The following is a 63,351-nucleotide window of genomic DNA, read 5'->3' as shown; positions in this document are numbered from 1 at the left end:
GAAATGCTCACAGTTGTGTGGGCATGATAGTGAAGGCTTCCTGTTGTTCAGGACGGTTTCCTGTTGTGAGTGAATGCATCACCGCTGCCCAGTTCAGCTGAAATCATTTCTCAGCAGTAAGGGCTGGGTTAATCTTCACTGGTTCATTGGTAAATGGGACCACGGGCGGATGGAACATGAATGTAGCAATAGCCCGGCTTTTCTGTTTCTACAGCTGGCTTGATGGGGACTCTAGCTAACTGATTGGATGGCGTCACTCCGGGCTGAGTGAAAGCGCCTTAGCCAAGGGGGCAAGGGAGCACTGCCATTCCTGCGCCTACACAAAGGCCTCTACTTTGGGATCTCAGCGTTTCTGTGAAAGTATTCCCAACGCCTGGCCTTGCATGGAGAGCTTGTTCCCTAATCTCCAGCCTCCTTCGGCCACCAGTGCCCGGACACCCTCCTTGCATCCATCAAGGAGAGGCCCTCCGGTCTCCGGTCCAGCCCTCCGGTCTCAGATACATTAGCTCGCTTCCAGGGGTGCTTGGCGCAACATGCTTCTTTGCACACAGACACATGGAGGTGCAGAGCCCTTTGAAGGCGCCCTAGCTGTGGGCATCTGCAGGTCTCAGGCTAGGACTGAGCCCAGAGTCCGCTGGAAAACCCTGTATTAATACTTAGCACTAGGGTGACCAGATGTCCCAATTTTATAGGGACAGTCCCAATATTTGGGGCTTTTTCTTATATAGTCACCTATTACCCCCCCCCCACCCCGTCCCGATTTTTCACACTTGCTATCTGATCACCCTACTTAGCACTGACATTGTCCCTTTCATCTGAGGATCTGAAAGCACCTTACAAAGATAAGTCACATCACCCCCATTTGATAGGCAGGGAAACTGAGGAACAGAAAGGGGCTGTGGATTGCCCGAGGTCCCACAGGGAGCCAGGGGCAGAGCCAAGAGTAGAACCCAGGAGTCCTGGCCACATTGCAATGCTGGTATTAATGACTGACCTGCTTTCAAAACCAAGGAAGGTCTGGATCAGGAACAACCCCCCACCTCTCACCACCCACTGTCCCCATTAAGCTCTGGCTGGACTCACCTGTCAGGAAGGGGCTGGAGGCTCTGCTGCCTAGCCTGGATCCTGCGCTGGGCAGAGGTAGCATTGAGGGCTGCTCGTGCAGGGTAAGTGGCACTTGTACCTAGCAGAAGAAAAAAAAAAGGGGAAGTTGCAACACGCCTTAACCTAACCACATTTTTTGCAGGATGGACCCACCCAACGCAGCTGAGAGGTGGTGGAGGAAGCGTAAAACAATCGAGGGCAGTTAGGGAGTTCACCCCATGCCGTACTAGTGCTGGATTCGGACGGGGCCGTGGGGCGGGGTCTGCATGGTCTAGGGAAGATCGAGTTTCTCGGCATGGGCTGAAAGGCAGCAGGGGGGGTCTCTCCCCATGTCAGAGGAGTTCTGCCAGAGTAATGCCTGCGGGATCAGGCCTGTCACAAGTAGTAAGCAGCATGGGGGGGTCTGCTATGGGGTCCCCTGAGCTAGAAGAGGACCCAGGTGCGCTGATCGTAAAGGAGATTCTTTGCGGAGGTCACTGGTCACAAATAAGACTATTGGTCATGTGCTGAGAGTCAGGCACTGCCCAAGCACCTTGCTGAATCACGCTCAGCTGGGGGCGCTCGCAGTCAACACGCCCAGTGGCCGAGCGGTCCCGGTGCTGAGAGCCGCAGAATCCCACTGGCACCGGCAGGTGGGCAGGAGACTGGAGATGGCCATCGCTGTGCCCCCGTCCTGCTGGCGCGGAGGTGCAGGCCACACGCTGAAAGGATGGGGGCCACCTTCTGCCCATGGCAGGTACCGCTGGCCGCAGCCAAATCACAGCCCTCCCTTAAGGCAGAGAGGCATATCTCACCCGGCTTTGTGCCCAGACTGACTCTGCCGGCACCTTTCCTGCCAAGGCCCTGAGCCTGCAAGCAGGCCCAGGAAACCCTCCCACTCCGCGCCGTTCCAACACGACACGCCCGACGGGAGAGGAGTCCCAAGCATTACAAGGGTGCATGCAAGGGGCTGTCCCATCAGGGACCCATTCGCTCCTGCTGGGGCTTTCTGAAGGCAAATGGGCTGAACTCAGCTGGGTCCTTCTCATGCTGCTTGCTCAGTGCGGACTGATTTGCATCGCATTCTTCTCAGTCACTGACTCACAGCTGTGCCACCTGGCCCCCTGCACCTCTGAGAAGGGAAACCCCCTCACATCAAGGCCAACCAGGGGCTCCTGTGTTCCCACTTAGCTGCTTCTGCCTCACGCAAGCCACGCTGGTGCTGTGCGGCGTGGAAACTTGCAAGTAAATCCTGCTCTTGGCCCTAGGAGGTGCCGTTCCTGCCTACCCCCCCGAGCAAGGAGAAGCTGATGAGACAACTGAGAATAAAACCTCACCAAGGAAACGGTGTTGTAAAAATGTATAGATTTAAAAATTGGGGGTGGGAAGGGCGGTAGTAAAGATGCTCGTGAAAAGTGCTGGATTGAATCTGTCTACAACTGACAGACACATTATCTATCTGTCACTCAATTATCAACGTTACATGGATTACAGTCAGGGCCGGCTCCAGGCACCAGCATTCCAAGCAGGTGCTTGGGGCGGCAATCTGCAAGGGGCGGCAGTCCGTGTGTTTTTGCCGCCCCAAGCAGCGCGCTGAATTGCCAACGCGGACGGCGGGGGCAGTCTGTGTGCCGTTAGGGCGGCACGCGCGTTTCCGCGGCGGCGGCAATTCCTCGGCAGCTTCTATGTTCAGCTGCCCGTGGCGGCAATTCGGTGGCTTCTGTCTTCCGGCTGAAGACAGAAGCTGCCGCCGAATTGCCGCCGCCGCGGAAACGCGCGTGCCGCCCTAACGGCACACGGACGGCTCCCGCCGTCCGCGGTGGCAATTCGGCGCCCTGCAGTAGCGTAGCTAGCGGGGTTCAGGGGAAGCGGCCGCTTCCCCTGACCACATTCCCCAAAAGTGGCGCCTGTGGACCGCGGGCTGGCTCCCGGCGCTCCGGGCGGCCGGCGGAACGGGGCAGCAGGCTCCCGGCGCTCCGGCCGGGACTCTGGCCCTGAGAGCGTGGCTGGGAGTCTTGGTGCCCCGGACAGCGCTCCGGATGGGGAAGCGGGGTGGCCCTGCGCATGCGCCGCTCCGTCTTTCGGCGGCATTTCAGCGTATGCGCAGGGTTGCCGAAATGCCACCAAAGGACCGGCGCCTTTTTTCTCTGCCGCTCCTCCTCGGCTGCAACCCTGGCTACGCCACTGGCGCCCTGCTTGGGGCGGCAAAAACAGTAGAGCCGGCCCTGATTACAGTCTGGTTCCTGACAGATCCCAAAACGGGGAATCGTTGTGGAACGGGTCGATTTCTAGTGGGATCCCACAGGGAACAGTTCTTGGCCCTCTGCTATTTAATATTTTTGTCAATGACCTGGCAGAAAACATACAATCGTTACTGATCAAGTTTATCGGTGTTGCAGAGATTGGGGGAGTGGGAAATCATGAAGAAGAAATCACCGACACAGACAATCTGAATCGCTCTGTAAGCAGGAGCGCAGGCAAACAACGCGTGTTTTGCTATGGCCAAAGATAAGATCATACACTTAGGAACAAAGACCATCACCCACACTTACAGGATGGGGGACTCTGGCCTGGGAAGCAGCAACTTGAAAAGATGTGGGAGTCACGGTAGCTACTCAGCTGAACATGAGCACCCAGTGCGATCCAGTGGCCAAAAGGGCTAATGCATAAACAAGGGAATATCACGTATTTGTAGAGAGGTTATTACCTTAGTATTTGGCACTGGTGTGATTGCTGCTGGAATACTATGTCCAGTTCCAGTGTCCAGAATTCAAGACGGATGTTGATCAACTGAAGGTGGTTCTGCAAAGATGCAGGAGAATGATTCAAGAACTGGAAGCCAGTTATCAAAGAGACGTTTAAGGGATGACTTGAGCCGTCTATAAATACCTACATGCGGACCAGAAATACCTACATGCGGACCAGAAATTTCATAATAGTGGGCTCTTCAGTCTAACCTGCAAAGGTTTAATAAGATCCAGTGGCTAGAAACGGAAGCTAGAAAAATTCAGGCTAGAAATAAGGTGCCAGTTTTTACTAGCGTGGGTAATTAACCTTTGGAAGAACTTACCAAGGGCTGTGATGGATTCTCCATCACTGGACATTTTAAAATCATGGTTGGGTGTTTTTCTGAACGATCTGCCCTAGTTCATCCCCACACCCCGCTGTTGCACTTGACACGCTAGTTAATTCAGGGACGTCCTACGGCCTGGGTTGTGCTGGAGAGCAGACTGGATGCTCCCTTCTGATCTGGAAAAAAAAAATCGATGGATCTGTGAACCTACAAATCTAACTATCTGTCCAGCATCAGCATACATATTCCACTGTCCGGCTGGGTCTTTAGAAAGTCGCTCATCACTGTGGCATCTGCCTATCCTGGAGAACGGAGCCCTCTGTCTACCCACCGTGGCAGGGCAAGCTTTCCCATGTCAGCGGGCGCCAGGCCTGGCCTCTGAACACACAGTCTTTGTCCCTGTGTGAAGTGGCTGGCAAATTCATTCCAATTATGATGGTTTGTCTGAATGGGGCCCCTGGGCAGGCCCGCTGACAGGGTAGGGCAAAGGGGGGAATTGCCCGGGTGACTTAAAAGGGCCTGGAGGCCCCCAGCCGCCACCAGCACAGCGGGGCTAAAGCCGGTTTCCTGCCCACCCTCGCTCTGCGCCGCTCCTGGAAGCAGCTGATTCGTCCCTGCAGCCCCTGGGGCGGACAGGGGGTCTCCGTGCGCTGACCCTGCCCCAAGTGCCGACTCTGCAGTTCCCATTGGTTGGGAACTGCAGCCAATGGGAGCTGCGGGGGCGGTGCCTGCGGGCAGCGGCGCCTGGAGACCCCCAGGGCCCCCCGCCTAGGAGCCGCTGCCAGAGGGGTTTGCCGGTCGCTTTCGGGAGCTACCCGAGGTAAGTGCCGACCCCCAGATCCCCTCCTTCACCCCAACTCCCTGCTCCAGCCTAGAGCCCGCACCCCCTCCTGCACCCAAATGCCCTCCCAGAGCCTGCACCCCCTCCCACACCCAAACTCCCTCCCAGAGCCTGCACCCCCTCCCACACCCAAACACCCTCCCAGAGCCTGCACCCCGCACCCCAACCCCCTGCCCCAGCCTGGTGAAAGTGAGTGGGGGTGGGGGAGAGCGAGCGACGGGGGTGGGGGAATGGCGTGAGCAGGGGCCGGGGCCTCGGAGAAGGGGGGGCACCAGCAGCGCAGCCGGCAGCTCACTGGGCACCAGCCAGCGCAGGCGAATCACCACCGAAATGTCAGGTGGCTCGCGTCCGCGCAGGCGCGGCTTCTGCGTGCGCGGGGGCCCATTGACTATTCCGGCCTGGGGCCCGGAATTGCTGTCATTGGGCCTGCGCCTGGGAAGCCGCATGGCCTAGTAGTGAGGACAACGGGCTATGAGTCAGGGGACCAGCATTCTATTCCCATCTCTGACCTGCTGGGTGACCTTGGGCATGTCATCGCCCCCGCTCTGTGCCTCAGTTTCCCCTCCCACCCTTTGTCTGCTTTGATGGTAAGCTCTCTGGGGCAGGGACAGCCTCTTGCTATGTGTATGTACAGCACCAAGCACACTAGGGCCAGGGCCTTAAGGCATTATTCTAATACCAATAAAAATGATAACCATAGTCCCTTGGCGATGGGACAACCGAAAGGCCTTTGGGGTCTGCTTTTGAAAAAACAGCCTCAGCCAGGCTTCTCCTTTTCCTGGTGCTGTTTTGTGTCTGCTAAGAATTGTGTCCGATCCACGCTCAGGGCCAGATCCTGCTGTCAGTCACCCCATGTAAACCAGACTTACCCGTGCGTCACCAGCAGCACAATCTGCTTCCCAGTGAGCCAGGTCATTTATGGAACGTGGCTGGGATTTTCAAGGGGGCAAAAGGGAATGAGGGGTCCAGGCCCCACTGAAATTCCACAGGAATTGGGGCCTCTAGTCAGTCTCCTTTGAGAATCCCAGCCTGAGCTCCCACCTGGATTCGCACAGCGACCCACACCACTTCGACTGGCAGCACAGCTCACGTTTGGCTTCATGGGATGGAGAAACTCTGCTCTTCTGAGAAGCAATAAATCCACCGGCCCAACGGCGAGTCATATGGCCTTGACACATGCAGGGACGGGTAACGGTCACAAGCAGCTGTCAGCATCTCCTGTTGCATCGGCCTGGGTGGGAGCAGCATTTTCGTCCTCATCACTCGATGATGCTGAGTCCCTATCTCTGCAAACACATCCTGAGTGTTATCTCAGGGCTCTTCCTTATCACTCTGTTTCAGTTCTTGTCCTTTCCCCTCAAGCCAATCTCACAATCTGCTTCCGATGCCTCGCTAACTGGGCATCTGCTCACAAGAGCCGGGGGTGAGTATCAGACTCATTCAGGCTCTCACGCAAAAATTGGTGTGTAGAGCCGTAAGTCACATGAACCCTGGGTCTGCAATCTGAGTCTTTGACTGCATTCTCCCTTGAGACCTGTCCATCCTCCTTCCAGTCAGGGCATGTTCTCCGTGGTGCCAGATGACAGAACAAGGAGCAATGGTCTCAAGTTGCAATGGGGAGGTTTAGGCTGGATATTAGGAAAAACTTTTCCCCTAGGAGGGTGGTGAAGCACTGGAATGGGTTACCCAGGGAGGTGGTGGAATCTCCTTCCTTAGAGGTTTTTAAGGTCAGGCACTTGCCAAAGCCCTGGCTGGGATGATTTAGTTGGGGATTGGTCCTGCTTTGAGCAGGGAGTGGGACTAGATACCTCCTGAGGTCCCTTCCAACCCTGAGATTCTATGATTCTATGTTTCATAGAAAAATCCCACTGGTACCAAGCTTTGGAAAGGCCTTTGTATTGCCCTGTGTATGTAGCCCTTACTCTCACAGGATGGGTCTTCAGCCACCTCTAGTGACGGCTCCGTATATGAGTCTGATGCTGCTGACAACAAAAGGCAACTTACCCTTTAGTTCAAGTGGTTGTGGCACCTGCTTTACATGCAGAAAGTCCCCGGTTCTAATCCCCCTAACAGCCCAAGCAGCACTGGTTGGATGTGCATTAGTCATTTATCTCTTGAGATATCAGTAGGGGTCAAGAAATGACTGTGTAGGTCTCAACACAGCAAGGCATGCACCTGCGGGAGGGAAGGATGAGAACGGGAAACGGGGAGTCTGCACGAGATGGCAGCGCGTGCTGGTCAGCGGTTAGGCAGGAGGTGAGGGGAGATGCAGATCTGGGTGGATTGTTTAGCCCAGCCCAGCTCAGCTGGTTTTCTGGCTTCTGAGTTTCATTGGGCTGAGGCTATAAAATCAGCCACGCAGCAGCAGGAGGCTCAGGTTGGCGCCGAGCCTGGACGAGGACCGAGGAACTCAGAGATGGAGTGGCCCCAGTGCCTTCTGCTCCTGTTCTCCCTGCTGTCCTACCCCTCGGCCCATGCTGGTGAGTAGAGGAAGTCGTGGGCTAGGGTTACCATCCGGGGTCCATGCACCACGTGAGGAAGGAGCAGTCCCATCTCCTCCTGCTCAGGAGTCTGCGTGTCTTTCAGGTGCTTTGCAGAGTCAGATTGTGGGGGGGCATGAAGCCAAGCCCCACTCCAGGCCCTACATGGCAGCCCTGAAAGTTTCCGGTCGTTTCCACTGCGGGGGGTTTCTGGTGGCCCCAGACTGGGTGATGACCGCCGCTCACTGCATGGGGTAAGCCCCGTCCCTTCCCCACAAACGCATGGACGGATTCTGGTTGGAAGACAAATGTCAGAGTGTTGGGAAATTCATTAAAGAGCCTAACTCACTCTGAAAGGCTGGGCTGGCCAGAGAGTTGCATCTGTTTAACTTAAGGAGTGATTTTAAGTCGATTTCATTATAATAATCCCTAGCTCTTACATAGCACTTTGTACAGGTGAATCTCAACAAGGGAAGTTAATGTCATTATCCTCAGTTTACAGATGGGGAAACTGAGGCACCGGGAGGTGAAGTGACTCGCCCAATAGGCCAGTGGTAGAGCTGGAACTAGAACCGAGGTGCCCTGAGCCCCAGTCCAGCGTTCCACTAGGCTACACTGGTTGGAAAGGCTGTGGGGAGACGCTGTTTTCACTTTAAACTCAACTGAAGTCAGGCTGGTTAAGTGAATCGGGAGCCGGTTTATGTTTAACTGAAATCAGAGACTGGAGTGTCCACCCAGAGGTCTGCGCTGGTTTCACTAAATCAATTTAATTAAACTGTTGCTAGGTCCTGATTCTCCATGGCCCTGCAGCCAGGGGCAAAGCGGGCGCAGAATGCAAGTCACTGCCATTCTGCCCTGGGAGCGCTTTACGCCGGCTTTGCGCAGGAGTAAGTGACCGCACCAGGGGCAGGTGATGGGGAGGCATGTTATGGTCTCATTCTGCAGGGGCTGAGTTCCTCCCGTGGGAGGAGAGGGAGCTCAGCACCTCACAGGGTCAGGCGTTGCAAGAGACCACAAGGACGTTCTTAGAGCAAACTCCTGGAACGTCCCTCCCCACGCTGAGCCCCCAGCTCTGCACCTCCCCCGCGAGAGCCAAGGCTGGGACCAATAACCGACACTCCCTGCTCCCATGACACCATCCCCTCCTGTTCAGAGCCCTGATTCTCAGCCAGTCCCACAGCGAGTACCCCGGATCCTCTCTCAAAACGTCCCCATTCCCAGTCAGGGCATCCCTCCAGCTGCCAAGCCCACTCCCTCCTGGGCCATTCCTCCCGACAACTGACCCCATTTCCTCCTGGACGCTAGAGGCCCAAATGGAGACCGGGGCCCAGCTGTGCCAGCGGCTGTACAAACACATAATGAGAGGCGGCCCCTGCCCCCCGGAGAGCTTGAAGTCTAACCAGAGGAAGGACGGGAGGGGAAGTGATTGGCCCAAGGTTACACAGCAGATCAGTGGTCAGGAATTAACGCGCCCTCTCCTGCGTCACAGCACGCTGCCCTGCCCACTAGCCCACGCTGCCTACACGGAAGGAGCTTTGAATGCAAGCTGCTGTTTGAATGTGAAATATGGCCCCTCCCCTCCTCTCCGAGGCAGAGACGCTGACTTGAGTGGACCTGATGTGTGATATTTACTGTCATTTGAAGGGACATCAGCATCATCCTGGGAGCTCACAATTACCGCATCCCGGAGGCCTCCCAGCAGATGTTTGCAGTTGAAAGCTACCATCCGCACCCAGAATACGACAGCAGATATGTGCCATACAACGACATCCTTCTCCTAAAGGTAACAGGACTCCCCACTGGAGAGTGAATCCATGCACCGGCCGCTGTCTAAGGCTACATCTACACTGCAGTAAGAGATCTGTGGCATGGACACAGCTGGGCCGGGTCAGCTGACTCGGGCTGCAGGGCTAAAAGTCGCAGTGTCAATGTTCAGGCTCGGACTTCGAAACCCCACGAGGGGGGAAGGTCTCCGAGCCTGGGAGCCAGCCCATGCAGGAACCTCTACACTACAATTTTTAGCCCTGCACCTGAGCCGGCTGACCCAGGCCCTGAGTGCCATGAGTGTTTTATTGCAGTGTAGACATACTCTTAGGGTTTGTAGGTTATATATGCTGCAGAGTGCCTCTGGTATTTAGATCCACCTCTCTGGGCTTTGTCCTTATGTGACAGCCATCTTCTCGACTACCACAGCAGGGACTGAACCAAGATTCTCCAGAGCAAACCTCATGGGCTGCTGCATCCGGAGCGACAGTTCTGTAGTGAGGGCAGCATTACTCACACCCTCTGTGGATTGGCACAGAGGTGACCACCGGACACACTCACCAGTGGGTTACGGGTTTGGGCTCTGCAGACTCAAACGCCGATTGACCTGTTGTGGCCGCACAGGAGTGACATCATCACGCCATGAGGCAATCCCAGGAGAGCCCGTTCCCAGTGGACGAGCACGGGCCATCTAGGGAAGTAGCCGGCCAAGGAAAGCGCCACGGCCCAGTCTCCATCCCTGGGCTGGCATCACACAACCCAAGGATGTGGGTGTTCCGACGTCAGAAGGTGATGGTCAGGACGTGTCTAGCTTTGAAGCTTAACCTCAAACCTGGTATCACCCCCATTTCTACACCCTGCCCCAAATCAGATTCCTGATGAGCAAGCACCTGGCAAAACAAAACCCCCAAACCTTCCTCTTCATCTCCTGCAGGGCCTAACGTTTGCTCCCCTCCCATAACAGCTGAGCCACAAAGCCAAACTGAATAAATACGTCCAGGTGATCCCCCTGCCCAAGACCAACAGCGACATCCCCACGGACACCAAGTGCATCGTGTCGGGATGGGGCTACATTGACCAAGAGGTAGCAACTTACAAGCTCTTCGAGACCAACGCCACTGCCCTGAGCCGGAGGAAATGTCTCCTGTTCTACCCAGAGCTCAGCGACGGCATGGTCTGTGCGGCCAGCTACCACAAGCTCAGTGACGTCAACTACGTACGTCTCTCCGTCCCTTCCCATCTTCCCCAGTCATGCTGCCCTGAGGTCGGTGGGTGGGAAGGGACATCCCCAGCCGCCTGAATGGCCCACTGTACGCATGAGCCACAGAGACACCAAAGGGGCACTCGGAAACGTTGCCCTCGTTTTTCAGCAACGAGGCAAGCTGTAGAATAGACCACGTGCTGGGGGAAGTGAGGGGGGTATTTATCACCTTGGCTCCTAGAGCTCCCAGGGCTAGTTGCTGTAGCCACACCATTGCTGGAAAGCCTGCAGGGGTGTGCGTGCACAGGAATAAAAATGTGTCCATTTTGGAGGGGCACTTTGTGTGCCCCCCGCAGCCAGAGGAGTGGCTGTGCCCCCCACCCCCCAGCAGCCAGAAGAGCTGCCCCCACCCTTGCGCACACCCCTGAAATCCTGTAAGATATTCCCTAGTAGACACAAGACCAGAGCCACTGAGCCAGTCACTCGGGGTTACACGGTGGTGGAGCCAGGATTGGAACTCAGCCACCAGTGGCTCTAGATGCGGCGTTCGCTCCCGCTAACCCACGAGGCGCTTCTCCACTGTCGACGTTCTACTTAACCCTGTTTCCCCTGTGTCTTCCTCAGGGGGACTCTGGTGGCCCTTTGGTCTGCAACGGGGTGGCCCAGGGGGTCGTCTCCTACGGTTTCCAGTTCCCTCCCTCGGTGTACACTCGCATCGCCCACTACCTGCCCTGGATTCGAAAGACCATGGGGCAGTGACCGGAGAAGAAGATGCTACAGCTTCTCCAGCATCTGCATGCTGCGCAGTCACTGGCTTTTCTCTCCTCCGGGGTGTTCCCTGGAACTGTAGGGATAACAACGCAGGGTCCACCAACTCCTCCTTTTGGGCTGCCCCTTTCTCTACATTTAAATATCATCATTAGTGGATCCGAACTTTTCCCCCCCCCCCCCCCCCCCCGGAAGAACATACAAGGCTTAATCTTGAGCCCCTCGCCAAGTTTTTACACGGGCAAACCTCGCAGGTTAGCCTGGGTGAGGAGGGAGCAAAAACATGGCAAGGAACTCAGATTTGGCCCAAACGGATTGGAACAAAGCTTTCCTCAGCCAAGCAGCCCCCTCCTGGGTCAGAACACACACGAATCCCATGATGCTGGGGAGTGTTTCACAGCACATGGATTTTGACGGGGTTCAGACACCCAATTCAAAGGCTTTTTGTTGGGAAATGCTGATTCATCAAAACCCAAACTGTCTGTGGCTAAGGGCTGGCTTTGAGGACTCTCCCGATAGAAAATATTAGGATTTTTTTTTTCTAGATTGCAGAAACTGGCGATTTTGACATTTTCTAGGTGGATCGTTTCGGGTTTGGGGTTGACGCCACTTTTCATTTTGAAATTTTAATGAACTGCAATGAAAGGAAAGGTACTATTTTTTTTAAAAAAAAGGGTTGAAATCAAAAATGAAATGTTTTGAAATTGACCAAATTGTTTCAGCTGACCAGATCAGATTTTTTTTTATTGCAGATGATCAATTTGCACAAAATTGCAAGATTCCCACTTCTCACCCCAATTTGAGATGGGCCTTCCCCCCCCCCTCCACCCCCTTGAAAATTGGGGTGGGACGAGAACACCATTTCCTCCCCACTTCTGTAGTTCCTCCCCCCTCACTACCCCATTCCTTCTATGCCCCTGCAGCGCTAGAGTGTAACAAGCAAGACAATAAACAAGCTCCCGCATTTCATAGTCTCCTGCCTTATTTTGAAGTTTGTTTCTGCTCATTGTTGTAAAAGGGATACCTGCTTACTGGATTTTCCACTCCATGCATCTGATGAAGTGGGTCCTAGCCCATGAAAGCTTATGCCCAAATAAATGTGTTAGTCTCTAAGGTGCCACAAGGACTCCTTGTTGTTTTTGCTGATACAGACTAACATGTCTACCATTCTGAAACCAGTAAGAGAAGAGAGTACACTAGGGGTACGTCCAGACTACCCGCCGTATCGGCGGGTAGCAATCGATTTATCGGGGATCGATATATATCGATACATCGATCTCCGTCGACTCCAGAACTCCACTGGACCGAGCGGCGGTAGCGGAGTCAACGGGGGAGCCGCGGCCGTCGATCCCGCGCCGTGAGGACCCAAGTTAATCGATCTAAGATACTTCGACTTCAGCTACGCTAGTCACGTAGCTGAAGTTGCGTATCTTAGATTGATCCCGCCCCCCCCCAGTGTAGACCAGCCCCAGGTCTCATTTTTAGCCAGAGGACTTGGATCAGCCAAACCCTGATCCCCTCCCATTCCCACCCCATGCACCTACTGCCACGTACATATTGATTAGCCTTCCCTACGCTACATTCCCTGACCCTCCCGGGACCCGCAGCAGCACTGAAAGGGGATTCTACAGACACGCAAGGACACCCAGAGCTCAACGCAACAGTGCTGAGTTTCAACCCTGCACCTGTGGAGACTTCAGCCTGAGACGCACACAACCTGCTCTCTCTCCCCTTCCCTTTTGTGTTCTTTCCCACCCCCAACCCCCATTTGCCTCCTGTCATCTCTCCCTCTCTCGGCTTGTCCACGGGCTCTGAGACCAGCTGTGCCATGCCAGCCCAGCGGCAAGATGAGCTCTGCCCAGCTGGAGAAAGACCAGCGGGGGAGAGGGATCAGATCAGCCAGGTGACAGTGAGCCAGAGCCCAGAGAAGAGCGGCCCTGAGAGACTCATAGCCCCATCTGTGACTGAGCAGCCAGCCAGGATCTTGAGAATGGCAGCAAAAGCTGTGTTTTCCCCACTTTTACGCCGCTGCCTCTTCTCCCTCTTGCGTCTGTTTGTCCAAAGCAGGGAGAGTGACCATCCATCACATCACAACAACCCTTTCCTCCCCCCACGCCCCCCCAAGAAAGGTTGTCTGGCAAAAATAAGAGACACTAACCAACATCCTCTCTCTGAAAAGGGGACTCTGGTAGGTTTGGGCTAAGTTAGGTCTGTACGATCGCTCTGTTTCCCTTCCAAAAAGGGCTTTAGGTCTCGCGCTGCTGCTTTTTCTTTTATGTAGCCTGCTCAAGACGTCTGCAAACTTTGGCGTGAATTGTGCTGCCATGGAGCTCAGCAGACTGAGGTCTCTGACCTCCAGACTGCGAGCCTTGTTTAACGCTTTACTATTGTACAGTGACAGGGTCACGTTAACACTCTGGCCTCTCTGGGCCCCCTTATTCCATCAAACTGAATACAACAGGCCTCAACTCTTAATACGCCGAGCTAGAGTCTCTGCTGGTGGAAGCGGCCGTAACCCCACCGAGATAGCTGATTCGCACGAGCAGAGGATCTGTCTTGTTCTCACCTCACTGGCAGGACACAGTTTTTAACTGTCGGTAACAAACTCTAAACTGATCAACACAGAAGAATCAGCTCTAACAGCAGGAAGTGGGCCAGGAGGGCTTGGTGTAAACAAAGTCCTGAGATCAATGTAAGGTGAAGGTAGCACTTCCTGCCCCCCGGAAGGGCTGTGTCTGCAGCCGAAAAACCCCACAGAGTTGTTTGTGACTTTAGATGAGGCACACCTCTCTGTGGTTAGAGTTTCTCCTCCCAACTGAAGCAGAAGACGTCAGCCAGAGGCACGGTGTTCTAGTAGGTAAGACACTGGTCTAGGGTCCAGGCGCTCTGGGTTTTATCCCTGACTCGGGCATGCACCTGCTGCGTGGCCTTGGTCAAGTCACTTGACCTTGCTCCGTGCCTCAGTTTCCCCCCCCACCCTTTGTCTATTCAGATTGTAAATTGGTTGGGGCAGGGCATCTCTCTCACTGCAAGTTCAGACAGCACCCAGCACAATGTGGTCCTCTACGAACGGTGATTTTTTCACTCTGCACTTCAGCAGAGAGATTTGGCAACCCCCTTAGCACATTATACCATTGTCTGCTCAGAGCACAGATCTTAAGGTTAATGATTCTGCCTTGTCCCTGGCCCAATAGGTATCTGCTGCAGCTGCTGGTGGGTTCCACATCCACGCAGAGGCATTCCCCACCACAACAATTCCATAACAACAAGTTCATGGCATCCACCAGAATCCAGACATTGTGAACCCCCCCCCCCCCCCCCCCCCAATTGTCACAGGAGCAGAGCAGGAAGGGGGTTGTGGGTCAGGACTGAGGTGCATTAGCACAGTTATGCATGTGGGGAGCCCAGGAGCGGAGTCGGAGGATGGGTGTGGGGTGGGATCAGGGGGCGCCAGCCCAGGACTGGACTAGCAGGCATTGCTGTAGCGAAGGATTGAATCTTAACTGTGCTGTCTGTTTGGATTTCCCTGGTCACCCATAGGGCTGGGTAGTACCCTGACCGTTTACTGCCTTGCGAGCGCCTTCTCCTGGCCAGAGGCCACTCTACAGCACTCTGCCTCACTGGCCATCCCACCTCTTCAGGGCCCCTCTAAGAACCCTTCAGGCCCCATCCCCAGTCTCTCTCCTCCACAAATCCAACACAAACCCACGCAGCCTGGACCCCAGGTTCAGCTGAGCCCAGGCCCCAGCTGTCTGTCTGCTTCCCAGTACCTCCTGGCTGGAGTTTGGCCTTTGCCAGAGGCCTTTCCCATCTTCCCACTGCTTCCTGGCCAGAGTCGCTCCCCGGCCTGGAGAGCTTTCTCCCAGCACCGCGGCCATTCCCGCCTGCCTCAACAACCACCCCCAGCTTCCCGCTGCCTTTGTATATAGGAGCCCCCGATTCCTCTCAGCTAGGGTGACCAGCAGGGCCGGTGCTACCATTAAGGCAAACTAGGGGGTTGCCTAGGGCGCCAAGATTTGGGGGCGCCAAAAAGCGGTGCCCCCAATTTTTTTTACAGCATTCCTGGGCTGGGCTGGGCTGCCAGCGGTGCGCTGACACGTGCGGCTCAGACTCCCTCTCCCAGCGCAGCGGCCGCTCCACTTCTCCCGCCTCCCAGGCTTGCGGTGCCAATCAGTTTGGCGCCGCAAGCCTGGGAGGGGAGGAGAATTAGAGCGGGGGCGGCGTGCTCGGGGAGGAGGCGGAGCAGAGGTGAGCTGGGGTGGGGAGCTGCCGCACGGCTCCCTGTGGGGGGGAGCTGCCGCGGGGGGGGCACCTCAGAGCGTGGGGGGAGCTGTCACGGGGGGAGCTGCTGCAGGGCTGGGGGCGGGGGGCGCTGCTGCAGGGCTGGGGGCGGGGGGCGCAAGGTGGAAGTTTCACCTAGGGTGTGAAACTTCCTTGCACCGGCCCTGGTGACCAGATGTCCCGGTTTTATAGGGACAGTCCCAATATTTGGGGCTTTGTCTTATATAGGCTCCTATTACCCCCCACCCGCTGTCCTGATTTTTCACACTTGCTGTCTGACTTTTCACACTCTCATGTGGGGCTCCTCGTGCAATCAAGGCTGGCTTAGCCCCAGGCTCTCCAGCCCATGGGCAAGCCACCCTGTTCCAGGCCAGATTCGGACTCACAGTCGCCCCACCCCTGACATTTCCAGCCCACCGGAAGTACAAAGCCCCCGGACAGAGCTATCCCCTGGAGCCCCATCCACCTCTTCCTCCCAGTCCCTACAGATGGGCTCTGCCGGCCGCCCTCCAGTTCCTGAGTCTCTGATTTTCCTCCCACACCAAATCCCAGCATCCCCTGCCTGCTGCTCCGCCTCTGGCTGTTCCCTGATTTGGGGGGGACTCTCCGAATCTGAAGCCCAGACCCTGCCCTGGCAATCTGTGTGTTCCCCTAGGGGTCTAGGCTTAGGAACAGGATGGGTCAGCCCCAGCAACCTCCACTTCTGCTGTAAAACCACCAGCCACTGACCGCTGCGGTTGTGAGTAGCACAGCAATCGTGGGCAGCCGTTGCCGTCCCCCGTGACAAGCGGTCGATCTGCACGCGTGGAGGAACCGCGCTGGGCTGCCGGCGCTTTGCAGCATGCTGAGTTCTTATCTCCAGAACGCAGCCTGAGTTTTATCTAAGGGCTTCCCCTTTTATCTCTGTTTTGGGTCAGTTACGGCCCCTCGGCACAGACCGCACTATCGGTCCCTTCTCTTGAAGCTGTTCTACCCTCCCTAAATAATTAGTCATCGGAACAGGGACTTGAACATGGGTTGCCCCCGTCTTAATGGCGTGCGCTAACCACTAGGCTATAGAGTCATTGGTGCTCTTTTTCCCTGGCCCAATAGAACAGCTTCAGCCAGTGAGATTGAGCTAGCCCATAGACCAGTTAGGACATGCTCCTACAATGTGGAAGACCCCACATCAGACAGAGAGAAGAATTGAAACAGAGTCTCCCTCAGCCCAGGTGAGTTCCCTCCCCCTGGGCTAAAGGCTATAAAAAGGCAGTGCCCCCCCCCCACCAGGATATTTGGTCAAAATGCTCAAAATCCAAACAAACCATTTTGCATCTGCACAAAACGTTCTGTCTCAGCCTGACATGGCATTTTCCCAACTTTGTGATTCACCGGAAAATTTGTTTTCAGTTCAACCCAAAACCAAAAACTTTTATGTTATTTTTTCAGTTGCCAGCGAACCAAAAAATCCATTAGTCCCCCAATCCTAGCCAAGACCCATCTCAGGATCAGGATGACAAAGGCCTAATGGTGTCGCAGTGGGTCCCAGGAGATGGTGAGGATAGCAGCCAGGAGGGTTTCATTTGCTCCTTCTGGTCTCCTGTCTCCCAGCCAGCCAGCTCTCTCTGTCCCCAAAGTTTTTTTTAAAGGACCCCAGAAGGGACGGAGGGGTGGAATAACCCATCCCCTCGTTATTTCGTCCACCAATTAGGCCTAATTTCCAACACGCCAGTTGTGGTTCATTGATTGGTCCCACGCACCTTTTGTTCCCCAACCACGGTCTTAGCCCAGTCCTTCAGTTAGACCAGTCGGCCTTTTTGTTTTGTCTAACTTAGTCTTTCTGTCACCTTCTCCCATCAACTCTTGCGACCGGGGAGCGGAACACTTTATAAACGTCTCCCCACTTTCCCAGGCCGGCTCCCCATCGAGGTGGGTCTGCTAGGACCCCAATTTACTACAACACTCCCCAGCCCAGGAAGGATTCATGCCACATCCAAAGCCTCCCAGGCCCTTGTCTCAGGACACAGTTGTGTTCTTGAAACACCAAACAGAAGCAGTTCCTCTGTCCACCCTGGGTTACAGCTCCCACAAGCATCTGCCATGGCCTCTCAGTGCTGAAAGGAGCTCCCACCTATACCCTCTGAGGCCTTCATAGAAAGGCCCTGACCCCCCTTCTCAGCAGGGTCTGATAATGGAAGAAGGCTGGCTGGCTCCAGGCATTTAAAGCGGCGGATCAGCCTGTTAGAGGGCTCTATATAATGCCTGGACCGTGCACAGTCACAGCAGCGTGTATAGTTCCTTATTCTTTCCAATTGACTTTACATTCCTTGCCAGGCCATGGGATAGAAGACAGGAAAGACAGGTGCCAATTTCCTACATCATCTGCTGCCTTATTATGTTGCCTCTGTGTGGTGTGTGTGTCCCTTAGGGGTGGTGTGTGTGTGTGTGTGTTGTATGAAGCTACAGGAATAAAACAAGGCCCCTAATTCCTCCCCAGGGCAGGGTGCTAACGGGCGCTCCACTCATTAGAGGAAGAGGCTCTTCTCCCTGAGGACAAACACACCTTCCTGTGAGCAGAGATTAGGGGGGGCATCATTAGCATGCTAAGAGATATGCAAAATGTGCTCTTTAAAGATTTAAATCCCCTGAGTTCAGAGTCCCCTGACTGGTCCCCTGGGGACATGAGGCTCTCTAGCAGGGGGGTTCAGGATTCTGTCTGTACCTGTGGATGTAAGAACGGCCAGACTGGGTCAGCCCAATGGCCCAGGTAGCCCAGTATCCTGGCTCTGAGAGTGGCAACCGCCAGGGGCTTCGGAGGGAATGAGCAGGACAGGGCAATTACGGTGTGAGTCATCCCCAGGCGTCCAGTCCCAGCTTCTGGCAATCAGAGGTTTAGTGACCCCCCCAGAGGGCAGGGTTGCCTCCCTGACTATCTTAGCAAGGGGTCACAAAACCGAGTCCCAGAGCCAGATGCTCAGCTGATGTCAAATGCAGCTATGGCCCCAGGGACCCCCACTGAGAATCCGGCACAAAGCTGAACCAGGGATAATTCCAGAGACCCTTCCCTCAAATGGTCTGACACTGAACCTAGAGCAGACAACTTCCCCTTCTGCTAAGACTTGGGTCCTCTTCTGACCTAGGGTCTGATCCAGTTCCTGTTGGGATCTATGGGGATGGGCTGAATCAAGCCCCTGCAGACCAGGCACTGACCAAGCAGCGCCAGCTAACTGTCCTCCTGCTGAAGGTGTTTGCAGTGGGGAAGAGGTAACAGTGTCTCTTCTGGTAGTTCCTGCTTCTGATTGCTGCTCTTCTTGGGCAGAGGCCTGGGACGGGTTTGGTGGAGCGCAGAGGGGAGAAGCATCTTCTCTTCCTCCATGTCCCACTGTCGCCATCAACCTCAGGTCATTAAGGCCAAGATTTCCAAAGAAGATTAATGACTTTGGGAACCCAGTTGGAAGAGCCTGATTTCCACAGACTGCCGAGCAGTCACCGGCTGAAAATCAGGCCCCCCTTCACGGCGTCTCCACTGAAAATCTCGGCTTAAGTGAGGCCTAGAGTCTGTTCCCTCCCAATATTGCGCTTGTGACTGTAGCATCGGAGCCAAGCGGTGCACAGGCTTTACGTGGGCTCTCTGCAGAGAGATAAATATCCCCCCCGATGAAATGGCAAAGGCCTGTGTGGTTTTTGGTTACAGCCTGGGCCGCCGTTAGCACCTTCTGCCCAATGGAAAAATGTGTGACAGCGGAAAGGATGCTATCAGCCGGCTGGTGTTCTTGACCGTTATCTCCAGGGAGGCACAGAACCCATCATCATTTCTCTACTTGAGTGGAGATACAGATCCTCTCCCACACCACCCAACGCCTTCTCATGCCCTTTACATGATCGGTTACGGCTATTGCTGGCTCCAGCCGTCATGCGGGGTCCAGGACACTGACAGATCATTCTCAACGGGAGAGGAGAGGAGCGGGGTTTCCCACGACTCAGGACTTCGCAGTGGTGCAGTCCAAATCGGTTATTAACGGCCTGCCCCAGAGGGTTAATAATGAGATGGCCACACCGGGTGTGGCCACAGAACAAGTGAGATTAACCCAGAGTAGGGGGAGCATGAGGAATTCCTTAAGGACTTGGCTACCTGATGGGAGATGAAACTCAGTGTAGACACACGCAAGGGAACAATTTAAACTACTCAGTCACAGGGCTTAATAATAATAATACCTCCTAGCTCTCATCTAGCCATAAATCTCCAAGTGCTTTACAAAGGAGGGGAATATTATTATCCCCATTGTACAGATGAGGAAACTGAGGCACAGAGCAGGGTTGTGATTTGCCCAAAGTCACCCAGCCAGGTCAGTGGCAGAGCCAGGAAGAGAACCAGGGATCTCCTGAGTCCCAGGCCACTGCTGCACCCACAACAGTGTTACAACAGTGACAACCACCCTCTTGGGCAACACGTTAGTTTTGAACCGGGCACCTACCGTGCTAAACGCAGAAGCTGCTCCGGCGTGAGCTGAAGACCCAACATGTGGCAAATGGGGGCTGACAGGGCATGAGACTCACATTTAACCCCATGTCTCGGCCCATATTCAGCCCAGTTTGAATTCCCTGCTCCTGGGAATAGAGGACACGGCCGGCCCAGCGCTTGGGAGTGACTCCTGCTCACTGCAGAGGGCTGCTCCCAGCGCGTAGCCTTTACTTACACCCACATGTAATCTCTGCTGACACCAGCACTGCATCATCCCAGGGCGACCTTGGGGAAGTAACGTCGTCTTCCTGTGCCTCAGTTTCTCCATCTGTAAGATGGGGATAACGATCCTGGCCTGCCTTTTTAAGTGCCTTGATCTGTGCAGGTGAGATGTGCTATAGACATAGGATAGGAATGGTACAGAAGGGCCGAGGCCTCTCCACTCCAAACTATCCATGTTCTACAGAGCGCATTTCCATCTGTCCACTGCTAGCCCCCAAAGAGCTCCTGCTGACTGGGTGACAGCCACCCTCTTCGCCAGCACCCCGCCTGCCTCCGGAGCTAAAAGCACCAGCTTGGCTGTAGCTCGAGCTAGAAAGTCACGGCTCCACAGCTGGGACTGGAACAAACTCATATCGCCAGTGGATCAGGCACCACATGACACTGGGGGGGTTACGCCTGCACCCAATCACTGGGCAGTTTGCAAACGTTGTCTTCCTTGTCTCACACCGTGTAGGGCCTGTAAGGCCCCATGCTTTCCATGCCCCACAGGCAAACCCCATGATGTATGGGGGGGCGTTTATCACGAGCACAGTGCATGCTGGGGCTTTAGCTCTGAGATCCTGGGTATGACGGGTTGGATCACAGAACACCCCCCCCTTGGGAGCTGTCAACGGATATGCCAAGACTACTCCTGCCCCTGCCTTCCTGCCCTGGCAGCTTGGGACTTCAGTGCCCTGCCTGGTTTGAGCCAGACCCGCTAGGCTGCTGCAAACCCAGACCCAGGTCTGAATCACGTCCCCTAACAGCTGTAGGCTTAACTGAAAGCAGCTTACAGAAATGTTCCTGCCTTTAACACTCAGATGCCCAACTCCCAATGGGGTCTAAACCCAAATAAATCCGTTTTACTCTATATAAAGCGTATACAGGTTAAACTCATAGATTGTTCACCCTCTATAACACTGATAGAGAGATATGCACAGCTGTTTGCCTCCCCTCAGGTATTAATACATACTCTGGATTAATTAATAAGTAAAAAGTGATTTTATTAAATACAGAAAGTAGGATTTAAGGGGTTCCAGGTAGTAATAGACAGAACAAAGTAGATTACCAAGTAAGATAAAATAAAACACGCAAATCTAAGTCTAATACAGTAATACAACTGAATACAGATAAGATCTCACCCTCAGAGATGTTTCAATACGTTTCTTTCACAGACTGGATGCCTTCCTAGTCTGGGCCCAATCCTTTCCCCTGGTACAGCTCTTGTTCCAGCTCAGGTGGTAGCTAGGGGATTCCTCATGATGGCCTCCCCTTTTGTTCTGTTCCACCCCCTTATATATCTTTTGCATAAGGCAGGAATCCTTTGTCCCTCTGGGTTCCCACCCCTCCTCACTGCAAAAGCACCAGGTTAAAGATGGATTCCAGTTCAGGTGACATGATCACGTGTCACTGTAAGACCCCAAGCCTTCATTCCTCCCAGCCTGACTCACAGGAAGGCCTGCCTGCAAACAGAGCCATCCACAGTCAATTGTCCTGGTTGATGGGAGCCATCAAGATTCCAAACCACCATTAATGGCCCACACTTTGCATAATGACAATAGGCCCTCAGAGTTATATTTCATATTTCTAGTTTTAGATACAAGAGGGATACATTTATAGACATAGGATGACCACACTCAGTAGATTATAAGCTTTGTAATGATACCTTACAAGAGACCTTTTGCATGAAGCATATTCCCGTTACATTATATTCACTCATTAGCATATTTTTATAAAATCATATAGACTGCAAGTCACACTGGGAAGGTGCTTTATGGAGTGTTTGTGTTTGTTTTAAGCAGGGCCTGTTAACACAGCGACTACTCTCCCACAGGTCCTGCTGACTGGCCTGCCCCGCTGGGAACAAGAGATGCATTGTCCTGCACGCCCCCAGAAGCTGTCAATTCGGGCCAGCTTCCGAGCATCTGAAGCAAGTGACCAGAGGCAAGTGGAGAGGCGGTAGCAGATAGACGCACAAGGATCTGATTGTGCCCGGATCATTTAGATCAGCCCAGCACATGTGGTTTCCTGGTTTCCGAGTTTCGTTGGTCTGAGGCTATAAAACCAGCCACGGGGCAGCAGGAGGCTCAGGTTGGTGCCGAGCCTGGAAGAGGATCCGAGGAGCTGTGAACTTAGAGATGGAGCGGCCCCAGTGTCTCTTGCTCCTGCTCTCCCTGCTGTCCTACCCTTCGGCCCATGCTGGTGAGTAGAGGAAGCCATGGGTGAGGGTGACTCTCCGGGGTCCATGCACCAGGTGAGGAAGGAGCCATTCCCTCTCCTCCTGTTCAGGAGACTGTGTCTTTTGCAGGTGCTTTGCGGAGTCAGATTGTGGGGGGGCATGAAGCCAAGCCCCACTCCAGGCCCTACATGGCAGCCCTGAAGATGTCGGGTGATTTCAGCTGCGGGGGGTTTCTGGTGGCCCCGGACTGGGTGATGACCGCCGCTCACTGCATGGGGTAGGTACCGTCGCCGGGTTTGTCCTTCTCACGCTGGTTGACGGAATACCTTTTAAAGCAGGAGTCGTCTGCAGTCCATGTGAAGCCAGCTGTCTCTACGCCCTCGCCCCCATTGCTCGGGGAAGGGGAGAGGGGCTGTGTCAGGGAAAGTGACCCGCGCTGTCTCCTCCCGGTTTCAGGGATATCACCGTGATCCTGGGAGCTCACAACATCCATGAGCCAGAGGAGTCGCAGCAGGTGCTGGGGGTTGAGACGTACTACAAACACCCCGAATACAACGACATCTTCTTAACTAACGACATCCTGCTGCTAAAGGTAAGTGACTTGACTGCAGCAGGGGAGGTCCCCCCGACAGCTGCTATGGGAAAGGAAGCCATGGGCAGACCCTGCAGCCTCATCCTTCCTGGAGTCCCCTGGGGGTCAGGGACACTCAGAATAGATCCCCCAGTGTCAGCCGCACTTGTCCCACATCCCCTGCAAGCTGCATGTTCTCCAGTATTGCCTCTCTCCTGTCCCCTCAGTGTAAGTGCTCAGGGCCCGTTGCTGTAGGCTGCTGAGCACTGGCTCTGAGGATGCTCAGCCTCTCCCATCACCTGGCCAGGTAGGGCCACTGGACATCTTCCTGAGCCATTCTCACCGCGTGACCCCTGCCTCCAGATGCCATTGACTGCTGCTTGGGGCTTAATACTCCTCCTCTTCCTCCCGCCCAGCTGACAGCGAAGGCCAAGCTGACTAAATACGTCCAGCTCATCCCCCTGCCCAAGACCAGCAGCGACGTCCCCACCGACACCAAGTGCAGCACCGCGGGATGGGGCCTCATTGACAAAGAGAGGATCACCGACAAGCTCTTTGAGACCAACATCACCATCTACAGCCGCAGGAAATGCCTCAACGTCTACCCCAACCTCAACGACGGCATGCTCTGCGCCGGCAGCTTCCACCAGCTCAAGGACTCCAGCCAGGTCAGTACTGGGAACGCCGGCCAACAGGTGGAACGGGGAAGTGTAAGCACCAGGAGCTCCGCTCCAGGGCTGGGACTCCCAGGCAAGCTACTTAGGTTCCACTCTAAGAGGAGGGACGCTCGTGGATGCAAATCTCCTGCCAGTTCATGTGTCTCCCATAAGGGTTTCCCCCGTGTGGTTTCTTGCTACCCAGGCTGACACAAGCCTGCATTCAGCTCCTGAAGGAGGGTTTGCTGCTGAGCCCGGAGATCTGTGGAAGCACACGGCCCAGCACCGATGGATTCCTTAGTAAATCCCATCTACACAAGACCTGGGCAAAAAATTTCAACCCCTCCCCCCCCCCTTTTTTTGGCCAAAACATGCAGATTTCGGTCAACCAAAACATTGCACCAAGTTGTGTTCAATTCACCCAATGGTTTCGGTGAAAAAAACCCAACTCCCTCCCTTCCCCCCCCCCCCCATTTCTGAACCAAATCGAAACACGTTGGTTTGACCTTTTCCAAACAGAATGTTCTGATTTTTCGAGTCGAAACACCTCTCCCTTTGGAAACCTCCCTCCGTTTTCCTTGAAAACGCTCCATGCCCGGACCCTTTTTTCCTTGCTGCTGTTTGGAACTGGCACGAGATGAAAACTCCATTATTAGCCCAGCTCTAGGGCAGACCTCTTCGGACCGTGTGTCTCTGCCGCGGGCACAGGGGGCGATCACCACCGATGTACCTGTAGCCGAGCTGGCTTTAATTTAGCTGACTCGGGTACCACAGCATGGGCCAGACCTGGGAGTGCTTACCCTGGGTTCTGGATAGGTTCGTACAGCCTACGCTGCTGCAGCTTCACTGCTCCAGTAATGCTCACTCGGGAACATCAGTCATGAGCCGCAGTCACACCCAGTGATTGCAGTGCCTGTGACATGGGGCGACCACATTGGGTTTGTGCAGAACAGCCAACTTAACAGGTTGACCCCTGGGGTAAGTGCATGGAAGTCATTCAAGTTACGCTAGGGATTAAGTTGGCCCCATATCTGGAGGGCCTCTGAAGTCTCTCCTCTTCTCTGTTTGGCAGGGGGATTCCGGGGGGCCTCTGATCTGCAATGGGGTGGTGCAGGGAATTGTCTCCTTTGGCTACAGCGCCCCTCCTGCTGTCTACACCCGCATTGCTAACTACCTTCCGTGGATCAAAAAGATCATGGGCTAGAGGACCGGAGAGGGAGATGCTCCAGCTTCTCCTCCAGCATCTTCTGCCTTGGAGACCTGTGCTGCTTTCCCTTATGCTGTATCCTCCGGCTTTTTCTCCCTTCGGGGTGTTGTCTGAAACCATAGGGGACAAGACTCTCTCTAGGTGCCTCTATGGCCTTGTTACTGTAGACCTGAACGCCTGCAGGCCCAGCAGTTCCCGTGTCACCTGGGTTCTGTTGGCTCAGGAAAGGAATGTCAAGTTTTCAGCCCCCTGAGTTAATATTCTCTTGCCTGGTCCCCTGAAGAAGCAGCGGCTTTGCTGTTCTGAGGGGCTTCAGGATTCCTTCTGCCCCTGTTGACTTGAATAGGGCACAGCTGCCCAGTCTCTGGGATGGTGCTAAGACCATCAGAGCAGAGTCAGGGATAATTCTAGAGCAGGAGGCACTGAAGTGGGTTGAAATCGGCCCAAGGAGGTGGTTTTGGATCACCTGGAGGGGAAGGCTCTGACCCATGCTCGCTCCCTCCTGGGCGTTCCCTGGTTTGTTTCCCCGGCTCTGTCCCAGGCTGAGGTTGGGCTTCGCTTGGGTTTACAAGGGAGTTTCTCTCCCTGGCAATTTCAGCTGGTGCCACATTGTCAGAGCAGAAGCAGAGCAAAGAATCCTTGCCAGTCCCTCTAAGGGGGGGAGACGCCCCAACCCTATGTTCTCACACCCCCTTCACCCCGGTCACTGCTCCATTCCTTCTCTGTCACTCGCTGCGATGCCGGGCATGTAACAAGCTTGAAAAATAAACGCCAATCTGCATTTCACAGTGTCTCGTTCTCCTGCTTCACAACGGCTTGTTTCAGTGGGTTTCTGATCATTCTCCAGATAAACACAAGGGGCCAAATTCGGCTCCCAGTTGCAACGGGGCAGGCCCTTTGATTTCAGAGGGTTGCACGGGTGTAAATGAGCAACTGGGCCCAGAGGAGAACAGCCCTCTTTCGACTTCCCAGGCCACAGAGGGAAGTGCCCCAGGAGAACTGAAAAAGACCCATGTGGTTTTCTGATTCCGGACTGCGCAGCCATTAATAGGTCCTAACTATTTGGAACTCTGCAAGTGGGAGGGGCACGGTCTGTAGGTGTTCGTGGTCCTTATTGCTGGGAATGTGTAACCCTCCGGATTAGCTTTGCCGTTCAGTTTAGACACAGACCCTCTCACATGCTGCCCGCTGCCTCCTTGTGCTTTTCTTGTGGTCCTGGGTTTGTCACTGATCGCTGCTAGAAAAATCTCGAGAGGAGGAAAACTCCCACTGTTGGAGCAGAGTCAGGCCAATGCTGAGCACGTCCAGCGTTACCAACTCGCGTGATTTCATTCCCAATCATGACATCTTGGGGTTTTCCTTTCTCAGCTTCCATTTCATAAAAAAGTTTCTAGCCCAGCGCTAACCATAGGAAGAAGCTTCCCTGGGGTAATTTATCTAATAACTGGGTTTTTTTATGCTTTATTCTGAAGCAGCTGGTTCTGTTAGAGACAAGACAGTGGACTAGGAACTTGGGGTGTGATCTGGACCCCGTTACCCCCCCCCCATCTGAGCACCTCACTATTTACCACATGGGAGTTAGAGGCACTCATGTGCCACAGAGAGAAACTCATCCGTTGCTAACTGGGTTTAAAGCTGTCAGTCAAACATACAAGTGGAGAGAAGGCACATGGCTTCTGATAACAGTCTAAATGGCAGATTTCAGAGGGGTAGCTGTGTTAGTCTGTATCAGCAAAAACAACGAGACACCAGGGGAAAAAAATCTGTGAACGTGGAAAGGATGCTATCAACATGTAGATGTGACAACTTTATCACAACCATCGCTGATAACTTTATCTCCAAACCCCAATGTTTAAGACTCTCAGGCTCCGCCCAGATCACCCATCCTCCATCTCAATCAGCAGCAAATCATCAGGCAAGATCAGATGGTGTAGATCAGTCTAGGTCCCTTGGCTTCAGCTGGGGATCTAGCTCCCTCTGTCTCCAGAACCCTAATGGAAGTAGGTTGATAAGGGAGGGAGGTTTGGTAAGGAAAGCTTTGACGGGGAGCAGGGAAAGTTGCTTTTAAGATTTTAAAACCCCCAGCAAAGATGCCGCGTGGATGGTTTGAGATGCTATAAAAAATGTAGTGGGGAACAATGCTGGTAAGGAAATCATTCAGGATTGTCTTTCTGGTTTTTTTCCATGTAAGACAAATAAGTTACACTGACAAACAACAGCCAAACATCAGAAATGATAAACCAGGCTCCAAAAAATATTCACAAGACTGAATTAAAAATCATGTATTTGTTGTTGGTTTTTTTAATTAATACATTTTAGGTTCTTGGCCTCCTGGATTTTGAGACTTTAGATCACACTCTTGTCACATTTTCCATTTTTTCTCCCCAACAATAAGGGCTAGAAACTTTCTCCCCTCCCCCCTCCCCAAGAGCTGAGATTTTCACATAATCATGTGACTCCAGAAGCTGGGGCTTTAAGAACAATCCTAAATATTGCCAGACTCAGGATCAAATCACAAGAGCTGGCTGTGACAGACAGCAATTTCCTGCAATATCCTGGACGCACCATACTGAATTAAATTGTTCCAATGATTAATTACTCTCATCATTAAAAATGTGCATCTTATTTCCGGGCTGAATTTGTCTCGCTTCAACTTCCAGCCATTGGATCGAGTTATACCTTTCTCTGCTAGACTCAGGAGCCCATTATTAAATATTGGCTCTGATTTCCATACTTACAGAGTGGGATCAAGTCACCCTTAACCTTCTCTTTGTTAAATTAAACAGACTGAGCTCCTTGGGCTGTCCACTGTATTAAAAATGCAATTGTTCCTGTGTGATTGTGAGATTGTATGGACCACCTCTTGGAGGAGGGGGTATGCTGATGGAATTCCTCTGGGGGAGCATCACCCCGGGGAGGGGACCCATTGTCGGCTGACACCGATTCCCGGTCTCTTCAAAGGCTCAAGATGGATCTGGAGACTAGCAGATAAAGAAAAGAGGTTGGGATAAATAACCTGAGTTTAAACTGACTCAGGGCCTCCTCCCTGATCCAGCAAATCATAGAATCATAGAATATCCGGGTTGGAAGGGACCTCAGGAGGTCATCTAGTCCCACCCCCTGCTCAAAGCAGGACCAATCCCCAACTAAATCATCCCAGTCAGGGCTTTGTCAAGCCTGACCTTAAATGGACAGGACGTCTGGTGCCCGGAGGGCCCCAGTCCTAAGGGAACGACTGGAAGGACTTTGGCCTACTGAGAGTGGGTTGTCATTCTGAGCAAAGGGTTTGATGAACTTGAAACCACAGGAAAGCCCCCGGGGGGGCGGGATTTGGGAGGATGGCTTCTGCCAGAGCCAATGTTGGGGGCGGGGGCAGGGGGAATCTCCAGTCAGCTTATTAGCATGCAGGTAGGTTCGTTTATGGGTTTGGGTATGTTTTCCCTGCAGTACTTTTATCTGAAGAATAAACTCGGCTTGCTTAGAAAGGCCTAGCTGGTGACTTCTAGCTGCAGCAATGACAGGGTGACATGGTGGTGACCTGACTGGCCTTGAGGGCAGAAACAAAGCAGGTCTGCTTAGATAGCCTGCCTTTTGCCTGAAATAACACGGTGAAGGTAGGGAGCTGTGCAGCCTGGAAATACCCTCGTCAGAAGGGAGAGAGAGACACGTGTCTCCCACCCAAGAGAGGCGAAGACCTGAGCATGGGTGCCCTGCCAGGAGCCCAGAGGGGGAGTCCAGGTGCAGCCGCCCTGAACTGTGATCTGGCACCACTGTAAATAGCTTGGAGGAAATTGCTACATGAGGGCGGCAAAGAATTATTTTCAATGAAATTGATTCCTCCCCCGGGAACCTACAACTCAAAGCTAAAATGCCCTGTGCAGAGGGTGCCACTTTAGCCTTCAGAAGGGGTCCTGGGTGGGATCTGACTGAGACCCAAGGCTTGTGCTGGCTCCGTACGGAGGGAGTTTTACCCTGACCACAATAACCATGCTGCTGAGAGATGCACTTTGTAGCTAGTGCTCCAGGGCTGTGCATGAGCAAACTGATTCCACGTTGATTAGTCAGCTGAGCCCAAACCCTGTGGTTTCCTAGGTGCTGAATCTCACGGGTCTCAGCTTATAAAACCAGGCAGGGAGCTGCCGGAGACCCTAACTGCAACCCAGGCTGGAAGGGGATTGGCGAAGCTGAGAACTCCAAGATGAGACAGGCCTGCAGCCTCTTAATCCTACTCGCTCTGCTGTTCCCCGCGTCCGCCCATGCTGGTTAGTAGAGAAAGCCAGGGGGTTGGACGACCACCTAGGGTCCATGCACCAGGTGAGGCGAGAACAGACCAATCACATCATCAGGAGCGTCTCTCTTTCAGGAGCTTCATGGAGTGAGATTGTGGGGGGGCATGAAGCCAAGCCCCACTCCAGACCCTACATGGCCTATCTGAAGAGGACCACCTTGGATTTCTGCGGGGGATTTCTGGTGGACCCAGGCTGGGTGATGACGGCTGCTCACTGCAGGGGGTAAGATTTTGTTCGGTATTTGTACAGCACCTGACGCAAGGGGCTCCTGATCAATGCCAGGCACTCCCACAGTACGAATAATAAATACCTCTCTCAGGTTTAAACCTCACATGTACAGCAGATGAACCAAATAATCTATGCACTGGTGGGGTAGCTGTAGTGGACCCAGGGTATTAGACAGACAAGGTGGGGGAGGTAATATCTTTTATTGGACTGACGTCTGTTGGTGAGAGAGACAAGCTTTAGAGTCTCTTCACCAATAAAAGATATTACCTCCCCCACCTTGTATCTAGAACCACAGAACGGATTTTTTGGTTCATTGGCCATTCCAAAAACATTGACAAAAATCATTTCGGGTCAATCTGAATGATTTTTTTAAAGAAATTTTCAGTGACAAAAAAGAAGGGGAAGGGTGTCAAACAAAACATTTTGACGTTGAGAGGTATTTTCAGGTGTTTGCATTTTGTGATAAAAGTGAAAGAAAGCTCTAAAAGTCATTTTGACCTTCCCCCCAAAATTTTTTTTAAAAAAGTGTTTCGACATTTTCGAACTGAAGAACACTGACTTTTTCAGACTTTTGTTGGCCAAGACAATTCACTGAAATGGACGCAAATTCGCAAAAATCTTTCAGTGTCGCCAAATCAACCTTGTTTGGGGGGGGGGGGAGAAAACGCAAAACCAAACCAATCAGAAACCTTCTGTCCGAAACATTTTGCTTAGCTCTACTGTAGAGCATCATCCTTCAAAAGCTTGTCACCCATCTCTGCCCTCCTCTAATTCCGTCACATTAGGAGCAGAGTGCACCTGGGGGGGGGGGGGTCCCCCTTTGACTTACAGAGCTGGGAGTGGCAGAGAGATTCTCTCCGGTGGGGGATCACCAGGCCAAGGAAGAATTAGAGGAAGAATTTGCCTTTTCATCTGGTTTTATCTGAAAATGCTTTCTAGTGCTTAACTCCAGAATTATTAAAGTATTTATAACTATTGATTCATAGCTCCTAAGGCCAGAAGGGACCACTGTGATCATCTAGTCTGAGCTCCTGTATGGCACAGGCCCGAGAGATGCCCCCAAAATAATCCCTAGAACAAATCTGTTTGAAGTAGATTTACAAGTTGTCTGTGAAGGAGAATCCACCCCCACTCCCACACTAGGTAAATTGTTCCAGTGGTTAATTACTCTCACTGTGAAAAAAATATTCCTTATTTCCAGTCTGAATGTGTCTAGCTTCACCTTCCAGCCACTGGATTGTGTTGGTCCTTTCCCTCCTAGACTGAAGAGCCCATTATTAAATATTTGTTCCCTGTGTATGCACTGAAAAACTGTGATCAACTCACCCCTTCACCTTCTCTGGGTTGAGCTAAATAGATGGAGCTCCTTGAGTCGATCACTCTCAGGCAGGTTTTCCAATCCTTTAATCATTCCCGTGGCTCTTCTCTGAACCCTCTCCAATTTATCAACACCCTTCTTCAATTCTGGGCACAAGAACTGAATTCAGGATTCCAGCAGCGGCCGCACCAATGCCAAATTCAGAGGGAAAATAACCCCGTTGTGCAAATTGCCGGCACGACTATGATGGGTCCCGCACTTTCTCTTCTTGTGGGGGTGTTCAGGGTGCCATTTCTCACCCCTGATCTGGAGTATTAACTGTCCCACTAGTATCCCAGAGAAGGGGAGTGGAGAGGGAGGGACCCGGGCCCACCCTCTACTCCGGGTCCCAGCCCAGGGGCCCTAGGGATAGCAGCAAACCATTTGAACTAGCGATTCCTTCTCCTGGGCTACTTCCCTCTCCAGCCCTCTCTCTGCTTGGGCAAGGTTTCCCCCAACCCTTTGTGTCTGTGGAGTCCCTCTGCTTTGTACAAGCCGGGTTTCCCTTTACCTAGGGTCTTGGTCTTCTGGCCCCGCCACAGCACTTCTCCAAACTCTCCTCTGCTTCCCTCCAAACTGCTCTCTGCTCCAACACCAAACCACTCTGCTTCAACTCCTCCCACTGGCTGATTGAAGCAGGGCGTTTCTATCAGGTGACTGGCTTCAGGTGCGCTAATTGGCTTCAGGTGCGCTAATTAAACTGTAGCAGCCTATCTTCCCTCTACAGGGGCTAAGGCTCTCATCATCCTGGGGCCTACGTATCTCCCATCGATCACTCTCCTGCTGCCCTCCGGCCATGCTGTATCACACCCTGTACTCCCTACTTGAGAATCCCCTGTTTATGCAGCCTACGGTTGGTTGCATTAGCCCTTCTGGGCACAGATTGACTGGCAGCTCGTGCTCAGCTGATTATCCGCACTCCCCAACGTAGTCTTTTTCAGAGTCCCTGCTTCCCAGGATAGCGCTCCCCCATCCTGGAAGTATGGCCGACAGTCTTTGCTCCCAGATGGACACATTTACATGTAACCATATTAAAAACCACATTGGCTGCTTGCACCCAGTTGACCAGCCAACCTAGATCGCTCTGAATCAGCCACCTGTCCCCCCTGGTCCTTTACAACTCCCCCAATTCGTGTGCCGTCTGCAGACTTTATCGGTGATCGTTTTATGCTGGCTAGGGCCAAGAACCGATCCCTGCGGGACTCCAGTGGAAACAGACCCCACTCGATGACCCGCCTCTATTGCTGCTGACAAACACAGCACGGGTTTAATTACATCAGCATGCAAGGGTTTTACAAATGCTAATTAACCCTCAGATGAATACCCTTAACTCTCACGTGACAGCCAGGGAAACTGAGGCACAGAAGGGCTGTGATGTGTCCAAAGCCACACAGTGAGTCAGCAGCAGAGTCAGGAATAGAACCCAGGAGTCCTGATGCCCAAAGTGCCCCAAACTCCCAGACACAGGCCCGATTCTCAAGTGCATTCAGGACCCGCTAGTGACTCTGGCAGTGTAAGGGGAACATGTGCTCACTTTAAGGGCCTTCGCAATCAGCTCACAGATGTTCATTATCTATAAATCCCTAGGCCGGGTAATAGGTTTTCTTTGCCTTACGGCTGTAGCATCTTTTCTTGGCAGCTAGCGGGTGGGTGTCAGGACCAGCTACCACATGGTTACAGAGCAGGCCAGAGTGGTTTGAGCATTGGCCTGCTAAACCCAGGGTTGTGAGCTCAATCCTTGAGGGGGCCATTTAGGGAACTGGGGTAAAAATCTGTCTGGGGATTGGTCCTGCTTTGAGCAGGGGGTTGGACTAGATGACCTCCTGAGGTCCCTTCCAACCCTGAGATTCTATGAATAAATAAAAGGAAAAGCGATTGATTTGCTTTCGCCAATTTCAGGAACCTGACAGTCACCTTAGGCGCTCACAATATCCACAAGCAAGAGAACTCCCAGCAAACGTTTGAGGTTCAAAGCTATCACCCGCACCCCGCCTACAAAGAACGTCCTAGAGTCAATGACATCCTTTTGCTGAAGGTAACCGATTTCTTGGGCTAATATTCACTTCCAGGTTCATACCTCTGGGCATCATGTGAGGTTTGGCGCTTGGCCGTGGTCAGGGGTAATTTATGCCAAAGGGTAGCTGAAGACACAATGTGCAGAGCTGGCTCTGTCCTTTCCCCAGAGTTTGGATCAGGGGTGCCAGTGTAGGTCCATCACCTGGGTTCTGATGTTGGGATGGAGGGCACAGACCCCGCCCTGCAGAGCGTGACTTGGATGAATATTTGTATTGTGGTAGTACCTAGCGGCCCAAGACACGGCCCACGACCCAGTTGCACTAGGCCCTGTACAAAAACAGAACAAAAAGATGGGCCCTGCCCCAAAGAGCTTTGTCTAAACAAGAGACAGACGGGCGGGGGAGTACAAGGAAACAAAGGAGACGGTATTTAATCGGTCAGCACGCTGGACAGCAGTCACAGCAGCTGCCTACTGATTGTCAAGGTTTGTGTCAGCATCGTGCCAAAGGAGAGTTTGAAGAGGTGTTGGCAGGGGAACGAGGTGGCTTTGGGGATGTTTATGGGGAGCTCCTCCCACGCGAGAGGGGCAGCAGGGGAGAGAACGCAAAGGGGCTTATGTGAGAGCATCACAAATGGGTGATGGAGGCAGCGGCATGGCCTTCTGCTCCCTTAGAAACATGCAGGTGACCGAGCCTTTGTTGGGCAATATTTAAAAACATGAACACATTTCTGGATCTCCCCCACCCCAGCTGAAGAGGAAAGCCAAACTAAACAAATACGTCCGTGTCATTCACCTGCCCAAGGCCAACAGAAATGTCGCCCCATGGAGCCAGTGCAGCACAGCTGGATGGGGTTTTATCGACCAGGGAAAAACCACCGACAAGCTCTTTGAGACCAACGTCACCATCCGGCCACCAAAGCAATGCCGCTCTTTGAACCCCGGGATAACTAACGGCATAATCTGTGCAGTGAGCGAACAGTGGGTCAAGGACTGCAGCCAGGTCAGTAGCCGCCGCGTCTAGGGGAGGATGGCAGGGGAGGCAGGCCAGAGGGCTACCAGAGGGTGGTACCCTAACCTTGGAAGATCTTGCTCTGTAAATTATCTGGGTTACTATGGCTAGTTTAAAACAACATTCTGGCCAGGACAGGTGCCTGTCCCTTTGTCTTGGTTATTTTGTCTCTCCTACCAACTTCTGTTCTCTTCCTCTGTGTCTCTGTAACCTCTTCTTCCGTAGGTCCCTCTCCGTTTCTTCCTGGCCCTGCCGACGTTAGCTGAAAAGGCGCTCCAGAAACTTGTCGCCAGGCCTGTGTTGTATCCTGAGCCTGGCTCCCCCTGGACTTGACCCTCATGGGGTCATTTGCACTTGTACCGAGTGGGCCAAAGACACTCCTGTTCCTATGGGTACCCACTTTGCGCAGGTGGAAGCAAAGACGACCCCATGGGCAAGGCAGGGGGAATCATAGAAAAGCAGGGCTGGAAGGACCTCGAGAGATCATCTATCCAGCCCCCTCCACTGAGGCAGGACCAAGTAAATGCAGACCATTCCCGACAGGTGTTTGTCCCACCTGTTCTTAAACACCCCCAATGCCAGGGATTCCACAGCCTCCCTTTGCAATCTGTTCCAATACTTAGCCATCCTTAGAGTGGAAAGTTTTTCCTCATATAGAATCTAAATCTCATGTGTTGCAGTAATAAGCCCATTACTTCTTGTCCTATCTTCAGTGGACTTGGAGAACAATTGATCACCATCCTTTGTATAACAACCGTCAACATATTTGAAGACTTATGTCCCCCTCCTCCCCCCTGCCCCAGTCTTCATTTCCCAAGACTAACCATGCCCAGCTGTTTCAACCTTTCCTCATAGATCAAATTTTCTAAACCTTTTATCGCTTTTGTTGCTCTCCTCTTGACTCTCTAATTTGTCCACGTCTGTCCTAACATGTGGCACCCAGAACTGGACACAGCACTCCAGCTGAGACCTCATCTGCCAAGTAGACCGGGACGCTTACCTCCCATGTCTTACATATAATACTCCTGTTAATATACCCCAGAATAATAATAGCTTTTTTTGCAACTGCATTACATTGCTGGCTCATATTCAATTTGTGATCCACCATAACCCCCAGCTCATTTCAGCAGTACTGCCGCCTAGCCAGTTATTCCCCATTTTGCAGTTATGCCGTTGATTTCTACTTCCCAAGTGAAGTCCTTTGTCTTTATTACGTTGAATCGTGTTGACTTCAGACCAGTTCTCCAATTTATCAAGATTATTTTGAATTCTAATGTTCTCCAAAGTGCTGCAAGCCCTCCCAGCTTGGTGTCATCTGCAAATTTTATAAACATCCTCTCCACTCCAAGTCATTAATGAAACTCTTGAATAGTGAAAGATCCCACTAGATACTAATTTGTTTATAAGAACATCACGTGGGACTGTGTCAAAAGCCTTACTAAAATCAAGATCTCACCTCTACTGCTTCCCCACATCCATTAGGCCAGTAACTTCATCAAAGAAGGAAATTTGGTTGGTTTGACATGATTTCTTCTTTACAAATTCATGGTGGCTAATACTTATAATTTAACTGCTTACAAACTAATTGTTTAATAGTTTGTTCTAGTGTCTTTCCTGGTATAGAAGTTAGGCTGACTGGTCTACAATTCCCCAGGTCCTCTTTGTTCCCCTTTTTAAAGAGAGGTACTATCATAGAATATGAGGGTTGGAAGGGACCTCAGGAGGTCATCTAGTCCAACCCCCTACTCAAAGCAGGACCCATCTCCCAGATAGATTTTTGCCCCAGATCCCTAAATAGCCCCCTCAAGGATTGAACTCATAACCCTGGGTTTAGCAGGCCAAGGCTCAAACCACTGAGCTATTGCTCTTCTCCAGTCCTCTGGGACCTCACCCACCCGCCATAAGTTTTCAAAGATAATTGCTTCAACTAGTTCCTTAAGAACCCAATCATGAATTTTGTCAGGCCCTGCCAACTTTAATACATCTAACTTATCTAAATATTTTTTAACCCGGTCTTTCCCTTTTCTGGCTTGTGTTCCTTTCCCCTTGTTGTTAATATTAATTGTGCTAAGTAGCTGGCCACAATTAACCTTTTTAATGTAGACTGAAGTAAAGTAGTGTGGCAGAGCTCCAACTTTGTCTCAGTGGGTCCCGCACTTCCTGGCAGATTTCACTAGCCTCAGAGGTGATCAATTGTTCTCCAAGTCCACTGAAGATAGGTATATGATCACGTCATTGACTAGAGTGAATCTTGACCCCATTTCAATCAATGGGAGCTTTGCTGTTGATTTCAATGGGACCAAATTGTCAGCTTGTGTTGCAGCGTGCACATGCTAGAGGACAGAGTTAAGGTGATAGAGGTTATCTTAAGTTCGCAATTTCCTAGCCTTTGCAGCCGTTCCATTCTTTTTAAATGTAGTGGTTTTTTGTATGGAAAATATATAGTGAATGTTTGTGCACATCTTCCTTGTGTTTCTCAGGGGGATGATGGTGGCCCTCTAGTCTGCAAAGGGACAGCACAAGGAATCTTCTCCTATGATTTCAAACGCCCTCCTGGCTTTTACACTCGCATTGCCTCCTACCTTCCCTGGATTGAGAAAACCATGCAGTAACAAACAGGAGAGGAAGAGGCTGAACCTTCTCCTGCATCATCGGCTGCCTTTGAAAGTTGGGCGTTTCCTTGTGCTGTATTTGGTGGCTTTTTCCCCTCCCTTTTCTGGGGTGCTGAGTGGCAAGTTAGGGCTAAGACAAGAAGTGGTGCCGATGGGGAGTCCCCCTTGTCCTCGTCACAAAAAAATAAATCCCTCTAGACGTACAAACATCTACGTACACTGCTACGGCTGCAGCTTACACCCCACTGGGAAGGTGCCTAGATGAGCCTTTTGTCCTAGATGAGCCATTGCTGATTCCATCTGTGGCATCTATATTGGGAGCGCTAAGGTAGACATGGTTGCCCGGGGCCATCAGCATTCGTAACCCCAGGGGCCTGATTCTCCCTTGTCCTGCACCTGCTGTCCAAGGTACTTTGGCCCTCACGACTATGGCATCCGAGTGCCTCTCACTCTGTGTTTATTCTCAACCCCCCGGCAGATGGGGCAGTGCTATTATCCCCATTGTACGGAAGGGGAACTGAGCACAGAGAGGTTAAAAGTCTTGCCCAAGGTCACGCCGCTGGAGCAAGGACTTGACCCCCGGTCTCTCAAATGCTAGGCCCATGACTTTACCACTGAGCCATCCATCCTGCCTGCCATCACTTGACTACCACTTTGGGCGGGCGTCAATGACCCCACAAGGTGCAGGGCATGGGAGACAATAGGGCCTCCCCCCACGTAAGCCAGCTCTGAGCAGATCTACATGACAAAGGTTAAACGAGCACCAGGGGCTTGTCTACACTAGTGCTCCCAGTGGCGCAGCTGCATGGGTAGTTGCAATATATGTGGGGGGTGGGGAATATTAGCATAGAGGACCAGACCAGTGGGTATAAGGGAGTCTAACTTCCACCATCATGCACATTTCTGAATTTGGGCCGATGCTCCCAATTCTGGCAGGAGCTTGTGTCCCTCCCCAGCGAGCCAGGATTAATGCCTGCACCCACGCGTAGCCCCTGCTCTGATCGCTGCTTCATTCCTGCCTTGTTGCTGTGTTGCCGGATTGTCCCGAGCATGAAAAATAAACTCTCCGCTGCGTTTCAGGGTCCTTCTCTGGTCCGAGTCTCATTGCCTGGGGGTTTCCGGACATTGCTCGGAGAACGTGAGACGAAGCGATTATTTCCAGACCCGGGAATTGCTCGGAGTCTCATTCACAGCTAGAAAGTTTGGGGCTTAGTTTACACGACAAAATTTGGCCAGTATCTGTAAATGGGCTAGGAGCATGAAAAGAATGACACCGCCAACGGGCAGCGAGGCTGGCAAAATGGTGGAGATGTAACTACACCTCTACCCCATTATAACGCTGTCCTCGGGAGCCAAAAAATCTTACCGCGTTATAGATGAAACCGCGTTATATCGAACTTACTTTGATCCGCCAGAGTGCGCAGCCCCGCCCCCCCGGAGCGCTGCTTTACCGTGTTATATCCGAATTCGTGTTATATCGGGTCGCGTTATAGCGGGGTAGAGGTGTGTGCCGACAGCCGAATGCTTCTGGTGACCCAGCTAATGTGGTTCAAAGAGGCGGTGTTACTACAGTGGCAGAAAAACTCTTCACCAGCCTACACTAGGGGAGCTCTGCCAGCTTAGCTAGACCACGTAGACAAGCCCTGCCTCAGGGAAACCCTAATACCCTCCCTCCTTCCCCCACAGTCTGTCTCTCCTCCTGTTCCCCAAACCCCAAGCAGAACTTAAGCTTTTCGGGTCAGGGCTTCTGTTTTTATCTCCGGGTCTCATTCAGCAGCGAGGACATCGGCGATGCTGAAAAAACAGTAACCTGACCTCTTCTGGCAGAAGCCAGGAGTTAGAGGCAAGAGACTACGGCTTCCCCTAAGAACTTACGTAAGGAATGTTACAGATGTCAGAGGGCTGGTCCAATGTGAAAGGGGGAGTATGTGACAGAACTGGAGAATGAACCCAGCTCAAGTGCCAGTCCAGGGCTTTCCCCGCAAGATCAGCCTTCTTCCGTGTCAGAGAGACATCCCCACAGAGTTCGGGACCACACACACACGGGGTGAAACCCCTTCCCTATTAAACTCAATGGGAGTTTTGCTATTGACGTCTGGAGCCCTGCAAATCTGCAGACATCCGCGGACCATTTTTGCAGATTGGATGCAGATAAAAATTTGGTATCTGCTCAGGGTTCTATTGATGTCAATGGAGCCAGGACACCCTTCTATGCCTTTTCTGTCCTCAAAACACCTTTCGTTGCATCAGTGATTCGGTGCCTCACTTATTACCTGACCAATGACGATCCAGGCTCCAGCTCATCACCACGCCAGGCTGACAGTGTAGAATTCAGAGCAAGGGCAGCTCTGTCCCCACCCAGTTAACCAAATATCCCTGATAAAAGAAGCCGGGGTTTCCGCACGAGCAAGTGCAAACAGACCACACCACAAAAAAAAACACACCCAGGTTCATATGCGCCCTCGCTGAAGGTTCTTCCAAACTGGCTTCTCATTTTGGGTGCCCAGCTTAAGACACGTTGGGCCTGGTTTCAAGCAGGCTGGTCACTGAGCTCTCGGGGGAGCAGCAGCTGCTCAGCCCCCGGGGTCCCCACAGATGGCCATTCCCCAAATCCAAGAACCAAAAGTCAGTGGGGCCCTTTTTGAAAATGACTCAACAGCACTGGCACTTTTAACTCCAAGTCGGAAAAGCAATGGAAAGGCATTTTCCAGCTGTCCCTGTTATTCCAATATACGGTCTCCCAGGTGTCCCCATTAAAGGGACTGGAAAAATCTAGTAAACACATGCCATGAAGTCAATTCCTGATTGCCTGTGTAAGTGGTGCAAGGCTGTAGTTAAGTTCCAAAACTAAAGGGGGAGACATATGCCCAAGGATCAAACCCTCTGATCCCAAGTTATATTAGCATTTGGGAACTTTGATTGGGAATCCCCAGCTCTCATCTAGCACTTTACAACAGAAGATTTGAAAGCACTTTACAAAGGAGGGATGCACTATTATCCCCATTGTACAGACGGGGAAACTGAGGCATAGGGTGGTGCCGTAACTTGCCCAGGTTCACCCAGAAGGGCAGAGGCAGAACCAGGAACAGAACTCTGGTTTCTTGAATCCCAGTTCACGGCCTCTTTTCAATCACAGATCACTTCACGGCACAGTCGGGGCGCTAAGAAACAACCAGAATAAATTTATCTCAACATGATCCACCAACTAGCTGATTCATAGATTTTTAAGACCAGAACAAACTATAAGAAGATCATTTAGTCTGACCTCCTGCGTACCCCTCCCCACCATAGAGTTTCACCCAGTTACCCCTGTTGGACTAAAGAATATCTTCCAGGAAGGCATCCAGTCTTGATCTGCAGACATCCAGGGATGGAGAATCCACCACTTCCCTGGGGAGTTTGGTCCGATGGTTAAATGCCCTCACCGTTAGAGTTACGCCACCACATTTTTAACTACAATCATCAATTGTCATTTATAAAAGCACCTACACTCCAGCAAGACATTAACCCCAACTGCTCCTCTGCGGGAGGGAAGTATCATATGTCCCCATCATTTTGCAAATGGGGAAACTGAGGCCCAGACTGGCAACATGACTTGCCCACGGTCACACAGCAAGTCAGTGGCAGAGTCTGGAAGAGAACCCAGGAGTCCTGCTCCAGAGAGGCATAAACAGTTTGTACCAGAATATATGCAAAGGAATTAAAACGTCAGATAAGATCAGCTCCTCTTTATTTCACATTTCAGCAGAAAGCCCGTATCAATGCAGACATATGAACTAGACAGGGGTTCTCAAACTGGGGGTTGTGTCCCCTCCAGGGGTCGCGAGGTTATTACGTGGCGGGGTCGCGAGCTGTCGGCCTCCACCCCCAAACCCCGCTTTGCCTCTAGCATTTATAATAGTGTTTAATATAAAAAAATGTAGTTTGAATTTATAAGGGGGGGGGTCGCACTCAGAGGCTTGCTGTCTGAAAGGGGTCACCCATACAAACGTTTGAGAACCGCTGAACTAGAAGGATCTTTAAGGAGGTGCTGTAGTGTGGTTTGCAGATACCAGAAGGAAGAGAACTGCAGACAACTATAAGAGAATTGATTGGGGGGTTAACATAATTTCCCCCCAACCCCATAAAGCTTGCTTCATAAATTGGCCTTCACAACAGTCCCTATTCAATTCACCCCTCTGCTCTGGCTGAATGCCCGTGCTCAGAGGCTCACGCTGGGTCTCCTGTCTGGGGAGCTGGTTTTGCGGACGGTGGGACAGACACCTGCTCCAGCTCCCTCTGGAGAAGTTCCCACTCCTTCTCCGGGAGGTGGTTGTCCTCCCGCCAGAAGAGACACTCGCTCACATCACTGCTCACGCCTGAGCATCAGAACATGAGGTGCCGTCCCCCATGATGCCTTGCTAGGCTAGAGACTCCTGGGAACTGGAAGGATTACACACACACACGGCAGCTTCCTGGCAAAGTCCAACCAGCAGCTGTGCCTTCTCTTCTCCCGCTGAGCTGGAGTCACTACCTATTTGCCCTGCAGGAAAGCAAAGGAGGCCAACGACTGAATGAGCCACCGTGGTCGAACTCCCCTCTCATCCTTAAAGGTGACCCCGTAGGTCAGAGGGGGCAGGACTTTGACTGGGCAGTGCTGGGGAAGGCTACCCCGGGCTTGTGGATCAACAGGGAAGTTTGGTCTCCAGGACTCTCAATCCAGCACCTATTCCTAGGGCTAAATCCACATGAAAAAAAAACCCTGACAATAAAAACAAAACTGGGCTCAGCGTCCCGGCAAGAAGCAGCCCCTCCACCAGCACGAAGGGATGGAGAAAACAGCCCTTGAAGAAGCTACACACCATCATAGGAGCCAATCCCCAGTCAGTGCTGGACCCATCTCCCACAGAAAGGGGTAAAACTGACCCCTGAGAAAGGCCTGAGATGGCGCTTTGCAGGCAGCCTCGCAGGGACTCTGGCAGGACGCCGTGAGAAAGGCAGCTCCACAGACCTCTGAGCCGAGGCGGCATTAAGTGAGACCGTTCCCCTCCCACGCTCCCAGCACCAGGCCGGCGCCCGTCCAAACACAGCATCAGGGAACATTCCATGTGTGTTTTACGAGCAGCAGCAGCCAACGTCCGCTGATTCGTCTCCTTGTGAGCTGGCAACGCCAAGCACTGATATGTCACTGCCGGGCACGAACCTGGCCTGAGCCCTTCCCATCACAGCAGGTTGATCTCGTCCAAATAGCCGACCAAGACTACATCCCTGACGTCCTTGAAAACCTTGCGGATGTTCTGCGTATCCGTGGCACAGGTGTAGTGGCGGTAGAGGCACCTGGAGTTGGAGGCCGTCTTGGAGGGTCTCTGTCCTGCGTCGCAGTGGACAGCGGAGCATCGCTTGTAGGTGTCCACGTACATCTCCAGAATGAACTTCTTCGCCGCCGCCGCATCTCGCTTGGGTCCTGACGTGGAACAAGAACAGACCTCAGCAGGGCTTTGCCACTGAAAGCCAGGCCGGCTCCGTCACACCGGGCAGAACGGGAAGTCACGGTAGTGGCGATCACGGCATTCTCTGCACGAGTGACTGTGGACGGGGCATTCCCCATTCGGTCTATGGCAACAAAACCTTGATTATTCCTTTTAAGCCAGCGCCGGGCAACCCCAGGCAGAGAGCAGCATCCCATTGGGCTAATTGCTGTGCCAATAAACAGCCAGACGACAACGACCTGTGCCCCCGAGAGCTTACAGAGCCGTCCCTGGTTGGGAACCCTCCCCCCCCCACACAGAGTTAGTGAGAGACGTTTACGTGTTACCTGCGGGAGCCTAGACTATTCTGGACCAGAGCAAGGGCAGAGAATACACACAGGGTCATTCCCCGCCCCGCCCCGCCCCATTTCTCTGCATGCCAAGAAAGCAAGTAACCCAGTAACAAAGCAGAGAATGGCGTGATGGTGCAGGGAACGTTCTCTGCGATGGCTGGAGTGCGGGAGGCGCACTGGGGAGATGTTCGCTTGTGGCTCTTTCCGGGGCGATCTGCTCCAGAGCTGCTCTCTGCGGGCACGGGCTCTGCTTCCGGAGAGCCCCCAAGCGTCGGTCTTCATGCAGCAGGGTTTGGCGGGAGTTACCTGGGAAGCTGGGGAAGTAGGCGGCCAGGTCCGAGTGGGTGATCTTGTCCTCCAGGAGGTCGGTTTTGTTGAGGAAGAGGATCACGGAGGCGCTCTGGAACCAGGGCAGGTCCAGGATGGTTCTGAACAGGGCCAGGCTCTCCCTCATCCGATTCTGCACCCGGGGGTGGGAGACAAAGACAACACCCATTAGTCCCCCCTCCTCAGCCCCCTTCACTCCCAGAATGCCCGGTGTGAGTCAGAGAGGACTCAGACAAGGAACACAGCAGCCCAGATGCAGGGAGGGAGCCAGACACCTGAGTAGAGAGCAGAGCCCCTCCAGACCTGCTTGCTAGTGAGATATATACACCCAGGTCTTGTGGCAGGGAAGGGCCTGGCACATCTCCTTAGGGCTCCTTACCTCCTCGCTATTCTCCTCCAGGCACTGGTCGTACTCGCTGAGGGAAGCCAGGTAGATCAGGGCAATAACGTTTTCGAAACAGTGTATCCACTTCTTGCGCTCCGACTTCTGCCCACCCACATCCACAATCCTACAGGGAGCCGGGAGGACAGGGGCGTTAGCGGGCACCTGTCACGCTGCTGGGGTGGAGCTGCCTTTGAGAGGGATTTACTCCTAGTATGCAGCATTTCCAGGACTCCCTTTGCCCCCAGAAGGGTGCAGCACCAGCGGCAAGCAGCCAGCTCTGGGGTGGAGGATAGCAATTCCACAGCACACAGCAACACCCGGGGTGGGATTCACCTGCCTGAAGCTGGAGGGGGTAGGAGACATGACTGTGAGGAAGGCAGACTAGAGATACCTGCTGGGCTCTTTGTCCTGGGCTATCAGGTTCTGTTACCACCCAGCCTGATTGGAACCAGGAGCTCCTAATATAGCTGCTTACATGACACTTCACTCGCATGTAGAGGACGTGGCCTGTACTGAATCTGTGCAGAAACAGCAGCAAAGACAAGGTAGGGAATCCCATGCACTCTGACTGCTCTGCAGTAGCTTCACCTTAAGATCATCTCCTGCATGGAGAAGCAGTATTCACTGATGCCGGTCGTCGGCATGCGGCTCCTCAGGACATCCTGAGCTGTGGGGATGTAACTGTCGTCTGCGATACGCTCCAGGCTGGACAGAAAACTGCAAAACAGCCATGAAACGAGGAGGAAGTCAGTCCCTTTGGCACCTCATCCGAGAGGATCTCAAAGCGCTTTACAGAACACGCAGCCCTCCAGTAAGCCAGTGATCGTGTCCCCGTTTCCGCAGATGGGAGGGGAAGCTAAGCCAGACGTGAAGAGAGGCAGTGCAGGGAAGAGAACGCCCAAGTCCCTACTCCCAGCCCTGTGCTCGAACCACACAACCGTTACCCCTTCCTATTAAGGCATAACAGGCTGGGCGGAGCTTGCGGCAGGCTGGGCGGAGCTTGCGGCAGCCTGGAGCCATTTATCACTGATGGGCAAACCCCAGCGAATGTCAGTTCAGAGAAGACATCTGGGAGGTTTCTGCCTCTGGTTGGACTCAGGAGACTTATGATTCATTGCTACTTCAGGCCATGGACCAAGCACATAACCAAAAACGTGTTTAAATAGTTAAAGGAAAATTTAAAATACTCATTCAAATATAATGGGGTTTATTGTGTGTATTACCGCAGCATTCAGAGCGCTCAGCAGACACTGAGATCCTGCTGTGCAAGGTGCTGTACATACACATCGTAAGAGGCAACCTCTGCCCTGACTCTCTTACAGGCTAAAAGAGACAGGCTAGGTGGAAGAGGAGACAGGCACGGAGAGGGGAAGTAACTTGCTCAAGGTCATAGAGCAGGTCAGGCTGAGAATAACCCAGGTCACCGGACCCCCAGCTCAGTGCCCTACGCAGCGGGTCACACCGCCTCTTCCAGCAAACCCCTTTTCGTCCCGGAAACCTCGACCGCTAGGCAAATTGAAACCCTGGGAAAGCTGTTTGACGTGCCACCCAGCAGGGGGCAGCCGTGGGCTCACGCGCACGTTACAGCCTGCAGGGGTGACTCACTACAGGGCCGAGTCCAGTAAGTGATACTCCCGCCGTCTCTCGTAGCAGGTCCGGATGCCCGCGTCCCTCCATAGGCTTTCAATGGCGTTTGTGTATGGCCTGATCAAGGCCGCCACCTTCGAAGCGTTCACCCCCATGACCAGCTTGGCGTTTTCCTAGAAGCAGGAGAAATGGGGGGGGGGGAGTTACATAAAGAAGGAGCAGCTGCCTTCTTGGAAACTTCCTGAAGAAAAATTCTCTCCCCTCCCTGCAAGGACAAATCCAAACAGCGCAGGCCTGGGGGTTATATTAAGAGAGGGAGCACGGCCTAGTGCACTGAGCATGAGACAAGAGGCTAGGACTCCTGGGTTCTAGTCAGGGCCCTGCCTCTGATTCGCTGTCTAGCCCTAGCCACGTAACCTAGGGCTTGGTTTTCCATCCACACGCACAGCTCGCATTACTGTAGGATCTGAGCATCTCCCCATCCTTAGTGCATGTATGCTCACCGGCCCCCTGGGAGGGAGGGCAGTGCTACTATTCCCATTTCACAAAAGGGAAACTGAGGCACGGGGCTGCCTGCTCCGGGTCACACAGGAAGTCAGGAAGCAGGAAAATTCTTTACTAGTCTCCTCAGCCTTGGGGGGGGGGGGGGGGAGCGTGCGCCTCTTTTCCCTGGACAAGGAGCGCTCGCTCAACCTCCAGCTCTTGACAGATCAGCTCTGGAATACGCTGGCCTGTTGCGACACCTCCCTTTGCTTTGCACCGACGGCCCTTGGCTCTCCTGTGCGGACTGGCTGGGCTCCTCCCTGGACAAAGAGGGGGGTGTTGCTGCATTCTAGTAGGCTCCAGCCTTCCAGGCAGGTGGGGCTCAGATCCTCAGCTGGTGTCAACCAGCACCGCTCCATTATCTGCAATGGTGCTATGTCGGTTTACACCCAGGGAGCGCGTCTGGCTCGAGGCATCCCGCTGCCTCCACTCCCCATCCGGGGCAACTGCCGGCAGGGGTCTCCCTGTCTGGCCCGCCCGCCCTCCGAACTTACCACATTCTCTGGCTGGGCATAAGGGATCTGCAAAGTCTCCATGGCTCCGATCATGGCCTGCATGGAGGCGAAGACGTTCTGATACACCAGCTTGGCAAAGCCTTTGCGATCCTCTTCTGAATAGCCCGCCCCGTGGATTATCCGCAGCTGTTTGATGAACGTGCTCTTCCCGCTTTCCCCAGCGCCTGTTGGCCTCAGACAGGAGAGAGACCTTAGACTTCCTCGGCGAGATGGGGTCATGAACCTGGTGGGGAACCTGAGGCTCATCCACCATCGAGAGTCAAGGGGCAGGTACTTCATAGCCCACAGACTGTTTGACCATGGGAGGTTGCGACAGGAAATGGTCTGTGACATAAATGCCTCCATCAAGGAGGGGGAGAGGGGGATCACGTGCCCCTTCCCCATTTTAACTATCCTATTGCTGTCTCTCCATGAGGCTGCAGGAGACGTGCATTTCCCTTCTGGGGAGCCTCCCAATTCTCTTCCACATGGAAAAGCCTCAGCAGAGAGGACAAGGATTGCAGGGGTTCTGAAGCCTGAGCTCTCCTGCCAGCCCTGGAGACGCCTGGAGACTTCAGATTCTGGGACTGTCGGGCCAATTCTTCCTTTCGCCGGCACTGAAGGGCACACCAGCGGGGAATGCCAGCCAGCTCTGTCCTATTACACAAGGGATCTGAGACCAAGGCTGGTTCCATAGGCTGGAAGGGGCCTCCTGGCCACCAGTCCAGTCCCCTGCTAATCCCAGGTCACCCCATCGTAGAATCTCATTCATAGACTCATCAAGCTCCGGCTTCAAGCTAGTTTGGTTGTTTGCCCCCACTACTCCCCTCGGGAGGCTGTTCCAGAAGCTTCCTCTCCCGATGGTTAGAAACCTCCTTCTCATCTCCAGACTATGTTGATTCATGGCCAGTTTACCTCAATTGTCCTTTAGCTAATATTCTCCTTTAGCTTAAATACCTCCCTGGCTTTTACACACACACACACACACACACACCCGCCCCCCGATGTATTTAGGGAGAGCAATCAGATCCCCGCTCAGCCTTTGTTTTGCTGGTTAAACGAGCCAAGCTCTCTTAATCTCCTCTCATAAGACAGGCCATCCAGTCCCCTGACCATCCTGGTAGCCCTTCTCTGAACCTGTTCCAGTTTGAAATCCTCTTTCTTGAACAGCAGGGACTGGGGAAGGCCGTATGCTCCTCTTGGAGCAAGCCCGGTAGTCATCTGCAACAATTCTCCCATATGACGGCAAAAGCAGTTTCTGCAATACAGACCTGACGAGGGCTGGAGAGCAGGAGTGAAGGAAACCTTTGGACAACAGAGATTTGGGGGAGACCCATCTTCCTTCCTCCCCTTTGGCTAAAATGCATAAATCCCTCATTATGGCTCTGCTCCCCTCCCCCATGTTCTCCACCAAACGGTCATCCAGTGTAAACAAAGCTGTGTGGGCCCCAGAGTAACTCACCTAGTAGAAGTAACTTCAGCTCCATCCTGTCTCGCTTTTTCTGGTCTCTTAGTATTTTGTTGATTTCTTTATCTAACACAACAGCAGCTTTATCTTCTTCCGACAGGAAATAGGGGCACTTCCGACAACAGCAGAAGCACCAAGCCATGGTGTGGGAAAGATCGGATCCCCGATGGGGAAATCAGAGAGAAACGCCACGTTTTATAGCACGGAGGGGTGACTGTACACTGCCTCCCAATAGGGAGCAAGGCAGACTGTACCCACCACAGTGCCCTCTTAAATTGGGCTCGGGAATGCTTGGTGAGCACTTAATCACACGTGCGTGGTCTCTGCCACTCAGCTTCTCCGAGAACTGCGGGAGCAAAGGTTTCTGGTGCGGGGATTACTCATCCCCGGACATTAATTCAATTCATGCACGCCTCTTTTCCTGCCATTTCAGGCAAAGATCCATCTCTACACCTCTCCCTCCCCCACTCCCGCAGAAAATCAGAACGTTCTACAGCTCTGCAAAAGTTACTGGCGACGAAGGGAAATCAGAACCTCTCGGCGTAGCAGGTGTTTCAAATTTCATAAGAAAAACAAATGAAACCAGAAAGGACGGGGTGGGGGGTGGGGGTGGAATCTCTCTTCCAAGAAGCGTTCAAATGATCTTGATTTAAAATTCCCCCAGGATGACGATTAAAATATCCTTCTCAAAGCAAAATCCTGCCTCTCTGAAACATGCCTTGGCTTGTCCTTCCTTAGACAAATCCAGTTTCCAAGACAGAGATATTTAGGTTGCCTCTTGCTTAAACCGTAAGGGAGCTCTCTGTGTCAGGAACCGTGATGAATAAGAAACCCTTCCATTCTGAGAAACGCATCAGCTACCCCACCCTCCTTCTCAGGCCTGGGCAACAGGTCTGGACTAACACAGAGTAGTACTGAAACTCCCACTCCCTGCTCACATAAGACAGCTCGATGGGGGAAAAATCCCCTATGCACAAACGGCTCTCTCCTTCCTCAATGTACATCACAGATCCTCTGGCCAAGGAAGGGAGCGGAACGGAATCTCAGACATCTAAAGCGTTGAGTTCTTCAAACTACAGGCCACCCCGCCCATGCGGTGAGCATTCTCTTCTGCATTGTGTCAACCGTCTTTCAATTTCTACCGCACGTTCCATCCCAGCTCATTGGCTGATAGAGCATGAAAATTTTGCAGAAAGATCATTCTTTGCACTGCACAGCACCTTGCACCCAAGGATCTCAGCGTGCTGCAGAAACATCAGCAACTGAAGCCTCTCAACTGCTCTGTTTGAAGTGATTGAAGTTAAGTGACTTCCCCATGAATCTCACAGGAAGTCCATGACAGAACCAGCAACAGAACTAGGAATCCAGTCACTGTCCCTCACTCTAGGCACTTGGGGCTAATTGTGTTAGCTGAGAACGATCTGACTCTGCGAGTATCCCTAATAGACTCAATGGGACTCGGGCCAGAGTAAGGTACCACTTGATTTGAGTAAGAATGGTACCAGCAGCCCATAAACCAGCCATCCCTTGGTTTCTACTAGCAGCGAGAGTCCATGAAATCAGTGGTGATGATTCATGCACGCCTGGGGAGGGCAAGGCTAGTTTGGGTTCTGCTTGTTCACAATGGAAGTGAAACACACTCGGTGGGGAATTAAATGAGAAGCGAGTCAAGAAACTGTGTCAAAAACTTGAAACGAGAAAATACAAATGCAAGAGTCTTGAAGTTACACGTTCAGATAATAAGCGTGGGAACTTCCTGCCAGTAAATGGGGCTGGTTTGACAGGTCTGTCCTCTACATAACCCCAAGACAAGCACTGGCAGTCAGAGGGGAAGCTTTCAATCCCCCCTTGTGCACCAGTGAGGTTCTTCAACACTGAACCAGAGAAGTGAGAAGGGGATTAAGTCTGCATGAACCAATTAGCCAACAGCTGCTCCAGCACAAGAGTGAACATTCAGTGCCGATAGTCTGCAGGAGGTTTGTTACGAGGGCACCTGTCCGCTTGGTCTCGACATGAACAGAACCGGCTCGATTTGGGTTTTATTTTTCCAGGTGCACAACTAAGCATCCTGGATTTGCCGAGAACTGGAGAGAAGATCCATTACGAAAGCCTGTCCTATTTCCAATGCCAGTGGAAATAATTTTTTTTTAAAAAGGGAAGAAATCAGACCCATCCTGGGACGCTCCGTTGAAGGACTTTGTCATCATGAGATCTCCAGGCCAAAATTTTGGCGAAGATTCAAACAAGCATCCACAGGAGTGTTTCTCTTATTCAGCCCCGATCACAATTAACTCTGCACCGCATCAGCCTATAACTGACAGTTGCAGCGATCCGTGAGAAAAACCACCGCCCCAGAAGGAAAGGATTAAAGTTTGGGCCTTCAGGGATGCCACAAATCTGACAGGATGTCTGGACTGCTGATGCATGAAGCATGATTCATGCCCAAGGAATGAGGATGGGCCAGTGGCAGAGGAGGCAGCCAGGCAGGTGAGGAAACAAGGGGATGGCTACACTACGATGCTACAGCACTACTGTACTGCTGTAGCACTGCCAGGTGGAGGCTTCCTACAGGGGTGGTGCATCCCATCCGTCAATGTAAGAGGTGGTAGCTGGGTCAGTGGAAAAATGTATCTGTTAAAGTAGCAGTGGCTGGGGAGGGGACACGGGTGGGTGGGAGGTGTTAGGTTGACCTAAGTACATTGCACAAGGTGCAAAAAATGTTCACAGCCCTGAGTGATGTAACTAGATCAACCTGAATTGGAGGCACAGAACAGAGTACAAGGGGTCTTTGTAGCAATGAAAGGATGACCATAAGAACCATCCCACTCTTGGCCATTTGGTTTTGTAGCTTATTAATTCTTGAATTTTACTACACAAGTGTTCTGTCAGCAGCGTGTAGAGAAAGGAGACGGTCAAATTTACAACAGAGAAAATCCAACACAAGTAGATTGTTAGAAAACACTTGAATTAGGGAAGGGCAGTTACAGAAAAAAGGGCCAGATTGACAAAGATGCAGAAAAAGACCACAAGGCGCTAAGGGAGTTGGGTGTCTAAATACCTTTGTAAATCTGACCCACGGCTGCAACCAGCTTCCATTCTAAACCCCCATTTTAACCCCGCTCTGTTATTTTGGGTTTGGAAAATTCAGTTGATCTGAAAGTTGCCAGATTACAGACAAAAATAAACAAACGTTCTCCTTTGTCTTCTGAGTTAAAGTTTTGAAGAGTATTTGTCAATTGACTTTTTCAAGTTACAAGGTGATAAAAATGAGTCCGATCTGAAATTTTACTTTCGTCTAATGTTCATCTCCCCATTGCGTAAGAACAGCCTTTATGATCCCAGGACTGTATGCACGCAGAAAGGAAACAATCCCTGCCTCAAGACATTTACCATCTGAAGTAATTTCAAGCTTTTCACATAAACAACAAGGAGTCCGGTGGCACCTTAAAGACTAACAGATTTATTTGGGCATAAGCTTTCGTGGGTAAAGAACCCACTTCTTCAGTTGCAGAAGTGAGTTTTTTACCCACGAAAGCTTATGCCCAAATAAATCTGTTAGTCTTTAAAGGCGCCACCGGACTCCTTGTTGTTTTTGTGGATACAGACTAACACGGCTACCCCCTGAAGCTTTTCACATGTTTCAAACTCCTTAAAGAGCCTTGTGAGCCAGCCTGATTGGAGGAAAATAGGCTGTAATCAAAGTTATTGGCGGTTTTTGTTGTGGACAGTGCTGGGACCAATCCCGCTTTCACGGACTTCAACTAGGACATCTTTTTGACATTGGCTTCAATTGGGCTGGAGAGTTTGTGAGCACGTGCTGCCCTCTTTTGGCCAGTAGCAGCTTCTGTTCTTCCAAACAGTCTTTCTAAAACAAACAGTTAAATTAGTATATGTATCTAAAGCGCTTTCCTAACGAAGGCTGAATTAGCAACATACTCAGCGGAAGAAGCGAGCTGCTCAGTTGAGACAGGCACTCCTATTTGTTAAGGTTTCTTTAAAACCTTTAATCTCAGTTCTTGACCGAGAACTGCAAAGCAAAACCGGAGTTAAACCCAGATTTCTAAACTGGCTGCTAAGAGGTATTATTCAGAAAAGCCCAGGAAGCCGGCTCAGATAGATTGGAAGCTCTTGGGTAGCAACTACCTTTTTGTTTTCGGTTTACATGGCATCTAGCACAATTAGGTCTTAGTCCATAATGGGGGCTCCTAAGCGTTACCACAATACAAATAATTTCTAGCCAGGCTGTTTGTAAGCTGCAACTTGTTCTGCTGAAAACTTCCATCTCCTCCTGTGTCTCTTACCTCACATGAGTAGCCTCACTGAGGTTAACAGGACCATTTACATGGATAGAGGTTTCCAGGATTAGGTCACAGGCTTGTGTTATTTTCTTCCTTGGAAAGTCACTTGGTGCTGAAGACGGTGTAGCATGAACTGATTGAAGGTAGCAAATGCATGAGAGACAGTACAGGTCTCCATGAGCCAGCTACTGTTTGAAGGTGTAAACTCTTCAGGGCAAGGAATGTGACCTCATGCTAACTGTGGTAGATAACTTAAGTGAAACAGTGCCAAAGGGATTTGAATCCTAGAAGAAAAATTAAACAATTTTAAAAATGTTAATGTTAGTGGGGTATTGAGCACAGAAGTTCTCCCCACCCCAGAAACCCTCCATTTTCACTTTGCAGTTCTGTTAAGAAGGGTTGCCCTGGCTTTCATAAAATACAGTGAAATGGCCCTTCCAAAGTAACACACAGAGGGGAGGGAGGGAGGGCTGGAACACTGGACTTCATTAGTTTACACCGTTGCTTCTGTTAATAGTAGTAATTAGGGCTGTCAAGCAATTAAAAAAATTGATCGCGATTAATTGCACTGTTAAACAATAATAGGATACCATTTAAGTTTTTCACATATATTGATTTTAGTTACAATACAATGCTCACTTTATATTTATTTTTTATTACAAATATGTGCTGTAAAAACAAAATCAATAGTATTTTTCAATTCATCTCATACAAGTTCTGTAATGCAATCTCTTTATCATGAAAGTTGAACTTACAAATGTAGAATTACGTAAAAAAACTGCATTCAAAACTAAAACAATATAAAACTTTAGAGCCTACAAGTCCACTCAGTCTTACTTCTTGTTCAGCCAATTGCTCAAACAAGTTAGTTTACATTTGTAGGAGATAATGCTGCATGCTTCTTGTTTACAATGCCATCTGAAAGTGAAAACAGGCGTTCGCGTGGCACTGTTGTAGCTGACGTCGTAAGATATTTACATGCCAGATATGCTAAAGATTCATATGTCCCTTCATGCTTCAACCACCATTCCAGAGGACATGCGTTCATGCTGATAATGGGTTCTGCTCAATAACAATCCAAAGAAGTGCAGACCAACACATGTTTATTTTCACTACTGTATCTGAGTCAGATGTCACCAGCAGAAGGTTGATTTTCTTTTTTTGGTAGTTTGGGTTCTGTAGTTTCTACATCGGAGCGTTGCTCTTTTAAGACTGCTGAAAGCATGCTCCACACCTCGTCCCTCTCACATTTTGGACGGCACTTCAGATTTTTAAACCTTGGGTCGAGTGCTGTAGCTATCCTTAGAAATCTCACATTGGTACCTTCTTTGCATGTTGTCAAATCTGCAGTGAAAGTGTTCTTAAAACAAACAACGTGCTGGGTCACCATCCGAGACTGCTATAATGTGAAATACATGGCAAAATGCGGGTAAAACAGAGCAGGAGACATATTATTCTCCCCCAAGGAGGAGTTCAGTCAAAATTTAATTAATGCATTTTTTTTTTTAACGAGCACCATCAACATGGAAGCACGACCTCTGGAATGGTGACCAAAGCATGAAGGGGCATATGAATGTTTAGCGCATCTGGCATGTAAATACCTTGTAACGCCAGCTACAAAAGTGCCATGTGAACGCCTGTTCTCATTTTCAGATGACATTGTAGATAAGAAGCCGGCAGCATTATCTCCCATAAATGTAAACAAACTTGTTTGTCTTTGCAATTGGCTGAACAAGAAGGAGGACTGAGTGGACTTGTAGGCTCTAAAGTTTTACATTGTTTTGTTTATGAGTGCAGTTATGTAACAAAAAAGTCTACATTTGTAAGTTTCACTTTCATGATAAAAAGATTGCACTTCCGTACTTGTATGAGGTGAATTGAAAAAATACTATTTATCATTTTTACAGTGCAAATATTTGTAATAAAAATATAAAGTGAGCACTGTACACTTTGTATTCTGTGTTGTAATTGAAATCAATCTGAAAATGTAGAAAAACATCCAAAATATTTAATAAATTTCAGTTGGTATTCCATTGTTTAATAGTGCGATTAAAACTGTAATTAATCACGATGAATTTTTTTTGAATATGAGAGGGGTAGCCGTGTTAGTCTGGATCTGTAAAAAGCGACAGTCTATAAGGTACCACAGGACTCTGTCGAATTTTTTTGAGTTAATCGCGTGAGTTTACTGCGATTAAATCAACAGCGCTAGTGGCGATGTCATCACGACCCCCAGGAATCCCACTCAACGACCAGGATCCCATTGCACTAGGCACTGTACTAAGAGAACAGTTGTTGCCCCAAAGAGCACTTTTGTCTAACTTTGTTCATTGGAAGAAATATTCCATAACCATGTTTTAAAGGCCTTTCTCCACCTGTGACCAACGGCCTTAAGTGCAAGAGATCAGTACGTGTCTTCAAAAGCCTACTGTTCCAAGTACTCATGATCTTGATGCATCATTCTTGATATCGGGAATTTGGTGAGATGTTACATTGCTAATCAGCAGAGATACCAGACCTGGTGAAGCACCCTGGATTGGATTACACTCTGAAGAGCAGGCTTAACAGTAGAGGGGCAGGAAAGGATGTTGCACTGATGCTTTATAAAGCCCATAGCAGAGGGTAGGTGGTTGAAGTAAGCAATCTCCACACACACACAAAAGCAAGCCTCTCCAAAATAAACTTCCGTTCCTAGCTATGCCAGCCAGGAAGCCATGGTAACACTATTCTATGGAATGTTTAAAACAATCCTCTTGCTAGAGCAGAGGTGGGCAAACTACGGCCATTCTGCCTGGCCCCTGAGCTTCTGGCCCGGGAGGCTTGCCCCCGGCCTTTCCCCCCCGCTGTTCCCCCTTCCCCGCAGCCTCAGCTCACTGCGCCGCAGGCACAATGCTCTGGGCAGCGGGGCTGCGAGCTCCTGGGGTAGTGCAGCTGCAGAGCCCGGCCTGACCCGGTCTCTGTGCTGCGCGGTGTGTGGCTGGCTTCAGCTGGGCAGCGCAGTTGCCTGTCCTGGTGCAGCCACGCCGCCAGCCACCGGTGCTCCAGGCAGCACGGTAAGTGGGCAGGCAATGGTGGAGGGGGGTTGGATAGAGGGCGGGGGGTGGTCAGAGGGCAGGAAACAGGGGGGTTGAATGGGGCAGAGGTCTGGGGGGCAGTCAAGAAGGAGGGGGGTTGGAAGGGGCAGCAGGGGGCAAGAAGCAGAGGGCGGGGGGCCGGGCCACACCTGACTGTTTAGGGAGGCACAGCCTCCCCTAACCGGCCCTCCATACAATTTCTGAAACCTGATGCGGCCCTCAGGCCAAAAAGTTTGCCCGCTCCTATGCTAGAGAGTGTAACATAGTGACCATGAGCAGTAACAGTCTAAAAGGAAAGCTTCTCCCCATATAACAAGGGGTAATTTTGCTTCCCCACTGAATGCGTACATGTCCCTAACAGGCAGGGCCGGCTCCAGCATTTCTGCCGCCCCAAGCAAAAAAACAAAAAAAAACAAAAACAAAAAAAGCCGCGATTGGCGGCGACAGTTCAGCGGCAGGTCCTTCGCTCCTAGAGGGAGTGAGGGACCTGCCGCCCCCGAATTGCCACAGGTGCCGCCCCTCTCCCTTGGCCACCCCAAGCACCTGCTTGTTAAGCTGGTGCCTGGAGCCGGCCCTGCATACAGGCCAAAAGTGAAAGTTAAGGCCGAACAAAGTAACAAAGTTCCCTTTCTCTACAGTAATGTACCTGATGGTACAAAAGAGTTACGTTACCTACCTTGTCTATTTCCTCTCCTCACACCTCCACCCCAACAGTGTGTGTGTGGGGGGGGGAATTCTTAACAAGTGGCTCACCAACATTTCTATGTACAGAAGCCAAGCAGCTGCCTGAGTGTTACTAGTGACATCTGGTGGGCAGCTAGGAAATACACTCAATAGTCTTGGCCACTGCATCTCCCAAGAGCAAGTAGCAAGAAATCAATCCACCAGGTTTGGTTTATATTTTGTGGATTGTAGTAGTCCAGCTGCAAAAAGGCAGAGAGCATGACCCAGACAGGGAACTCTGGGAAATGCATTTCACTCAACATGGATAGAACATTTCACACTAAACACACCTGATGAGAACATCAAGGTGCGAAGACAAGGGCAGCGAGGGTCTGAGGCCCAAGACATTGTTGTATAATGCTTAACTAAACTGAAGAAGTCCTGGGCTAATAAGCAGCCATGAAATTACAACTCCTAGCACACAACCCTCCATGTTTATATGAGCAACCAGTTCACCATGGAGCAGTGCATGCCAGGCCTTGTACAGGTGAAGCTTGCAGAGACGACAATTCTTCTGTCAACGAATGCGGTCTACACCGGGGATTAGGTTGGCATGACAACGTCTCTCAGGGCTGTGGATTTTTCACACCCCTGAGAGAGATAGCTAAACCGATGTAAGGTTTCAGTGTAGACCAGCCCTTCCTTGAGATTACTAAAATCCAAAACTACAGGTAACTCCCTCTTTCCCCGAGGAGGGACGGTTTCATAGTGCAGGCAGAGGAGAGTTCAGGCTCTGGGGTTCTAGTCACATTTCCAAAGGCCTAGGTTGCACCTGGCAAGTCACTTTACTTTTGTGCCTCAGAGTCCGCAGCTGTAAAATGGGGATAACTGTCTCCTGCAGATAAATGGTGCTACAGAAGGTCAGAACACTCAAGCGGCTCCTTCACTGATATGAGGCAGCTCCCACCTGCTGGAGAAGTTACTTAGCCAACTGGGGGTGCGAGGAGGGGAGTAGCAAACAAACACATCACCAGAACAGGTTTTAGGAACAAAATTTATTCCAATTTCAAACAGAGAATTTATTTCAGGAGAAAGATATGAAAATCAATTTCCATCAGGTATTTCTGCCCAGGAGCCAGTGCAGGACTGTTCCAAGAAATCGTCACACTCCTAGACTGGAAAAGAGAGTCTGGAGCCTGGCGCTGGGCAGCCTATTCAGAAACTCCTTTCCCCTCCCCCATCCCCTCCCCCCCACCCTAACACGCACAACAATACATGCATTTCAAATGACAAGGTTTAAAAACAGCATTTTATATAGCATCTTTTTAAATAGGATGTTTAAATTGTTTAAATCAGGATCCTATAATATACAAGTATAACCAAATAATTTCCACCACATTGGCACTTGTAAAGAGTCTCTGGCACTACTAAAGAAGGGGCATTGGCACAAACCATACTTTTAAAACTGGGTGCTGCATTACAGACTTTACCTCGGCTGGACTCTAACAACCTGGGTTTGTATAGTACAATACGATGGTCAGCACACGCCGAAAGCACATTTTAAAAAGTTACCAAGTAATAAAACACGTGGGGGAAAAAAAAAACCCACCCCGTAGCTGAAGGTAATGCCAACATCACTAGGAAGCAACAACAGCAGACCGAAGAATCCGATTCCAGGAGAAAGGGAAACAGGGAGGGGCAGTTGCTCACCATATGATTGATCCTTATGGAATGATGCAAGGAAACCGGACGCCAATGCAAGGAAAATCAGGACGATCTTCTCCACACCTCCCTCCCCCCATGGGTCTCTCCACTGTAAAGTTTAGGATGACTCGGAGTAGGCCTGTTTCAGAAAGTGCACTATGAACTGAGCTTGGCCAAGAGGCTGTTTCCTCAGCCTAAGATTTGGGATTCTTACATGTGAATCTCAACAGACTTCTGTCCTGAGCTTCAATCCCTTGTTCCTGGGAAATCCTGACCAGCCCTATCACCGAAGAGGATGAGATAGGCAAGTTTGGTTTTCGATTTGGCACTTTCACTAGAGCAGGCATCTGTTGTGGGGTCTGCCCCCAGAGATGCAGAGCAGCGCTGGTTCTGCAAGAATGCTCCACGATCTAAGAAGGCAAACAAAACATCTCTCGCCACACAGGGCCGGCTAATTCCCCAGCCTTCTCTTCTATGCTACAACCCACAGACACCTCTGGATTCTGTGCATAACTCTGACCTGTTCCTTCTCTAGGTCAGATGAGATTTCAGAAACATGTTGTGGGACAGCCCTGACATGTGATATCCCCACCCAATTACCCTCAAGCCCAACAGCTATGCCAAGCAACGGAGCAGGAGGGTAAACAGCATGTGCTCCAATCTTTACTAAAGCCCAAAATCCTTCCAGAATTCATCACAGCTAGACAAATGCACTCTGTTCCACACAATGGATGACGCAAGATCCTTCCTTCTGTGCCAGGTCAACATCTCTTCTCTTGGCAGGTAGAGGGACGATACCCACACAGATTCAAGTGGGAAGGGCCACCATCATTAACCTTGGAAAGAAACCTCTGGGACATTTGTTCCAAGAATCTGAATCTCTTAGCGCCAAGTCCACTGCCGGCAATTGGATGCAGTGCAAACCACTCATAAGATCAGGGAAGCAGGAGAACTGGCACACCGTATGTTCCAGAAGAACGGCATTTAGATTAGACCCAAGACGATTATAAAATCCTCTTCATAGAACACTTTCGACAAAAAGGATCATTTTGGCATAAAGACAAAAACGCGGTAAAATTGGTGCAAAGCTGTCTGGCATACGAGAGAATCCCGCCCTTGTTTCTCCTAAACATTAGGCAGGATCAGGAATGTAGTGATTCTACAAGCAGCTGCTGCCCTACTCTCAGCCAGACCTGGGTTCTCTACTTGTTGGTCCCAAGGCTATTACTCCAATACCAGCTCTCTGATACGGCCAGGTATCACCTCCAAGAGCTTTCTTTCTTCTGTAGTGCTCGGTGAAATACAGCAGTCTTCCCTCTCCTGTTTTGGGAAACACGAGGGAGCCCTAAAACAGAACGACTGGAAAGTAGTGTGAACTCCAGATTTAGTGTTACACATCAAAGGCATCTGGGGCAGTTCAATTTCATTACATTTTGTGCAAAACACCGATGTAGTGCTCAGTCTACAAACGAGACAACAAAATATTGGACACCCCCTTCAACCGTGCAGCTTGGGAGATTAGGGCCTTTGTTAGCCTTAAGCGACCAACAGCAGTCTTGAAGCAACTGAAGCCGTGTCTGGTTTATCCAGAGAATTTGGACCCAATGCTACTCGTTGGAATTGTAATAGAACCATTAGTGTTGCCCGTATTTCACATATGTCCAGAGGTGGGACAGATGCCACTGTTTCTTACTCACTGCTTGCCTTGCCATTGCAGTCTTCCTCTAGGCAGATACAAGAGGCAACAGAGCTTTGGTACATTTGCTCACTCACCTGAGCTTCTGGAAGCCTATAAAATGAGATAGAAGGGCTTGAAGCCCTCAGTTGAGTGGAATTCAATATGGCACCTAGAATCCATTCTGAGTAACACCTGTATCAACAAACCCAGCTGCCTTCCCCGTACTAGCCTGCTGTCCATCCCACCACAGGATTCTCACTTCAGCAACACGCTCCAAGAGTGGCTGCTGTACTCTCAATTATCAGGCACCCTGCCCCTCTGGAGCAAATATCTGTGCAAGTGCTCCAAAGAGAATCCATGCTCCTCTAAAGAAAAACCACAGCAGCATCTGTCTCAGGGAGAGCACAGACAGGAAAATAGTAATAGAACTCCCCAACTCCTCCTAAAACTTTTCACAATCTTTTCAAGCAGTAAGAACCCTCCCCACACCCCAGAGTCCGTGTCACCCAACTCTGGTCCTTTCTAGGCAATTTGCGAGCTGGGCAGGAATGAAGCACCCTTACAAATGCACACAGCTGGCACAAAATGTGATGAGGATTTCCTTGCTGTTCACAGCACGCAAGAGAACCAAAGCGTGGCACATGACATCTCAGGTCTTCAATCTGGAAAAATTTGGTGTTTAAATGCCACAAAATTACGCAGTGAGCTTCTGATCTTCGCTGCATAGAGAAGTCGCTCACTTGATGCCTTACACTCCACTCAGAGTGAAAGTTTCTTTCCATAAATTGAGCCTACTTTTAAAAATAATAATAATACAGTCAGGCACTTCTCCCCAGGCTCAGCAGCTATTGCTCCAAGAGCTCCCATCATTTAAAGTCCATGAACAAAATACAGCAATATGTAGCAAACTATGTATAGAACATCAATAATTTAAAAAAAAATAATAATAATCACAGTCTCCATACCTTTTATAATTGATAAGAAAAAAAAAAGTAACCCAGACTAAACCGTACAAAGAATGGAAAAGTGATGGCTTTTGTTGTTGTTGTGGGTTTTTTGCTATAGATGGAGAGCAATTGTTCCTCCCCAACATTTCATCACAGTGAACCATGGGGCGTGTCCTTGGGGAGGGCAGGGTGGGAACAAAAAGCAAGCAGGATTAATAATTACACCAGAGGCACCCTATGGCACAAGGCAAAGGGACCAGTAGCATTCCACACTCCCACAGTCCAGTGAATTTACAATCTTGGCCAGAAAAGTTATAGATCTCTATATATACCACGGGAATGAAAAGGAAAATAAAAGCGGCTAAGCGACAAAGTAAAGCCCAAGATGAGGCTGCCTTGGCAAAAATTAAGAGGTGAACAAGGTGCCGAAGAGTGAGGTGTATCCCCCCCCATTAACTGTGAAATAAAAGCAATTTGTTAAAAATATGAAATCAACTACTCTGTGGACAGAGACATGAGACTCCAGGATAACACTGAGCAAATTCGCCACTCCACAGATCAGACAATTTGCAATCATTACATCATTAAAAATTAAGATTTTTTTCCTGTAATTTTTAAATTTTTCTTTTTTTGTCTTTTCTTCACAAGGAGGCCTCCAAGGGGGCGAGGGGCAGAGCAGGTCAGACCAGGTTGTACTCCTTCAGGTTGAGCTGTAGGATGGTGTCCTTGACGGCAGCAAAGACAAAACGGATGTTTTCCGTGTCTGTGGCACATGTGAAGTGAGAGTAGATGATTTTGTCGCTGTCTGGGTTTAAATCCACAAACATCTTGAGAATGAACTCCCGGGCTGCCTGAGCATCCCTCTGCGGGCCTGCAGCAAACAAAGGCAACAGTAAACAGCACTGCACACAGTCCATTACTTGGTTTGAACCCCCAGAATTGCCAGCTTGCTTTCTCTCCACCCCCCACCCCAAGGGGAGGAGGTTATGTGACCAAACGGGAGAAGAAGAAATGTAGCTCCCTCGGTCGTGGAATCTGGAACATCTTATGCCGAATACTAACTGGTCAAATCCTAGGAGGTGCGTTTTAAGCTTCAGAATACCAAGCTCTGACAGGCTGCTTTGGACTCTGATCTATGAAACAGAAAATTTGACATAGCCTGCCAGAGGAACAGTCCATCTGGACCACTATACTGAAATGGCAAATAGTAATTGTAAATGAATCTCTCCTGTAACATACCTAGTCAATTGTAAAATAATGCAGATCTTGAGGATTGTAGATTTCTTCCTGATCCCTGTAGTAATCATCTCATGCCCTGAAGCACAAGATCTAGTTCCCATTATTTCTGCATGCCTAACAAAATCAGATTCGAATCAAGAAACAACCCTAAGACAACCAACTGTAGCATTTCCTCTCTAACCAGCCAGTTTATAGAGCTATGAACTGCAGCTGCAGTCAGTGTTCACTTTATGCCACTAGTAGCTCCTTAGACAGACACCTGGTGATGCTCTATAGTCTATTTGAAGTGCTTGGTGTTCTCATATTGCTTCCATAGCATGGACCACACCTTGAGAGAGAGCGCATCATCGACCACCTCGCATTCAAAAAAATCACACAGCATCCTTTGGCAGCTACAGCAATTGGTTATACGGAAAAGTAATATTAGGAAAGCATTTCACATATTTTTCTGCTACCTTCTACTGTGATTTAGCAGCTGAAGATATGAATTCACCATGGACAACCAATGATCTCCAGACTAGTGTGAGAACCTCTAACATTTACCACAAGTAAAGACTTCAGAGATGTCTGTACTTCCTGACACCAGGGGGCAGGAGACTCCAGGGCTGGAAAGAAGACTAATTAGGACCTGTTTTGTTACACTCCATAATGATGCAAGCAGCTTGCCTGGAAGACTGAACAGATAGAAATTTCTTCAGGGGAAAGAGGATTCTCCAACTGCTGCCAGTGAACTATGGCCAAAAACAAACAAACAAAAAATGGCGCTCCCTTTACCCAGACAGCAGTTTTCAGCTGCCTCAAAAGGTTAAGAGTTGGTAGGAGGCTTAGAAAAAAAAAAGCTTGTCTGACCTTATTCTCCTGTCCCCCATATACCTTCAATCTCATACAGAGTTGGCATCATCCAATTTAGTGGGAGACTGATCTGCAGATCAGAGGTTACAGAAAACACTGTTTATGCTGAAGAACTTAACCCCAAATGGGAGCTTCCCTGCATCATGAAGATATTATCAGCCCAAAGTTGGGAATAGCAGATTGACAGGGATTTTACCCTGCCTGAAGCTTTTCAACACCAACATCAAAAAGACTTGGATGATTTGACCAGTCCACAAATTAGCCTATGTGAAGAGACTGCTCCCTGCTCTGGCAGAAGGAGGGGTTTGATGGTCTAATTGGTGTTTTCCATCTCTCCTACCACTAAATTCTTGTATGTCTATAAAGTTCTACACCAGTATGTATATTTCAAGTATGGAAATTAATACTCTGAAATCAAAATAATCGCAGCTCAACTGAGATCCATGCACAGATCTACAGAAAGCAGCATTTCTGGTGACATTTGGCAGCTTCTTTAAATTGTTGATCTATGAAAAGTTTGCAGGTGTTTTTTCTGTCAGAATCCACAAGTTACATGAAGATTAAGATATTCAAATTTACTCGCCACTTTTGCTCTTTATTAAAAGTATTTCTACCTTACGAAGGGTTTGTCTCCTTCCAATGCCACTCGATCCTACAACAAATTCAGCCCTGAATCTGTAACATACTCATTTTTATAGCATCATGATTTCACTGTAAATCAAACAGAAGAAAGCAGGAAACAGAAGCCCACTCACATATGAATTAAATACCTAATTAAAAATCTCACAGGTGAAGTATTTTTTGTTGTTGTTTTCTTCCCCCTCCCCTTATTTAGAAGGTTCATTCTAGTTTGAAAGATCCTCTTTAAAAATCACTTACCATCAAACTCTGGGAAATAGTCAACAAGGTGGGAGTACAGGATCTTGTCTTCCAACAAATCTTTCTTGTTGAGGAAGAGGATGACTGAAGAATTCTGGAACCACGGGTAGGTGATAATGGTCCGAAAAAGGGCTTTACTCTCTTCCATCCGGTTCTGATGCAAGAAATAAACCACATCAACACACCAAAAACCCTCATTTGTGAAAACCTGGCCATCTCTGATCCTAGACACATGAACTCATCCACATCACCCCAGATCTCTCAGATGTCTTGTGTGGAACACCTTTGTCCCATTTCAGTTTTGGTCCAGTGGAGTGTGTACGTAGGAAACAAGTGCAACATCTGTGACTGACTTGAATTTAATTTGACTGGTTTTAATTACTTGCCAGTCAACGTGCTCTCTTATTGGCCCAAGTCATTTTATGCTTTTCGTTATCATGTGGTAGATCTGGGATCAACTTCTGGTCATGAAGATTTGTTCCCAGCAAAGGTATGTGTTGGCTCACAAGAAGAAGTGCCTGCTGCTGCTTAACAGCCACTCTTCTAGCTGGTCAAGGCACTAGAATGATGTTCGCAAAGAGACTAGCCATTATTTGGCAAGATGGTTGCCATGATACAAGGTATCTAGGGTGGGAAATTTAACATGGAAGAGAAAAAAGGAATGTGTGCAAGATCTTGAGGGCTTTTCATCAGGGACGCAGAGAATCTAAGATGTGGGACATCAGAATGTTTCTGCACTGTGCATTTCAAACTATCTTGTACCCTGCTTCCAGAAGGGTCATGACCCATTTAGCCCCAGGTTCTCTCTTTGTAGTGGGAAAAGCTGAAGGCCAAAAACAACAGTTACTACTAATTCAAGTTCCAGTTCTCTTGGCACCAAGCAGTTTAGTACCAGCCTCTAAGAAAATCAGAAAGACCCTCCCCACTTTCCCCTCATCATTAGGGCCTACTCCTGCTCAGGCTTACCTCATTATCAGACTCCACTAGAACTTGGTCATATTCACTAAGGGCTACTAAAAACATGATGGAGGTCACATTTTCAAAGCAATGGATCCACTTCCTTCGTTCTGACCTCTGACCCCCAACATCCACCAT

At 50.8% G+C, this 63,351-nt stretch overlaps 4 protein-coding genes across 4 annotated transcripts in view; 2 read left to right on the top strand and 2 right to left on the bottom strand.

The window, feature by feature from the left end:
* The first annotated feature begins 7,389 nt into the window (after window positions 1-7,389).
* LOC112123386 (transmembrane protease serine 9-like) lies at window positions 7,390-25,592 on the top strand. The gene is made up of 10 exons (XM_024222019.3): window positions 7,390-7,477; window positions 7,584-7,731; window positions 9,122-9,260; window positions 10,206-10,457; window positions 11,067-11,197; window positions 22,262-22,395; window positions 22,502-22,649; window positions 22,829-22,964; window positions 23,360-23,611; window positions 24,672-25,592. The coding sequence occupies exons 1-10, from the start codon at window positions 7,414-7,416 to the stop codon at window positions 24,801-24,803; spliced, it is 1,536 nt and encodes a 511-aa protein (XP_024077787.1). The 5' UTR covers window positions 7,390-7,413; the 3' UTR covers window positions 24,804-25,592.
* Window positions 25,593-29,004: 3,412 nt separating this feature from the next.
* On the top strand, window positions 29,005-36,318 carry LOC112123265 (granzyme H-like). The gene is made up of 5 exons (XM_024221918.1): window positions 29,005-29,068; window positions 29,170-29,317; window positions 32,580-32,715; window positions 33,446-33,697; window positions 36,187-36,318. Exons 1-5 carry the CDS (start codon window positions 29,005-29,007, stop codon window positions 36,316-36,318), a joined length of 732 nt encoding a protein of 243 aa, XP_024077686.1.
* A 5,201-nt stretch (window positions 36,319-41,519) lies between these two features.
* GNA15 (G protein subunit alpha 15) lies at window positions 41,520-47,064 on the bottom strand. The gene is made up of 7 exons (XM_024222029.1): window positions 46,917-47,064; window positions 45,455-45,639; window positions 44,436-44,590; window positions 43,419-43,547; window positions 42,825-42,954; window positions 42,425-42,578; window positions 41,520-41,761 (listed from the first exon to the last, which is right to left on the bottom strand). The coding sequence occupies exons 1-7, from the start codon at window positions 47,062-47,064 to the stop codon at window positions 41,520-41,522; spliced, it is 1,143 nt and encodes a 380-aa protein (XP_024077797.1).
* Window positions 47,065-55,997: 8,933 nt separating this feature from the next.
* Window positions 55,998-63,351, bottom strand: part of GNA11 (G protein subunit alpha 11) — an 18,960-nt gene continuing 11,606 nt past the window's right edge. The window contains exons 5-7 of the mRNA XM_026654884.2: window positions 63,223-63,351; window positions 62,257-62,410; window positions 55,998-60,157 (exon numbers count right to left, since the gene is read on the bottom strand). The exon at window positions 63,223-63,351 is cut by the window's right edge and continues 1 nt beyond it. Coding sequence (XP_026510669.1) covers window positions 59,967-60,157; window positions 62,257-62,410; window positions 63,223-63,351 — 474 coding nt within the window. The 3' untranslated portion in view covers window positions 55,998-59,966. The remainder of the gene's footprint in view (window positions 60,158-62,256; window positions 62,411-63,222) is intronic.

Source organism: Terrapene carolina, unplaced genomic scaffold (assembly GCF_002925995.2).
Source record: "Terrapene carolina triunguis isolate 2854851 unplaced genomic scaffold, T_m_triunguis-2.0 Scaffold194, whole genome shotgun sequence".
NCBI classification, from domain to species: domain Eukaryota; kingdom Metazoa; phylum Chordata; order Testudines; family Emydidae; genus Terrapene; species Terrapene triunguis.
The sequence above is the reverse complement of the archived record's forward strand: the minus strand, read 5'-3'. Positions and strand labels throughout refer to the sequence as shown.

Bases quoted from the DNA above. Each gene is read 5' to 3' on its own strand.
- LOC112123386 (XM_024222019.3), top strand. From the start codon at position 7,414: ATGGAGTGGCCCCAGTGCCTTCTGCTCCTGTTCTCCCTGCTGTCCTAC. The intron at 7,478-7,583 runs GTGAGTAGAGGA...CGTGTCTTTCAG, and splicing joins CTACCCCTCGGCCCATGCTG to GTGCTTTGCAGAGTCAGATT. The intron at 9,261-10,205 runs GTAACAGGACTC...CTCCCATAACAG, and splicing joins ACGACATCCTTCTCCTAAAG to CTGAGCCACAAAGCCAAACT.
- LOC112123265 (XM_024221918.1), top strand. From the start codon at position 29,005: ATGAGACAGGCCTGCAGCCTCTTAATCCTACTCGCTCTGCTGTTCCCC. The intron at 32,716-33,445 runs GTAACCGATTTC...CCCCCACCCCAG, and splicing joins ATGACATCCTTTTGCTGAAG to CTGAAGAGGAAAGCCAAACT. The intron at 33,698-36,186 runs GTCAGTAGCCGC...TGTGTTTCTCAG, and splicing joins GGGTCAAGGACTGCAGCCAG to GGGGATGATGGTGGCCCTCT.
- GNA15 (XM_024222029.1), bottom strand. From the start codon at position 47,064: ATGGCTTGGTGCTTCTGCTGTTGTCGGAAGTGCCCCTATTTCCTGTCG. The intron at 44,591-45,454 runs GTAAGTTCGGAG...TCCTGCTTCTAG, and splicing joins ATGCCCAGCCAGAGAATGTG to GAAAACGCCAAGCTGGTCAT. The intron at 41,762-42,424 runs GTAACTCCCGCC...GTTCCACGTCAG, and splicing joins CTACTTCCCCAGCTTCCCAG to GACCCAAGCGAGATGCGGCG.